The 71,150-nt window shown below is 46.2% G+C and overlaps 2 protein-coding genes and 1 pseudogene across 2 annotated transcripts in view; 2 read left to right on the top strand and 1 right to left on the bottom strand.

Annotated features, from left to right (window-relative positions):
• CASP7 (caspase 7) overlaps positions 1 to 18,778 on the top strand; it is a 24,877-nt gene extending 6,099 nt beyond the window's left edge. The window contains exons 3-7 of the mRNA XM_040992496.1: positions 11,538 to 11,673; positions 12,100 to 12,228; positions 13,443 to 13,618; positions 13,974 to 14,103; positions 17,747 to 18,778. Coding sequence (XP_040848430.1) covers positions 11,538 to 11,673; positions 12,100 to 12,228; positions 13,443 to 13,618; positions 13,974 to 14,103; positions 17,747 to 17,976 — 801 coding nt within the window. The 3' untranslated portion in view covers positions 17,977 to 18,778. The remainder of the gene's footprint in view (positions 1 to 11,537; positions 11,674 to 12,099; positions 12,229 to 13,442; positions 13,619 to 13,973; positions 14,104 to 17,746) is intronic.
• LOC121164327 lies at positions 10,595 to 11,469 on the bottom strand (annotated as a pseudogene).
• A 20,895-nt stretch (positions 18,779 to 39,673) lies between the features above and the next one.
• Positions 39,674 to 66,391, top strand: PLEKHS1 (pleckstrin homology domain containing S1). The gene is made up of 13 exons (XM_040992495.1): positions 39,674 to 39,708; positions 50,776 to 50,825; positions 52,022 to 52,110; positions 52,221 to 52,327; positions 52,955 to 53,089; positions 54,381 to 54,456; positions 55,340 to 55,456; positions 57,881 to 58,000; positions 59,906 to 60,006; positions 60,831 to 61,037; positions 62,068 to 62,169; positions 63,013 to 63,148; positions 66,199 to 66,391. Exons 1-13 carry the CDS (start codon positions 39,674 to 39,676, stop codon positions 66,376 to 66,378), a joined length of 1,455 nt encoding a protein of 484 aa, XP_040848429.1. The 3' UTR covers positions 66,379 to 66,391.
• Positions 66,392 to 71,150: the final 4,759 nt, after the last annotated feature.

Below are 71,150 nucleotides of genomic sequence, written 5' to 3'. Positions count from 1 at the left end.
CACGATGGCCAGAGCCAAGCTGATCCAAAGCCAGGAACTAGGAGCCAGGAGCCTTCTTGTAAGTCTCCCATGCAGTTACAGGGCCATCCTACACTGCTACTTAAACAAAAGATGGATTTATTTTTATTGGAAAAACTCAGATTTACGGAGGGAAGAAGAGACAGATCTTTAATCCACTGATTCAATCCCAGGATGGCTGCAACAGCCAGAGCTGAGCCAGTCTGAAGCCAAGAACCAGGAGCCTCTTCTGGGTCTCCCACATTGGTGCAGGGCCCCAAGGCTTTAAGCCATCCCAGTCCAACTCCAGCGTCTGTGGCAGCTGTCTACTGATGGTTTGCAAGCCAGAGGCCCCCAGGCTCCCTTCTCCCAGTGAAGGTCTCCTGGCACATCTCAGCTCAGGGAGTGGACGACCTGGAATCTGTTTCCAAATTCTAAGTCCTGTCCCCTGGAAGGATGGGGGAAGGGAGGGCCAGAAGCAGGGTCCGTGTTTATCTCCTGGTGCCCACTTGGTCCTCACAGTCCTTAGGCTTAGCAGTGATGAAATAAAATATGTGGGAATTGTCAGGGGGATGGAAGAGACAAGTCATTAAACGAGAGCCGTCGTCACTCTCACCCCGTTCTGCAAAGGGGCTGTGTGTTCAGTTGCACATCCCGTAAGCTGGATTCGGAACAGCCCCGTGTGGTGCACACGGCTCCCTGAGTCAGGCACCCACAGTGCCTGGAACGGGGAGACTCGGCTGGGATGTTTCACCTGTCCCTGTGCCCCGTGCCCTGCAGGTTTGGTATCCATGTGGGGACAATTGCAGGGCAGGTCGGAGGGCCTGCCTAGTGACTCCGACCAGTCTCGGGACAAAGTGAAAATGGAAATTGAGGGTCTGAATGTTCCCTTAACGTCATGTGAGTCTGTGCCCTGTGGAAAGTCTCTGAGTACCCACTATTTCATTGTATTATTTCGCCAGGTCTGTAGCATGGTTTTTTAATCCTTTCTTTTTATTGTTGTCTTAATTTGAAAAGCAAAGAGACAGCAACACACACACACACACACACACACACACACACACACCCACACCCACCCACCCCTACTACTGCTTTAATTCCCCGGATCCTGCAATAGCCGGGGCTGAGCCACGCCAAAGCCAGGAGTCCAGCAGTCCATTCAGGTCTCCCAAGGCAGTCACAGGGACCCAAGTACTTGAGCCATCAGTCACTGCTTCCCAATGTGCCAGTTACCAGGAATCAAGAATGGGGAGCCTGGACCCAAACCTGGGTACTCCGATACCAGATGTGGGGTTCCCCAGCTGCATCCAGACTGCTGTACCAACCCCCTACTCCCCCTCCCCACCTCCACTTTAAACTCTTTGGAGAGTTAAATTCCTAAATAACCACCAGGGGCTGACATTGTGCTGCAGCCTGTTAAGCATCTATTTGCAACACCCGCATCCCATGTGGGAGCTCCTGTTCAAATCCCTGCTGCTCCACTTCCAGTCCGGCTTCTTGCTAGTGCCACTGGGAAGGCAGCGAAAGCTGACCCAAGCATCTGGGCCGCTGCACCTGCGTGGGAGATGGGGATGCAGTTTCTGGCTCTTGGCTTAGGTCACTCCCAGCCCTAGATGTGAGGCTGTTTGGAGAGTAAGCTAGTGGATGGAAGATACTCTGCGTGCCTTTCAAATAAACAAGTAAATCCTTAAGTAATAGGTAAACCTGTAAAATATTTGTTAGATTCCATTTTCTGGAAAAAGAAAGACATATGATGTGCGAGACTGCTTGCTGAATTGCTGACCAGTAAGGAGCTGTAGTAAGTAGCAGTTTAACCTCTCACTCTCCCAGCTGGTGAGAAAGCGCTGGCTTTTTTCTCTACCTTCTCCAGGCACCCCACTGTCTCTGAATTCAGTACTAGCCTAGCCACCTGCCCGAGGAAATCAGTTTAAATTAAAATTCAGTGAGCACTTGGGGCAGACCCTTAGCACTTAGGGTAGTTTTTTTTCTCCTTCCATGTTTTCACTTGAGTAAGACAAAGGCTTCCTTCATCCAGGGACGTGGTCGCTGGCCTCAGAGACCCACTTTGGTCAACAGCTTGGTTCATGCGTGTGCTAAATTTCTGTGTCACAACTGAAAGCAAACCCCTTCCACCAAGCGGCTTAGTTGAGCAGAGCTAGGCCAGGTCTTGAACCCGCCTGCCCTTCCTCCTTGGCTCCTGGCCGCACTCCGAGCTTCCACCTCTGGGTCCCAGGTGTTAGGCAGATCAGCACAGCTCATGCTTCAGACACTTAGCCCTTAGAGGGGAGGCTGACAAGGACCCTCGGGGGTATATTAAGAATCCGGCCCGAGAGAGACAGGGCTGTAGTCGTTCTCCAGGTGAGTGGAAATTGAGGTGGGAGCAGGAGAGTGGGCAGACGAGGCACAGCAGGTGCAGGGGAGATGCAGGAGAGCGCGGCTGCACCGCAGACACCAGGGGGCGCCCCTCCACGACACATTTTTCCCGCACTAACCAGCTAAGCCAGTGGAGGAGGCAGTAGGGCCCCCCATCGTGTCTCTAAAGCTGGGAACCAGACAGTGCGTTTGCTCTCTGGGGATCTCGGAGAGTGTGGGACTGCGTACCAGCCAGGGTGGCACTCACCCACCTCCTGGTTCCAGCTGTCTTGTCCCGGCTGTGTTGTCTTCCAGCCAGTAGGTGGCAGGGAAGCACTGTCTTATTGCCATTCAACGGCTGGCATAAACTTAGTCCTCATGAAAAATAAGGGTTTTTTTTTTTTTGTGGCAACTACATGTTCTGAAATCCATGCATAATTTTTTTTTGCATTATACAAGATTTTTCATGAGCTTTTCGGAGACTCTGTGCTTGTGCATGAAGCTGTTTTTCTAATGTGATTCTTGCAGAACGTTTGGAAGACATAGGCAAGTGTGTGCAGTGGAAGATTTGAGGACATTTAAAATTAGCGTTTAGAAGTCTTCAGATGAGAAGAAAACAGCATTTGCACAGTCAGCCTTTTGCTTAAGGTGTGTTGTGTTAGCGGGGCGAGACACGTGCATCATCGGGCTACTAACACCTGTCCGGGGAGAATTAAAAAGGAATTCTCCAGAGTACCGCTCCTCAGGAAAATCACAGAATGCTAACGTGAATCTGGGCGACCCTTTAAAGGATGGAGCGTCTAATTAGCCCCTGCACGATCAGGACAGTTATGACCCGAGAGCCCAAGTGTTTCACCTGTGATCACCCAGCAGGTCCCAGACACAGGCCTCCGCTGCCCTTCAGTGCTCCCCTCTGTATCAGGTGTCGCCCACAGCTGTCGTGGCCCTGAGCTGTTCTCCCAGGGGAACCAGGGACATCTACCCCCAGTACGAGTCAGCAGGTTCACACCTCACAAAGAAGCCCCCCTTGGGGCTACACGGAAACAGCTGCCCCGGCAGGACTTGGCTATGGACATGCTGATGGAAGAGGGCTGCCCACCATCTCACCCCCTCTCCCCCGCCCCACCACAGTCAGGGAGTCGTCCAGGGCCTGGAGGGCTGTGAGGTGTCCCTGTGGAAAACACCTGTGGAAAAGATGGAGTCGGAAAGCCAAGCCGAGGAAGTGAAGTTGCTAGCTGGTGTTGGTGGGTTGGGCTGCTTTCTGCTGCTGTACCATGATGGTGCCCGAGATGGGTGACTTAACGAAAGTGGCCTTCTCTTTTGGGCTGTGGCTTTGGAGCTGGGAAAGCCAAGAACATAGCAGTGGCATCTGGTTGGCTCTGTCTTTTCAAATCAATGTGATGTCCCGTTTTTGTCCTCTGCTGCGTTTATTTGCTTCTTTATTTAATTTGAGAGGCGTAAGAAAAAGCTCCCATCCACTTCACCACCCAGATGCCCACCATGGCCACGAGTGGAGAAGCTCCACCCGCTTGAGCCATCACCCACTGCCTCCCAGGGTGTATGGGTGTACATGAGCAGAAGGTAGAGCTGGGACTTGAACCCAGGCCCTCTTGATCCAGGATGCAGGGGTCCCAAGTGGCGAATCAACCACTGCACCAAATGTCTGCCCCCAGCTTGCAACAGGAAGTGGAAGAGCATGTGGACACATGCAGAAGGAAGGAGGTGCAAGTCGGCCGTCCTCCACCCCAGTGGGCACTGACCTGTAGCCTTCGGGTACCACATCAGTCCACTCCCCAGCAGTTACCCGCTCTCGGCCCTACCACCTGTGTAGGGGAGGAAATTCTGTGGGAGTTAGGCTGGGGGCCAAGCAAGGAAGCTGTCACAGCGTGTGGTGTGGAAATACAACGTGCTTGTGGTCCCAAATACCACTGGCTGTTTACTCTCAGGGCTTGCTGGCGTTGGGCCTGGTAAGGACCTGTGGCAGAGAGCTTGTAAGATCTGCAAGTGGACAAAGTGGTCATGTAGGAGTGAAGCCAGCTAGGTGAGTGCGCCGTGTGTCCATCTTGTACTCCACCCGCTGAGGCTGTTGAAGGAGAATTGAGAATTCTACCCTTGCTTTAAAGAAAATCATTTCTCAATGCTTATTATCAGAGGTCTCACTGTACCTTTTTTTTTCAAGGGGGGGAAACTGGGACGTGAAGGTGGAGGGGTCGTGTTCCTCTGAGGTTCATTTGTGCCAACTCAACTTTGTATACAGAGTCCATGTTCTGCCTTGTTCGCAGGGCGGAGCAGCTCACTGGGTAGGTCTGCCCAAGGGAGCAGGTGTTCTGGCCCCAGCTGTGTACCTGTCATTGAAGACGCTGAGCCAGAAGATTTCGGATCAGCCAGTCCGCAGAATACAGTGTGGTTCATCCAGGTGCCCGTGCACTTCGTGGGCTGGGAAGACCAAGTTCACTAACAGAGGCAGTGCCCTGGAGCAGTGTTGCCACGCCTCCTTTGCAGCACAGGAGATTTGTACGGCTCCCTTGTCTGTCACTTTGTAGTGTTTGCATGAGCTGTTTGAGTACCTTTAGGACACAGAGAAAAAAAATAACCTGATAAGCATGAACCATGCCCGTTCACCATGAACTCACTTCCTGCTGCTGGTCTGCTTATGTGCGATGTTACCATCCGTGTGTGTGTGTGTGTGTGCTGCCTGGCTGCCTTTGTAGATCGGACACTGGTGGGTGGAGCCGCATGCCTGCTCATCACCTTTTCACAGCCGTGTGACCCTTTGTTCCGTGGTGCTCAGTGCTGGCTTGGCCGTTGCCCACTACCTTCCCAGTGTGTTGCTGTTGCTGCTGCTGGATCCACATTTGTGCAAGTTAGGTGTTCTTTTTTTTTTCTCCCCACCCCATCTTCATAGAAATTCACATTTGTTTTCCCCCAAGGGATCCATTCTGGGATTGGAGGATGATGCCCTGTGGAGTGTGGGCATTTCTGCCGGTCAGCAGAGAAGGGGGAGGCCAGTGTGACCTGTCGCAGCGGAGTTTGAATGGTCCTATGGAAAACTCCAGTGTGTGGCTCACTGCTGAATCAGTCCCGGGCCTCCAGGGCCTGTTGCCGGTGCCAGTCGCCTGCGCCCGCTGAGCGCCCAACATGTTGAGCTTTTATTATTACAGAGGACGGCACGCACTCCCCGTCGTCACGGGGCGAAGCCTGGTTCTGCTGCACAAGGGCCTGCTTTCAGATGGAGACCCTAGGTACCGCCTGCACCCTCTCCTGTCCTCCCGTCCTGCCCTGGGCCTTGATAAGTTAGGACTGTGGGAATGCCCTACTGCTGAGATGCAGCCACCATGAATGAATCACGCCGAAAATATTTAGACAAAACGGCAGCAGGAAGCAGAGCTGATGCGGGATGGGGGCCCGGGGAGCTGTGTGCGTGTGCATGTGTGCACCCGGTGCTGTGTTTACTTTCGTTCTGATGAATGTCTGCGGGTGGACAGGACTCTTGGGAATCCTGTTCATGGAGACTCGGAAAGAAATCGGAGTGGGTTTGCAGGCTTCTCTGTGCTCCCAAATATAGAACGGCTTAATTCCCACTTCCAGCAGCCCCCGGGGAGCTGTCAGAGAATAACAACCTGTATTTATCCACTCCAGTGATGGGGAAAATTCTCCTGGCCCCAGAGTGAAATGGCTGCATCCTTGGTGTACTCTGACACTTCCTTGTACAGCAGACAGGGCGTTTTTCTCCTATCTTGCTTTCTGAAACCTGTTGCTATAGGTGCTGAAGAAAACCTTTGTACTTCTGTGAGGAGCCTCAGCGCCTGGGTGTGATTTTTAATTTTTAAACATTTTTTTTTTAGCTGTCACATAAAAATCGTATCTATGGACCATCACGTGGCATTTTAGCACAGGTGCACAAGAGTTGTGATGGAATCAAGGTGCCTGGGCTGTCACCCACAGTGTTTGTTGTTCTCTGCTGGGAACACTCAAAGTCTTCTCTAGCTGTTATAGAATATTCTAGAATGTTCTAAAATATTCGATCTACTGTTGCAATGCATAGATACTACACTGTAGAAACATTGAAAGTTCTTCTTCCCAGCCTCTCTCTGCCTCCCCTTCTGCACGCCCTTGCTGAGCCCTGGGAACCACCATTCTATTCTTTGCTTGCTGTTTCTCTGTTTCTAAGAGCTCAGTAGTTTAGCTCCCACCTAAAAGTAAGACCATGGTGGGATGTTGGTTTCCTGTGCCGGATTTCATTTTCCATAACGCCCCTTGTCCCCAGTTCCGTCCTTGTTGCTACTACAAATGACAGATTTTTTTTTTTTCACCCAAGTAGTAATACTGCGTTATGGACACAGCGACCATGTTTTCTTTCTCTGTCCATCATGGATGGACATGGGAGCTCCTGTGAGCGTGCAAGAGCAGGTGTCTCTGCCTCACTGATGGAGACATCTGGTAGCGGGCATAGTGGGTCCCACCATGGTCGAGTGGTTCCTCAGGGGAGGCACACCGGCCAGTGCTGTTTCCCACAGGCACTGTGCTGACTGGCAGCCCCACCCACTGTGTATGAGACATCCCTGGGCGGTCCCTTTGGGGTCACAGCCACTCTGGCTGCGGGCTTTGATTGGCGTTTCCCTGATGGTTAGTGTTGGTGGAGTATTGTTTTTGTGCACTTGCTGCCCCTCCTTTGGACACTATCTATTCTAATCATTTGTCCATTTTTACGTTGGGTTACTGGGGGAGGAGGGGAGGCTGTTGGGCTGCTTGAGTTTCTTACGTAATCTGGATGTGACTTCCTTGTCCACTGAACGGTTAGCAGATGCTTTCTTTGTTTGTTTGTTTGTTTTGGTTTTTTGCCATCCTCTTGTTTCCTTTGCTATGCGGAAGCTTTTCACTCAGATGTATTCAGTCTCCTTGGTCAGTTGTGGCTTCTGTGGCCTGCGCTTTGAGGATCACAGCCTTGAAGCCTCTGCCCCGGCCAGTGTCCTCATTCATTTCCTGCTTGGTTTTTTTGTTTGTTTGTCCTACGTGTAAGGCCTTGATCCATCTTGAGTTGCTATTTGTATGCAGTGGGAGATAGGTTGTAGTTGGCTTTAAGTTCTGAACTCTGGACTTTGTTGGGGTGAACTCGATATTGGGGGGTTGCAGGAAATGACTAAGAGTGAATCTGACTGACTCTTTTCTGTGAGTTGAGCCCCCACTCACCCACCCCTGCCTGTGTGTTCCCAGCAGAAACAGCTTGAGTTTATCCACACACACCTGGAAAATGACGAAGGAAGTGACACGTGCCTGCCTTGGTGAGGAAGTAGATAGAGCAGCAAGGATGGGCAGCAAGGCACCTGCAGCTTGCTGGATCACTCACCTTCCCGTTGCATTTTAGGGACCGCTGGCATGTGCTGTATGACCCGTGCTGCCAGGAGATCTGAGCTGGCTCTAAGCACAGTGATTCAGTGGACGGATTTATTCATTCATTTATTTTTTTTTATATCTGCAGCCAATTGTGGAGCACATAAACTGTTAAAAGGATTTAGCACTCTGTGACTTTACCAGTCTGCTTTAGCATGGACTTTATGGCAAGTTCCAAGAAGGGAATTTTGTGTTTCCTCTCAGCTGAGTTGCTGGAAGGTTTTGAATGCACAAAGGGCCCCTGCCAAAGCCTGGTTCTCATCAGAGGCATCACCAGGGGGCTGTGGAGGGGAGGTGGGAGGATCTGGGGTCCACACAGTGCCCTTGCTGGTTGCCATCTGTTTTGTCCTTGCTTATCCCCCAAAAGCTTGTGGAAGGCGAGGAGTAAAGGGCTGCCAATCCACTGTGTGGGGCACACAGCTCTAGACACACCCATGCCCCTTGCTGGTGGTGAACAAGGAAAGCACTGGCTTGGGTGCTACGCCCTATGAGCCTTGACGCAGGCGCAGGACGAGAACACATGACCATGTGCCTGCACCTGACGCCCCTTCAGCCTACTTCCCTTCCCGCCTACCCCAGTGGGGTCTGAGTGGCAGCCGCTATCACAGGCCCTTGCCTCTTCTACCTGGGACCGCAGGAACAGCCACTTTTAGAAACTCTTGTCTCCAGAGGATTGATCCCCGACAACATTTTTAATCTGGATCTGGGAAAGTTGCCTAGGTCCCGCCTTGACACCTTGGCTCGCTCCCCGCGGTTGGGCGCTTCTGCAGCCCGCTGGTTAATCAGCGCATTCTCCCTGGAGTCCTGGAGGCCCCTTGTCTTATCCATTAGCAGCTGTTTGATGAGCTGCTGGCTCCAGGGGCCAGTTTCCATACAGTAACTCTGTGTTTCCTGCTGCGACGGTCCCAAGGCAGGCCACCTCAGCCTGTGCCCGCAGGAAGTTCCTGTGCAGCAACCCACAGCCTGTGGTGGCCACGTCGCTGCTTCAGGCTAAGACTCAGCCGTCACTGCTAGAGATGCTCGAGAGATTCCCAGAGTCCTAAGTCTCTTGGTGACATCAATGCCCTCCAGCTGCCATCAGGGTTGCCTGAACCCCCATGAAAGTCATGCTACCCGTGGTCACCTGACCCTCCTGGCCCAGGGTCACGGGTCCCAAAGGCCTGTATGTAATGCCAGGGAGGAAATTGGAGATGCTAGTTGCCTGGGGGGGGGGGGCCAGCATCTCTTCCGCTTCCATGGCCTCTGCAGGTGGCAGAGGGGCTTGAGGAAGGACCAAGATGGCAGCAGAAGGTCCTGGCCGAAAGAGCCCCAGGGTGTGGGCTCCCAAGCCAGGCCAAGGCCCTCAGGCCTCACAGTGTCTGAGCAGCCCCAGGAGAATGCTTGGGCCAAACCAAGTCCTGCGACTATGGAATTTTTTCTTTTTTTCTTTTTTTTTTTTCCTCCTCTTTTCTTGATTGATTGATTTAAGAGGCAGAGTTACAAAGAGAGATTTTTCTATCTACCGGTTCACTTCCCAAATGGCTGCAATTGGCTGGAACTGTGTCAATCCAAAGTCAGGAGCCAGAAGCTTCTTTGGGGTTTCCCCCGTGAGTACACTTAGGGTGACTTCCACTGCTTCCCCAAGCACATTAGCAGGTAGCTGGATTGGAAGTGGAGCAAGTGGAACTTGAACCATTGCCCATATGGAATGCCGGTGTCACAGGCAGAGACAGCAACACCAGAGTGCTGCCCCCGGAACCCAAATGCAAGGGCCTGGCGCGGTGGCCTAGTGGCTAAAGTCCTTGCCTTGAACGCATCAGGATCCCATATGGGCGCTGGTTCTAATCCCAGCAGCTCCCATCGGCCAGTGCTGTGCCAATCCCAGGCCAGGAGCTCAGATCCTCTTCTGGGTCTCCCACACAGGTGTAGGGTCCCAGGGCTTTGGGCCATCCTCAACCACAAGCAGGTGCAGGGACAATGCAGGGAGCGTACCTGTGAGCAGGACAGAGGCGAGGCTACAGCAGAGGCCCTGAGGCAGGCACAAAGCTGGGCAAGCTCAAGGTTTTCAGGAGTGCGAAGTGACGAGGGGCCGTTGGTCACCCGGGCCCTGGGAACTAAGCGTAGGACTCTGGGTTCCTTCTCAGCCATGCAAAGCCCCCTGAGCAGTGCCGAGCAGGGGACTAACGCTCTCCGGATTGTGCTTGTTTGGGAGTTCATGTGGGAGAAGAGCCATTGGGACAAAGCCGGAAGCCACTAGAGACATCGAGTCAGGGGGTGACGTGGCTCAGGCCACTAGGGGGATGCCCAGTGGACTGTGTACACAGCACCCGTGGACAGCTCTCAGCTCAGCAAGGCATGGGTGTGTCACGAGTGTCCCGGCTCCTGCCAGGCCTTTGAGCCTCCTCCAGCAATCACAGCAGGGTAGGAGCACTCTACCAGCATCTGGGCGGAGGAGGCCTGGGTTGATCGTGCAGGGCCCTCAGGGACCCTGGAGTAGAATTTTAAGGTGCCAGATTGGGCCTTGGTTGGTAGCTTTTTAAAAAATATTTTTAATTGGAAGATGGATTTACAGAGAGAGACAAAGATCTTCCATCCACTAGTTAGCTTCCACAATGGCCACAATAGCCAGAGCTGAGTCGATGTGAAACCAGGAGCCTCTTTCAGGTCTCCCAAGTGGGTGCAGAGTACCAGGGCTTCGGGCCATCCTATTCTGCTTTTCCAGACCACAAGCAGGGAGCTGGATGGGAAGTGGAACAGCCAGGACATGAACCAGTGCCCATAGAGGTGGCTGGCGCTTGAAGTAGAGGTTTAGCCTGTTGAGCCGCGGTGCCAGCCTCTGATTGGTAGCATTTTTTTTCCTCTCCATTTTTATTTATTACCAATAATTTAAATTCTTGGGGTGCAGCATCATTCAGATTATGTGTCCAAAGACCTTTGCAAGCAGGTTGCTTCGGAACTTGGCACGAACCATGCCACTGTTCACATGAGCATCAGTTGGCTTTTTCCAAGATGGCTGGTTTTGTTGGGTTTGCCACAAGGAGTCACTGTGGGGTCCTTCGCTCTGTAAATGTAGGTATATACCTGTTGCCCACGTAGAATTCAGTCTCAGCTTTGGCATAAACACCTTCGGCTTTGAGCAGCGCCGTGCACTTCCTTTGGTTCCAAAGACTTTTCTGGTAGCCCGCAAAAATGGCCTTGCACCAGTCTTCCTTCTAGAAGCGGCTGCCTTCTAGAAGTCCTGTTCTCAGGAGGACTCCACAGACTCCAAGTTGGCGGAAAAGTCAGACTACAGGAAGTTTGGGCCCCAGGACCCAGTGTGCGGTTCTTACAGCTTGGCTTCCTTCATGCCCCTCTTAGTCTCAGGCCAAGTGGTGCAGCTGAATGACCAACATCTCTTTTTAACTGCCTTGGGGGGCAGGGTGGGGGAGGAGGTCTGCAAAGATGCTGGGGAGGTCTGTCTTGCAGTTAGCGTGCTCACCTTACCCAGGGCAGCTGTGCTGTCCCAGCAGGGGTGTGAGCTCCATTTTAGCAGATCCTGCCAGTTTTCCCCTAAGGAGTATACCAGGTCGCTTCTGCCAGCAAGGTGCAATGGCGCCAGGTCCTGGACACACCGCTGCATTGGCATTTTAGCCATGCTGGTAGGTGCCCGTTGGCATCCCATGGTGTTTCCTGTGTGTGTTCTAGCATTTCACAAAATCCAATTCAACAAGACAATCAAACAGAGCTCTCCAGGCCACCTCTCACCCTCATGCTAGTAGTAACCCCATGATCCCACTGCTGGCAGTCCTCACCAACAGCCCCAACCGCCTTTATGTTTCCTCAATAGGAAGAAGAAAAATGACCCAAAACAACCACCCGAGACCCCGCAGAACCATGAATATCAGTACAACATGAAATTTGCTAAGATGGGCAAGTGCATCATCATAAACAACAAGAACTTTGATAAAGTCACAGGTGGGTGTGAAGGCAGGGCTCGTCTTCCCCATGCCCCTATTCACTCCTCCCATTTCTGTCACATGTGGATCAGAAAAGGGCAGTGCCCATCAGCTGCAGCCAGCAGCCCCTCTGGAGGCGGGAAAGGGGTGCGGGGGGACCAGGAGCCATCAGTCTTGGGTACCAGCACCATGACCATGAGCTGACAGGGGATTCTGGCCACGGTGCTGCAGATCCAGGTTGCTGTGTGGCTTGCATGGGAGCTGAAAGCTGCAGTGAGGTGACTGGATAACTTCCTGGAGGGCTGCTCGTGCCATTTGCACCTTTAAACGGTGGCGTTTTATATTCTCAGTGTGATTACACTACAGCTGTGACCAACTGCAGAGAGCGCCTGGCCTGATAGTGCCCACACATGGTTCTTAGCCTGGGCTTGCTTGGTTCCCACAGGTATGGGCGTCCGCAACGGCACCGACAAAGATGCCGAGGCCCTTTTCAGGTGCTTCCGAAACCTGGGTTTTGAGGTGTTCGTCTACAATGACTGTTCCTGTGCCAAGATGCAAGATCTGCTTAAGCGAGGTGATTCCCTCCCTCTCTTCTGTCCATCTTCCTGCACCTGCAGGGTGCAGAAGGCTGAGTCTAAGGGAGGGCACACATATCCTGCCTAGAACAGAGTTCAAGTATGAGCTTTGCCCTGGTGGCCAACAGAGAATGCTGGTCTCCATATTCTTCAGAACATTTGGATGTTTTCTATGTAGCATGCTCGCAAGATTGCTGTTACGTCTTTAACACAGTCCCAACAGTGGTGATCCGTAGAATATTCACATGCTCTTTTTATGAATGTGAGTTAGAGCTTTGGGAGTATAGGAGACTTGCCAAGGGATGTGTTAGTACAGGAAGAACCCAAACCCAAGTGTTTGTCTTAAATAAGTGGGGAGGAGAAGGAGTGTTGTGAAGCAGTGGGTTAAGTAGCAGCCTGTCCTGCCACTGTCCCATATGAGCCCTGACTGCTTCACTTCCGGTCCAGTTGCCTGCCAGTGTGCCTGGGAAAGCCACAGGAGATATCCCAACTATTGAGCCTCATGGGAGACACGAGTGACTGAAGAAGAAAGACAGAGGGAGAGGGCCTGCATCCACTGGTTTACTCCCTACATGGTCCAAATGGCCGGGACTAGACAAGGTCAAAGCCAGTATCCTCCATCCATGAGGATACAGGGGCCTCAGTACTTGGCCACCCTCTGCTGCTTTCCCCAGTCTCATTATCAGGGAGCGACATAAGTATAGCAACTGGAACTAAAATCGGTGCTTTGACATGGGATGCTAGCACTGCAAGTGGCAGCTTAACCCCCTGCCCCACAACTCCCAACCCCTTGCTTTCCAGATACTAAGTCATGTAAGAGATGCTTTCCTCGCTTCTTACTGAAAGCAAAGCCAAGGCACAGAATGGCTAAGTGACCTGCCTAAAAGCTTGGCATTAGCCACAGCGGGTCCAGCCCCTCACTCTCCCCAGTATACTGCCCCTCCACACCCCAGGGCTCCTTGAACCCCGAGTGCTCAGAGCTCACTTCCTTTTGAAATGGCCCTATTCTGCTTCAGACTGGTACTTCCAGAACTCTCCCTCTTTCTGATTTCTCTCCCTTGATCCTCATTCCCTTTGGAGGGGTGGTTCAGGAGCTCCGTCCTGTCCCGTTACCTCCCTTGTGCTCCCCCTCATACCTTCCAGTCTGGGATGCCACAACAGAGGATGTCGCAGGACTTAGATTATAACGTGTCTATGTCTGGATTGCTTGCAGCTTCTGAGGAGGACCATACCAATTCTGCCTGCTTCGCCTGCATTTTATTGAGCCACGGGGAAGAAAATTTGATTTATGGAAAAGATGGTGTAGTTCCGATAAAGGATTTGACAGCCCACTTTAGGGGAGATCGCTGCAAAACCCTTTTGGAGAAACCCAAACTCTTCTTTATCCAGGTGAGCCCTCTTCCAAGCTAATCAAGGTGACGTGGGAAAGGACTTCCCCATGCCTGGTGGAGTTGTTACAAAGCTACAGGCTGATTCTGTTTAGGCTGGAGTTTTATTTTTCAGCCTCTGGAAGGCTGGCACATTTATTTGCGTTAGATCCTGTGTTTCTAAGGTTTCTTTAAGACATTGCCATGTGTTTCTTTGCTTAGTCCTTCCATGTAGCATTCGCTCAGCCACCTTCTGTTGAATGATCATGGAGGGCTTAGCATGTGCCAGGCATGGTGCTGGGCCCTGGGATGTGATGGGGACAGCCCGTGCATTTCCGTTCCCAGCTCCTAGGAGTGACCTCTGCTTTGACACCCAGGCTTGCCGAGGCACGGAGCTGGATGACGGAATCCAGACCGACTCAGGGCCCGTCACTGACACGGATGCCAACCCCCGCCATAAGATCCCAGTTGAAGCTGACTTTCTCTTCGCTTATTCCACAGTTCCAGGTACCAAATTTACTGTCTACCAACCTTACCCATCCAGCCCACCGTCAGGAGGTGAGCTTGGGGATTGGTCCTTTCTCATTACCGCAGTTACAGATTATGTGGTGCACATCCCAGATCCCAGATGCTCCTGCTTCCCTAACTTCTTGAGTATCAACACAATGCTCAAAAATTTGGTTTTTGCAATGTTTCAAGATTCAGAAGTGTATTAGGGATACACAACCAGAAAACTGAATGCCAGTTATCCAAAAATGAGGAAAGCTCCCAAATGTGAAACACATCGGATCCCAAGCTTTGTGGATAAGGGGTACTCAGCTTGTAATACAGACACCGCAGCTCAAGTCACAGGAGCGTGGAGGTCTGAGTCCCAGGGTTTCATCCCTGTCGAGACTCCAGCGGCATCCACTGGCTCGCCTTTTCCCAGCACGTGAGAGCCTCCTACATTCCCTGGCCTGCAGCCCTTCTCTCCGTCGGCATTCCCAGCAGCCTCCCACCTCTTGGACCATCTTCTGTCTTACCTCTCTCTTGCCAAGCTCAGCCAGGAAAGACTGGGCCCACCTGGATAGTCGGGTTATCGCCCCATCTCAGTTCTGTAACCACAGTCTCACCTGCGAAGTCCTTTTAGCCATGTTGGGATAAACATTCACAGGGTCTGGGGTCAGGGCCTGGATGTCTTTGGAGACCATTGCTCTCTCCTCCCCCAGAAATGAGTCCTTTTTTCCTTCTGGGAAAGCTGAATTCCTCCTGTGTGATATTAGCGTGTTTTTCGGTCACTGTAAGAGCAAGCATCTCTGTAATATTAAACACTGTAAAGTGTTTCCTGTCTTACCGATCTTCTAATGCTTGGAGATAGTTAGGAAAGGCGTTACTGCTTTCCTGGCTAAGGCTGGTTGAACTTTAGGGGTGTGCCAAGATCAGACGGAGATTTCGGAATATGGTAGAGCTGTAGGTCAGATCTGGACTCCTTCACACCCATACACAGGTTCCAAAAGAAAAAGCCAGCATTGCGCACACCTCCTCGTTGTTCCCTACACCCTAGGTTTGTGCGGTGAAAGTGCTTCCTGTGCTGGAGTACAGCCCGTCGCGAAGTTCGAATGATTCTGCCAGCTGCCACAGGGGCTTTGTCAAGTGCTCAGTGCAGAGGTGTTGCTGATAGCAAATTGGCCCTTGTGTTCAGAAAACTGGCTCTGGCAAGAGCCACAGGCAGGGTTTTTAGAGAAAGTAACTTCGCATGCTTCAAGGATGGGATCAAACAGAAAACAGTTTGGCCTTCTTGCAGCTGAGGAGGGAGGCAGCGTAAGGGGCGGGGTGGGGCTGTGTGTCTGTGACCAGCAGTAGGTTGGTGAGTGCTCCCAGCGAGGGAGGAAGGATGAGCTCACCCAGGGAGGCAGGGGAGAGACAGGCTGGACAGCAGCTGCTGGGAGTGAGTCCTGTGGGGCCCAGCAGCAGGAGGCAGAGGATGGTGGCTTGTCAAATAGTACCAAGCTAGAGCCCAAAGCCCTCGGCAAAGACTCTGGCAGCTCAGGCTGCCATGTCCAAATTCCATAGACTGGGTGGTGCAAAGTACAGTGGCTTCTCGTTGCTGTGGAGGCTAGGAACGCCATGTTCAAGGTACTAGCTCACAATGTTTTCATTGAGGGCTCCCTTCCTGGTTTTGTTTTTGTTTTTTTAATGGACAATTTCCTGCGTTGTCTGCCCATGGTAGGAAGAGAAGCCTCTTCTAGGGACACCCATGGTGTTGGATCAGGATCCCACCTGTGAGACCCCCATTTATTCTTTGTTACTCCATGAAGGCTGTATCTCCAAGTACAGTCATGTTGAGTGTTGAAGCTTCAACATGTAAATAGGGAACCAAGGGGTGCCTGTGTCCATCACATGGCACAGAGTGACAGGGCATGGCCCAGACAGGCAGATAAAGGGGTCTTATTGTGGCATGCCTTGTGGGTATGCCATGCCACCTGAACTTCACCCTGATGAAGACAGTCATAGGATGGCATCTGCATTTTGAATTGATTACCTCTGAGACCCTCCTAGGACACAGGTTAGAGGTCATGTGCCCAGGGAGGTGATGGTCTGCACCCCAGTGTCACCAGGTTATTGAGTCGAAGGAGATGATGTATGGGATCTCCCAGCCCCTTGCCCCATGAGTGAAATGCATTGCCATGTTGCTAACACCATCAATGCCAAGCTTCGTGCTTCTGGTTACCAGGAACGGGCAGCCTCAGTCGGTGCTGCAGGAAAGAATCCCAGGGCAGCTGAGCCACTTTCCATGGCTAGGCCATTTTTGCTTATTGTACCTTTTATTCTCTAGCCGATTGTAAAATGGTAATGATGATGACCTTGTTCTCATCGAACTAGAGTGAACAATTGGCAGTAGGAGGAAGAAGCACAGTGCACTGTGTATGCCAAGTGCAATTGCATGTTGTCTCTCGTCGTTTTAAATGGGTGACTGGGGTGGGGGAGTGGAGCCTTCCCCTGCTCCTAGTGAAAACCTCAGCTGGTCCATGGCTTTGCTCTGTGTGCCCAAATCATGGTCATTGTTGCTTTTTTTGTTTGTTTGTCTGTTTAAATCACAAGCAGTGCCAACAATTCTGTAATTCAATGTCTCACACCCCAAACCTGCCTGGGTTTCGTGTTTCTCCTAATTGTAGATGAGCCCTTCTATAGGGGCCAGCGTTACTCACCTTTCTCTCCTCCTCTCCTCTCCCGCTTGCCAGATATCTTTGTAGATTATTGAAGGGTAAAAGAGGGAAGGAGGGTGTGGGGCAGGGATGTAGAGTAAGAGGGAAGAGCTGTGGCAGCTGGCCTCTGAGGGGCTGGACCAGTTGAATGGCCCAGGCTGGGTCTTCTTGTGACTTCTGGAGTTCCTGACTCCCTGTCCTTCCGAGGTCCCTGAGCTTGCATCTGTCTTCCTGTGTAGCCCTGGCGGTGCCTTCCTGAACTCGCAGGCATGTACCAAGGCACTTGGGCATCTTCTCTGCTGGACCCGAGACAGCGCCAGGACCAGCCTTCCCTCTCAAGGACCACCTGTGCTTTCTGAGCCTAGGATCCCCAGGCCTCCCTGGGCAGGGGGCAGCCCTCCCTCTCCCCTGAGGCAGCTGCTCCTGCAGCCTACTCTTGCCTGAGTAGTCTTCTGCCAACTGTGGTTCTTTTTTGTTCTCCAGCAGTAGCAGTGCATCTCGGCGTTGCCCTAGGTTCCCTGCAGACCCTCTGCTGAACACTCATCCCAGAAGGGCAGTGGGGAGTCCAGCGTTGCAGGGTGATCCTCCACTGCACACCCTCACTCGCAGATCCAATGTGTATCACATGGGACTCGTGTGTCCCCTGATACAGGAGGCTTCCCCAGCAGTATCTGCCAATGCTGTGACCCTTGGTGGTGTCACCTGTTCCTTTTCCTTGTTGGACACTCCCAAGCATTCTGGAGCCCTCCTGCATCCCTCTCCATGGGATGTGCTTGCTTACTGAGCGCTCAGGCATCATTCACACGAATCATGCGGCTGCAGGGACCAATTCACCAAAATTCTTGTTGCAAAGCAAGGAAAGACCACCCCTGTATACACACACTCCCCGACCCTCCCGCCATTGGCACTGGGTGCGGCAAGCAGTTGCCACCGTGGCTGACACACTCCTTTCTCTCCCCTTGAAGGTTACTACTCGTGGAGGAACCCTGGCAGGGGCTCGTGGTTCGTGCAGGCGCTCTGCTCCATCCTGGACGAGCATGGCAAGGAGCTGGAGATCATGCAGATCCTTACCCGGGTGAATGACAGGGTAGCCAGGCACTTCGAGTCTCAGTCGGACGACCCAAACTTCCATGAGAAGAAGCAGATCCCCTGCATGGTGTCCATGCTCACCAAGGAACTCTACTTCCGTCGTTGACTATTCTGGGCTGCGTCCTGGCCTGGCATGCCACCTCATTCACCAACAGATCCCGTTTCTTTGATTTTTTTTTTTTTGCACTCCTTAAGATATCCATAAATTCTTTGGGATTTTAATTTCGGGTAAATGTACTGATCCAACAGGGAAACACTTTCTGGTGCTGTCACGTTCTCTGAGATTTCAGAGACTTTTTATGATGATTTTTTCAGATTCACTTGCGGCTCGGCTCATATTTCCTTCACCTTGTTGCACTTACTATGAATAGAGGGGGAAAAAAAAAAAGAGCTCTTGGCTATGCAGACCTCGCCTGGGGGTGACACTCTGAGAATCTGACTTACCCGCACTTGACAAAGAGGATTCCAGTGCTGATGGGATAGTCGTTGGCCTGTTTTGCAGGAAGTGGGTATGGAGTGTGGTGTGAGTGAATTTTCATTGGATAGGGCAGAATGTCATATGCAAATCCCCAGATAAGTTAGGGGAGGTGGGGAGGGACTTCATGACTGATACCTGTCAGTCGGGATCCACTTCAGAAAACTGCCCCTTGAACCTCATGTCTCCGTAGAGGGGGCTTGACACTGGAAGTGGACTTGAGTGGGTGATTCAGTGGAGACCACATGGCAGGAAACTGGTGGCACACCCAGGGCTCTGGAGAGAATGGGAAGAGCGTGTCCGAAGTTGGGATCACCCACTGGACCTGAGATGGCAGTGTACCTGATGAAAGGTGGAACTCCTGAGGGATTGGGGAAAACGGAGCGCCAATGAGAACAGAGCCAGCCACTGCTTGAGAACAAGGGGGTGGGCAAGGGCACCTTGGCTCTGCAGCCTGCCACTTGCACCAGCACCTTCCCACTCCAGCCTCAGCTGGATGCCAGCTGGAGCCTAATTTTTGTCATTCGGGGCAGGGCCAGGGACAGGAGGGGAGACAGGCAGTGGGCAGTGGCTGGCAGCCTGGCCCATCATGTGAACACAGCTAACCCTTTACACTGAAGTTCAGCAAGGCCTCCATTTAGTCTGGGTTGTCAGGTGCCATCTGTGTATGTGCAAAATCATGTTTCTGCTTTATGTGCAAAATAATCTGTTTGACCTTTAAAATATATTTGGAACTTTTTAGACTAGTCCCAACCTGATCCTGAGTAAATGTGTTGCTTCTAATTCTTTAAATGGGATAGAGTTTATGGCAAAGATTTTTGACATTTTGTTTTCAAGGTGGTGTTATCATTTGGATTCTTGGTAAATGACATATTTTTTTTCATGCCTAATAACTGGTTAACAAATGTTAATATTTATTGATTAAAATCTGATTGTTTAATTCCTAACCGGCTCAGTTTTCTTCTTTTTGAAGTTACCTATTGACAGTAAAGGAGAAAATAAATTAAGAATTGTCCCTACTGATGTGACCTCAACACACACACACATACAGTTACCTTTTGAAGCTAAGACACTATAAATCAATCAAATAATTGAAGTCAGAATGTACCACATGAAGGGTTAATTGATTTATAAGAACTGTTATGATAAGTTGCCGTTTATTAATTTGGCAAAAAAAAATCATGAGTAGAAGAATCTTCTTTCAAATTAAGCAAACTCATTTAGAGCCAGTTTGTTAGACTTGTCCCTGGTTTCCTGCCATCTGAAATAAACCAAATGTTCAGAATTGAAGTGGAGATTGTGAATGGAGAATCAGCAGGCCTCTTCCCTAATTGCAGCAGAATTCTCACGGAATCGCAGAGTTAAAAGCTGTAACATTGTGGAAACTTACCTTGTAGGCTTCATTAAAGTGTAATCTCAAGTGTCAGGCTTTTACTTTTTTTTTTTTTTTTTTTTCGGAAAGGCACATTTACAGAAAGAAAGATCTATCCATTGGTTCACTCCCCAAACGAGCGCAATGGCTACAGTTGAACCTTGCTGAAACCAGGAGCTTCTGGGTCTCCCATGCGTGTGCAGGGTCTCAAGGTTTTGGGCCATCTTCTGCTTTCCCAGGCCACAAGCAAGGAGCTGGATGGGAAGTGGAAGAGTGGGCAGTGCCCATGAGGAGTCCTGACACTTGAAGGGGGTACTTTGATGTGGGACACAGGTGTCCTAACTGCCACATTCCAAGATTTTTTTCGAAGATTTATGTATTTATTAGAAAAAGTAATGGGTGGGGGAGTAGGGGATGGGAGAGAAACAGATTTCCATCCACTGGTTCACTCCCCAAATGGCCAAAACGGCTGGGGCTGAGCCCAGAGCTTCTTCCTGGTCTCTGACATGGGTGGGTAGCAGGAATCCATGCGCTTGGGCTATCTTCCACAGCTTTCCCAGGAGTTAGCAGGGAGCTGGATTGAAAGTGGAGCAACCAGCCAGGACACAAATCGTCGCCTGTATGGAATGCTGCCCACAGGGGATGCCAGCATCATAGGAGATGGTTTCATATGCCTCAAGAGTAACCCCTCTTCTTTTTCTTTTTTTAATTCTTTGAGAAGTTGTAGATTATAAGTTATTATTATTATATCCTTGAAATGTAGATTTAAAAATCACTGTTTTAAGAGTGTTCCTTCTTAAATACTTCCGTGGGTAGATATTCTTATTTAATGAAATCCCAGATCCTGTTTATTTCAAGTTAGATGTATGTTTAAGCACACTTCCATTCCTAAATGACTTGGTGTGTTTACCTTCTGCAGTCCTGATGACAAGTTACCTTAAAGGGGGCACTCAATCAGTCCTGGGTTGTCGCTTGGAACCCCGGGTCTTGCTGCCGGCGTGTCACATGCAGCTCTACCCTCCTTGGCAGAGGGAGATGGTGTGGTCTACGGTGGCCTTCTTGGCAAGAACAGCTCGACCCTGAGTGTGCTTTGGTTTTGCTCTTTAAGGTTCCAGTTGTCTTAAGTGTTCGCTGCTCAGACGCATACAACCATCCTGAGCCCATTCTGTGTAGAAACTACTGGAAATAACGAGCTGAGCGTCTTGTGTTCACAGGATGTGAAATCTGGAGGAAACCCAGGGCCCCCTGTGAGAAAGCACAGCCTCCACTGGGAGGTGTTAGATGCTGGCTGGCAGTCCAGTCCAAGGCACATCTCCTGAAATCTTTTCATTTCCAGCTCCTCTGACCGAGAACTGCCTTAGCTTCCCAGGAGCACACTGTTCCTTCTGGCTTGTCATCTTTTCGCCCTTTTCTGAAAAAAAATAATTTAGCCAGGTAGGAAGTTGGCATGGGCACAAGCCAGGGATGCTGCTATACTGCAGGTGGCCCTTTGTATCCAAACGGAATTGATTTGAGGATGCCCACAGGTAGCAACAGTCAGCAGTTGCTCAGATCCTTCGCATACGATGGCCTGGTATTTTCATATAACCTAAGCATGTCCTGTGTATAACATCGAATGTGATGCAAATACCATTTAAATAGTGTTTACTGTGTGTAGGGAATAACAAGAAAAAATTGTGTTCAGGGCAGACACAATTTTTCTTACCAGTCGTTCCCATCTACAATTGATTGAACCTGTGAACCCCCTTGGGTGCGGAGCACCAGCTCTAAAGGATCAGTACACCGCCAGCAGCTGCCTGACTACCACTGCTTTCTGGAGAAACGTGATCCTTGAGGCCTTCAAAGACAGGCAGATCCAAAGGTTCTGTCCCAGCATGCCTTGTAAACACAGCCTTGAGTGCTAGCAGGAGTGTGAACCGGCAGTGTCGGCACATTCCGGCAGCTGGTCAGAAGTGCAGGTTCTCGGCCCTCGCCCCAAGCCTGCTCACTGGGACTGCATCTCCCCAGGTGCCCAGTGCTCCATGCTCAGGGCAGTCTGAGAAGTTCTGGTTTGAGGACAGGGCCCACAGTTTGCTAAACTGTTCTATTTCCCCACTCCCACCCCACTTGCACTGAACATGGAGCCAACAGCGCAGGACACGTCTGAAAAGAATTAGCAAAGAAACCCCACAGAAGGAATGTTCTCAAGCATCTCTTCACCCTCACTAAACCATCTTTTAAAACTACAGGATACTCTGCTGTCGTCGTTTTTCTTCTTTTTCAGACAAAATCCCAGAGACTGGACCGATTACATCATTAAAAGTCCAAGATGGATTTGACTCAGAGTTGTGGGGACTAGGCAGTTTCAACTCACAGCACCAGCACCTGCTCCACTTCTGGTACGGGCCTTGTGCTGCATCCTAACTTGGCAGGGGGCATCCCATGATGCAACAGAGCAAGCAAGCTAGGTCCCGTCTCCCTCTTACAAAGCCATCCTGGGGGCCCCATCCTTATGCCTTCATCTCATCCTCATTACTTCCCAAATCCCAATATGCAAATTCAAGCAACATCTGGAGACTAAGTCTCCAACACATGAATTTTTGCAGGACCAGTGGCCATACCATACTCTCAAGGTACTCTAGATTCTATTTTAAATTTGAGTTTTTCTTAAAGGTTTAATAAAACTAGTGCTAGGTTCTCAAAATGTCTAAGAATGTGATGTGCAGCCTTTAAAATGTTCAAATAAACAGAGGCAGACATTTGGCATAGTAATTAAGCTTGGAGACACCTGCATCACTTATTGAGAATGCCTGGATCTGAGTTTTGGCCCCACTCCAACTTCCCGCTAATAATGTGCACAGTGGGAGGCAGCAAATGATGGCTCAAGTGCCTGAGTTCCTGCCACCCACGTAGTAGTTCTAGACTGAATTCCTCCGTGCCAGCTGTAGGATGACCCAGGCCTGGCTATCATGGACATTTGAGAAGTGAATCTGGACAAAGCTCTCTCCCTCTCCTATTTTGTCTTATTGCCTTTCAAACAAATGAGGTTTTGGGTTTTTTTGGGGAATATTTTATTTATTGTTATTGGAAAGTCAGATTTACAGAAAGACAGAAAGATCTTCTGACCACTGGTTCACTCCCCACGTGGCTGCAACAAGCTGAGCTGAGCTGATCTGAAGCCACAAGCCAGGAGCTTCTTACAGGTGCAAGGGGCCAAGGCTTTGAGCCATCCTCTACTGCTTTCCCAGGCCACAACCAAGGAGTTGGATGGGAAGTGGAGGTGTTGGGCAAGAACCAGTGCCCATTTGGGTCCTAGGACATGCAGAGCAAGAACTTTAGCCATTAGGTTACCATGCCAGGCCCCAAACAAGTGAGTTTTAAAAACTCTTTTCATAAACCATGCAATGACAGGAGCCACTCCTTGCATGTTTACACTGTGGGCAAGAACCATGTGTGCTGAAGCCTCAAGGCTTATCTCCTCCCACCCGTCCATCCTCAGAGCTTGCAAGGGACTGGGAGAACTGCTTTTTTATCCTTGCTAGTGTGCTTTTGGGCCGCTTCTTTTGGTAGTTCCAGGTTTTGCTTGGGATGGAAAATAACTGATTCCTAAAGCATTAATGCAAACACACCAAGGACATACTTGGAAAGACTCAGCCACCAAACCCCCATCAACCTGCAGCTTCATGTATGAACAGACACCCTCTCAAACCATGTGACCGGCAGCTAAGGATGACCACGTGGCTTTGCTGTGAGTCTCAGCTTCCAAGGCACTCTAAATATTTATGGCACTGAAGTTTTCTAATAAATCTGTTTTAAGCATTTAAAGCCAAACTATGTCAAAAGGTTTAAATTTGGAAGGCATGTGGATTTACGGCTACACAAATAGTTACTTCAAAACACTGGTGGAAAAAATGGTCTTGACCTTCCTGCCTCCAGATTAAATAGCAAAAGTTTGGGGGTGTAGATGCGCCCCAGAGTTGGAGCACTCTTGCCCAGGAGCTTCCAGACTTGTGCAGGAACTTTACTCCAAGGCAATTTTGGGGGGAAAGCTCAAAAGCCAAGGGAAGAGCTGAGCAGCAGAATGTGCAGGTGCATGGCATCAGCAGGTGCAGGCTCAGCAGCAGGTGCACTTCCTCCCCTTGTTGTAGAACAAATCACTTAGGAAAGCACTTCATGAGATGGGCACTCAGGTTTTCCTTTCCTTCCGGTATCTCCTCCATCCCCCAAGACACAATTTCTTCAACAACAGCACTGACATTTTAAAAGGAAGTTTTCTCTACAACACCTTTCATAATTCGTTTTAACTGGATGGATGTTAAGTAGGGAAAGGAACAAATAATTCTCAACTGAATGTTGCTTTAATGCTAGGGTATAGGACCAACTCTTAAAAGCTTAGGAAAATCAGCTTTTGCAAATGATCTTTTCTGAAGCTTCCAGCTGTATTAAGTGCTGACGGCTTTTAAGCATTGAGATGAAAGAGACAAATGCTTTTTTTCTTTTGTGCTGCTAATTACAATTTTGCTTGGTATTACCAAGCCTGCTTTTCTGTTGATTCAGTTGCCAGCATGCATTAATTGCACAAATATTTACAAAGTGCTCAAGTCCAAGAGCAGCTTATACCCAAAAAGATAAGGAACACTTGGAGAAAATAAGCCTCTTTGGTCCAAACGTGTGGCTGCTTACCCAGAGTCAGCAGCAGCCATTTTCCCATTAGCATCAGTTTACTGTCTTTGAGGAATATTGTGCCTGGCCGAGGCAATGTTTACTCTGCTGGCAGAGGCTGGTGCCTGTCTTTCTTCAAAAGCTTGTGGTGACACTTCTCTTTTGTTCAGCATCAAAAATAAGGTTTCCAAGAAAACGTATGCACCTTAAAAATCATTGTAGTATCAACGATTTTAATATGCTCAACCACCCACTTGGGATGGAAAAGGGTGAGCCAATGGTTTTCCCAAATCCCAAGGGCTGCAGCAAACCAAAGCAAACAAGCTGGAAAGCTTGAATGGCAAAACTGCCAGACTTTCACCCATCTCAGTTGAAAGGCTGGAGTCAGAAGGGCTCGGATGCTGGTGCTGGCACTTCCAAGTTGTATAACCTTGGGGATCTCTTAACCTCTTCAAAATCTGTTTTCAAACAACTTTTCTCCCAATGATTGGTTGATTGATTTGAAAGCACAATATTGGAGAGAGCAGGACAGAGAGAGAGAGAGAGATTGCCTCTGCTGGTTCACTCCCAAAATGACCACAGCAAGCTTGGGTTGGGCTGAAGCCACAAGCCTGGAACTCTACCTGGGTCTCCCATGTGGGTGATAGGGACCCAAATATTTGCATCATTATCTGCTGCCTCCCAGGCACAGTAGTAGAAAGGTGGATCAGAAGCATAGCAAAAGACTCAATCTGACGCTCTGGTAATGGGATGCTGGCATCACAAGCACCAGCTTAACCACTATTTTTCCATCTTACAATCGAAATGCCTAGGAAATAGTGCCTACTTCCAATGGTTTTGTGGAAAATAAATCAAACTATGAACACAAAGCTATTAGCAAATGCCCAACACTCACAAAATACTCAGCAAATATTGTGTTGTGTTTTTGAACCAATCAGTCATTACAAAGAGTTTAAGCCTCAGAAAGATTAGGGAGGCGTGGGGAGACAAGAACTAAATGAATGCTAGAATTTCAAAGAGGCTCCTTCTGGGGAGATGGGCTATCCAAAGTGAGGACAGAGGAATGTGACCCAGAACTACCTTGCCAAGTTCCTGGAAGACCAGAGGCTGGTGGGAGAATGACACAAGCCATGCATACTCTTGAGTGGCAGAAGAGAAACGGGTACTGAGTGTACACTTCTTGATAAAGTACCTGATGCTTGGTTTAATTGGGATTTCAGATAAAACTACTCTTTCTTCAGCCTGGGTATCTCCAGTAGCCATGAATTGGGCTCCTACCCTGAACTATGCTCCATTAGTACCTGGAATGTACTGGTCCGAAGAAATTATTTGTTGCTTTCTGAAATCCCAATTTAATTGAACATTCGGATTTGTGGGGTGCTTTTTGGTCATATCTGTGTAATCAATTCTAACAGCCATCACTCCCAACTCCACATATGACAGTTCTGACTCCGCTGCCTCACCTTATCCCTGATTGCCCACCTCAAGGGAAGTGGAAAGAAACCTGAGCAATAACAGGAAGGAAAGGCTTCACAGATACTGGAGAACCAGAAAGTCAAGTGAGCGCTCATACGAAGACTCTGGAGTCACCCACCAAGGCCAAGGCGTTGGGACTTAAATGGTTGTATGGGGAATGTCAAGTAGTCTGAGAGTTGTTTCATAAGAGGGCTTTGAAAGACCCTAATGAGAAGGACTTGTTGGGATGGTTCCCAGCCATGGCCATGCTGTAGAGTATCCTGAATAATTTTCTAGTTTCCAGAGCCCAGGCACCTGCAACCAGAGATTTCAGAAGATGGGATCCGCAAACTCGTGCTTACAGACCTCTTGGGGATTCTTCCTGCAAACGAGCTAATGAAGTGGTCAAATGCCCAGGTAAGGGCGAGTCAAACTGTTTAAACACATTGGAACCTGAGGAACATCTTCAGGAATGACTGTACCATGCACAGGTGTCAGAGGAGGAAGGGAAGAGGAAGCAGAAAAGAAAAACAAGATGGCAAGGCATTTGTAAAAATAGTTTTTTTTTTGGGAGGGGGCAGCTTCTTAAAAATACTTGTATTTTAGGAATCCTCCGCCCTGTGGCACTGGCATCCCATCTGGGCACCAGTTCGTTTTCCAGCTACTCCACTTCTGATCCAGCTCTCTTCTTACAGCCGAAGAGGGACAACCTGCACCCATGTGGGAGACCCCAAAGAGGCTCCTGGCTCTCACCTTTGGGTCAGCTCAGCCCTGGCCACTGCAGTCATTTGGGGAGTAACCCAGCAGATGGAAGACCTCTCACTCTGTCTCTATCTGCCTTTCAAATAAAAGTAATTTTAAAAATGCATATTTTAAAGCATTTGTAAACACTACAATAAGCAAGCAAGGGCAAAAGAGCAGAGCCATTTTAATGAACAGGGAATTTGTATAGGAGCTAGAAATAGTGGAGTAGGGAAGAATACTAGGTAAGAATTTGCTGTAATTAATCAACTAGCACCCAGTAATCACATATTTGACAGCAACAATAGTCCCTCTCATTTGACATTGAAAGGGGCATGTTGGAGGGTTTATGCTTTTAATGAAATCTCAGTTGGTTCACAATTTCTACTCTAGTTTGACAGGGCTGTAGGAGTTGAAGACCAAGTTCTCTTTCAGGCATAAGGATATAGAAGATGTGGGTGGTTATGTAAAACCACAGTAATCTGTGTTCTCAGTAAACCACAGCTATGTGGGATGTTGATACTTGTCCTTTCTTACCCATGACACCTAAGAGGAAAAACTCTGATATATAGATACAGACATTGAGGTATATGTATAGATATTTAGATATAGATAAGATATAATTTAAGAGATTTATTTTAGCTGATGTTTACATAGTTGATCAGAGTGGGAAGGGTCAAGGGTCAGGGAAAAGTGGATGTGATCATTGTTTCCAAATCTTCCATTTCTTTTTCCTGTATCTGGAGGGAGGGAGGAGACCAGGGACAAAGGCACACCCAGCCTCCCAAATGCCCCAGCACCCGGGAATGGGGGATGGCCACACTCCCCTCCCCCAAGATCCTGATGTGGTGTATGCTCCAGGGGTTCTGCCCAGGTGGTTTTGATAGCTATCCATCTCACTCATCCAAGGATGAAGGAACACGTTCAATGTCCATTGGCTGATATAATCCACCTTAGAGTCTCCATTCGCCCAGATACTTGCTGTCGTCTTTGGGCTGGGATGGTTGTCCAATCTGTTCTGTTCTCCTTCCTCTGTTTGGTAACAGATCTCTTCTGAAGGTACCAGCGGGCTGCCATATCCTCTATGTGGATCTGGACCAGCCATTCACTACTCCATCTTTTTCACTGAGGAGGACAAGCTTTCGCAGGAAGGCCCAATTACCGTCTAGACCCTGGTGACCTGGGCCCTGCAGGATCACTGCCCCCAGGGCTTATGGACTTGGCATCTACCATGCATGCCAAAGGACCCAAGTTAGGCAACCCAGACCCCACTGGACCCCACTGGACCCTCCACCCCTAAAGCTCATGGACTAGGCACCCACTACGCAGGCAGTTCCAAGGACCCAGGTCAGGCAACCTGGACCCTGCTGAAACTCCTGGCCCTGGGGCTTGCGGACCTGGCACCCACTGTGGGCCCAGGGACCCAGGCCAGGTGGACTGGCCCTGCCTGACCTTGTCCCACCCATTCCAGTGCAACGCAAGTCTCTCCCCAAGAAGTGCAGTCCAAACAACTGCAAAGCAGCAATGTCTATTGAGGAGGCAGGTGAACAGACCAACCGGCTGGGCCTAGCTATCCTTTCGTTCAGAGAGTGACCCTGAGATGAGGGTTAGATGGGTTTTTATAGAAAGAGTGAGTAATACAGCCATGGGAACCAGGTGAGTTAGGCAGCCATAAGAGGCTGCTATGGGAACAACGGGTGAATAAATCATTCAATATTGATTGCTGGAATGAGGAGTGCTGGCAGGCCATGTTACTCCTTGTAATCTGGCCAAAAAAGCAGGAAACTGGCAAAGCATTTTGTACAGAAGCATAAAGAGCAGATTAGCAAACTTATGCAGACCTGAACCAAAGTTACTCCATATTGTGTGCAGATTTCACACCTGGCCTCACAGTTCCTACATCCACTGACCCCAGACTGGCATGGCTTGCCTCACCTCAGCATCTGCCAGTGGGTGCCTCCGGCTGGTTCAGTTCAGCTTTTCCTAGTTCCAGCTCCTGCTGGTTGGCGCTGCAGCTTATTTCAGCCCAGCCAGCCCCCTGTCTTGGCCCAAATGTGAACTGGTTGGTTCCAGCCCAGCTTGGCTCCTCCCGCAACCTATCCTTATCCACGGATCTGCCTGTCGATGTTATGAACTGGCCCAGCCTGGCCCATCCCTCATGCCTGACCCATATGTAGACTGGCCAGTACTGTAGTCTGGCCTGGCTTGGGCTGCTCCTTGCCTTGGTTCTTGCACTTACTTGCAGGGGCTGTATTCTGGCAAAGGAATTCCTCAAATTCTTCTATCAGGTCTCCTCCCTGTGGCAGATCTTGTGCACACCAGTGGGTCCTTGACCCAGGCCAACTTTGTTCGCCTCTTGTACTGGCAGGAATAGTGTCCTTGCCTAGTCGGCCCATACCCTTTCTGGTTCTTACTGTTGGGTGTTGCAGCCCAGCCATGCCTGGTCCGTGCCCAGCCACAGTTATCACATGGTTCAACGGGAGCTGAGACCTAGCCCAGCCGGCTCTATACCCACCCTGACTCTCACGAGTACCAGTGAATGCTGGAGTCTAGCTCAGTCCAGTACTCTCCAGAGCTAGTCCCCACTAATGCCAAGGGAGACTGCAGTCATGTCTAGCCCGGCCTGCCCATTTTGGCTCTCACACTCACCAGAAGGAATCACTACTCAACTGGGGTAACCCCTTGATTCCCCAACTAGGCCTGTTCCCAGCCACAGATCTTGGGTGAAGATTGTTGTTCCACATGGGGGAGTCCACATACTCCCCAACAGATTCTGCCCCCAAACCTGATTCACTCACATAGGGGTTAGTGTCACGGACCAACCTCACAATACCCATTTCCTGTTCCGACTCTCACTGATGGGCTCCATGATCCAGCCTGGCAAGTACAGTGGCCTTGGCCATGATAGACCCTCAGAAGTCATTCCTCACCTGGACATGAACTCTCAGGTCCATGTTTGCCTTCACTTGTGCCATTCCCCAGACCAAATGTAAATTCACACTACCACGTTCCCAGAGAGTGCTGCCAGGTGGCCTGAGGGTTCACCAGGCACCATTGGTGCCTTGGTCATCAAGGGCCTCCCCTCCCCCAGGGAGTCACCCTGCTTGGCTGGGCACACCTGTGTGCCAGTCCAAAAGGCACCAGACTAGGGTGACCTGGAGCCTAGCCAGGCCACCTCCCTTCAGGTAGTCACAACGCCCAACTGTCCTTGATGTGCCAGTCTAAGAGATACCCAGGTCGAGGCAGCCTGGGGCCTAGCCGGGCCTTCCCCCACCCAGGAGTCATGGCGCCTGGCTCTGCGGACCTGTGCTGATCCAAAAGGCACCCAGGTCAGGGAGGTCTCCCTCAGGGAGTCATGCTGCCTGGCTGTCCCAGATAAGATATAATTTTTACAGTGAAACTGATAGCTACTGAACTGCGCTCCACGCACTGGTCACAGCATTGGCTAGAGCAGTAACAAATTGATCATAGCTCTCCAGGAACTAATAGCTTCATGGGGAAGACAGTGTAATTTCACCGAGCACAAAGTGATCAGAAGAAAGAGTAAAATATCTACAGGCAGAATGGATGACAAGACTACACCTGAGCAGGGCGTAGGCTGTGAGGATACATGCAAGGAGAGTGTTCTAGGCAGAACATGCAGCAGGTGCAAGACCGAGGCAGCTCCCATGACCATGGCCTCGTTGAGGACCAGCCAGAAACCCAGTGCTGCAGAGCAGCCTGCTGGGAACAAGGCTGAAAGGCACACAGAGCCAGATCCTGCTGGGCTCTCAGCCGTGCGCAGCACATTGGATCTCATTCCAGTGAGACAGAAAACTACTCAAGGGGCTTGGACAGCAGAGGGATGGGACCTCATGTGCCACTGTGAAGCATACTCCAGAGAGTGGACCGCTGGAGGAGTGGGAGTGGAGCCCAGAGAGGATAATGGCCTGGGTGGAATTACAGGAGGTTGGGGTGGGGAGGACCTCAGAAGGGGAAGGGAAGAACGAAAAGTCATCAGATTCAGGCTTTATTGTTTTTCTTTTCTTTCTTTTTTTTTTTTAAGAAAACATTTAAAAGATATGATTAAATCTAAAAAGCAATACCTACTTAATGTATACCATATGATGGGTGCATAGTTAAGTACAAAGAACTTCAAAATATTTAGGGAAAAGTAGAATTTAAAAATAAGCTTCTGGAGTCTGGCGACAAGGCCTAGTGGCTAAAGTCCTCGCCTTGAACACGCCGGGATCCCATATGGGGGCCAGTTCTAATCCTGGCAGCTCCACTTACCGTCCAGCTTCCTAAATGTGACCTGGGAAAGCAGTTGAGAATGGCCCAAAGCCTTGGGACCCTGCACCCATGTGGGAGACCTGGAAAGAAGTTCCTGGCTCCTGGCTTCACACCAGCATAGCATCAGTCATTGCGCTCACTTGGGGAGTGAATCATCGGACGGAAGATCTTCCTCTCTGTCTCTCCTCCTCTGTGTATATCTGCCTTTCCAATAAAAACGAATAAATCTTTAAAAAAAAAATAAACTTCTGTTGGTACAAAAAAAATAGAAATCAATGCATAATTTTCTCATAATATGCATTTTCTATGAACTTTTTAAAAAAGAATCCTGTGCAAGGATGCCGTTTTTTTTTTTTTACTTAAATTAGTGGTTTTTTAAAATTCCATTTTCTGCCAGCATTTGAATAGTTTTAAGCAATTTATTTTTAATGGTTTAAAAGCCAGAGGGATAGAGATCCTCCATTTACTGGCTCAGGTTCATTCCTGCAATAATCAGGAGCAGGCCAGGGTAAAGCCAGCAGCCCAAAACTTCTAGTTCTCCCAACACGAGTGACAGGGACCTAAGTACTTAAGCCTTTCATCACCCGCTGCCTCCTGGGGTGCACATCAGTAGGATGCTAGAAGTGCAGTTGGGACTGAAACCTAGACGCTCCTATATGGGATGCAGGTATCCCAAGTGAGGGCTTAACTGCCTTGCTGAACATTCATGCTGCCATGAACTGCTAGAAGGCACCTCTCGCACACCCCTGGGAAACCCTCCACTTCAGCATAATTTTATTGGCAGACAGGTTCAAAGTGAGAATGCAGGAAAAGGCAAGAAACCCAGGACCACTCCAAGGCTTCTGACTCACACAGGTGGAAGAAGTGGAACTGCTTCCTGAGCTGGGAATGGTTTCGGCAGGAGGGATAAGGAAGGTGGAAATCCAGACCCTGTTTCACACAGGTTGTTTACATGCATTAGCTAGGAATATCTGTTGTTGGCTTTTCCATTTATCCAGTCAGTGTCCACTCTCCCTATATTAGTTTCCAATGGCTGTAGCAGCAAATTATTGCTAATTCAGTGGCTTACAACAGCCAGCATCTATTCTGATTTTTGGAGGTCAAAAATTTTAAGCTGAGGTGTCAATAGGGCTGGGTCCTTCCATAGGTTCTGGAGAGTACATTTCATTGTCCATTACAGTTTCTAGGGGCTTCCAACATTGCCTGGTGCCTGGCCCCTTTCTCCATCTTCAGAGCGGTTTGAGTCACAACTTCTCTCCACTCTGATCTCCCAACTCTACCCCAACAACATTTAAAGGCCCAGCACGGTGGCGCAAGTGGTTAAAGGTCCTCGCCTTGCACGCCCGGGATCCCATATGGGCCGCCGGTTCTAATCCCGGCAGCCCTGCTTCCCTTCCAGCTCCCTGCCTGTGGCCTGGGAAAGCAGTCGAGGACGGCCCAAAGCTTTGGGAACCTGCACCTGCGTGGGAGACCCGGAAGAGGCTCCTGGCTTCGGATTGGCATAGTATCGGCCCGTTGCGCTCACTTGGGGAGTGAATCATCGGACGGAAGATCTTCCTCTCTGTCTCTCCTCTCTGTATATCTGCCTTTCCAATAAAAAAATAATAAAAATAAATCTTTAAAAAAAAAAAAGACCCTGTTAATTTTATCAGCCCAAATTCGGATAAGCTGGATCATCTTCTGATTGAAGATCCCTAATTTATGCACATCTGTGATGCCCCTTCTGCCATGCAAGGCAACAGATTCCCAAAATCCTAGAGATTAGAATGTAGACATCCTGGGAGAGGGGACATCGCATGATTGAGTTCAGAATAGACACCTGTCTAACCACATGGCAGAGACATTTCTGCAAGCAAAGTTGACAACACCTTGCCCTAGGAGACCTTAGCAGATGCTGGTGGTTACCACCAGTGTCCCTGCCTACTACTGGTCCCTTCATGTCCATTCTCAACTGCCAGCCCACACCTGTTTCTACCCAAGCGTTTACTCTAATCTCCGAATCTCACTTTGCCACAAGCATGACAGGTTAGAAGCTCCCCATTAATTGATGTCCCTCTGACGATCGGCAGGAGTTGGTGTCTAAATACCTTTGTGTTTAGAAGGAACAGCTCTGGGGCAGGTGTTCCATACTGGCTGTCAAATTCCACTGAGGGATTCAGCTCCTGTTACCCTCGATGATGACTCACTTGATATTGAATCTGTTTATCAGCTAGCTGCCTTTCTTGATGGTAAAACAGGGAACTCTCTGGCTGCCTCCCTGTCGATGTTTCTGGTGCGAGCATGAGCTGCCATGCAGATGTTTTGTAAATGTTAAAGTGCAGAACTAGTTAAAGTGGGGTTCTTCTGGGACTTGCACACTGTTGGGCCTGTTATACACCTGGAGGTCACTTCCACCCTACCTCACAAGGAGCAGACAAAAGGGCAGCCTGAGGTCCCCAGGGACCCGAGGCACAGCAGAAGCACAGACTCACAGTCCTGCTTCTTGGTCTGCTGGGCTGCAACTCCATCTGGATGTTTCTGACGAGATTTCTGACCTAGAAAATGTTGATCCTCTAGGGGTCTTTACTCACATGCAACATGAAAATAATGGCCTGAGCCCCACAGCGCCACCACACAAAATGCTCCACGGCTCTCCAAACCCTGCAGGGAGCTCAGCCCCCATCTTTTGGGAAGGGGCTTTTACACAAACTCAGTTGTGAGAAGCACGATGCTTTCCATTTATTGGCGCCATCCTAAGTTGTTTTTTTCCCTAAAGAATATCAGCTCATTTAATCTTCCTGACAAGCCTATCAGGTAGTTCAATCATTCCCATTTCAAAGATGAGGAAACTGAGGCATACAGTTGTTCACTGACTGCGAAATTTAACTCGGAATCTGACTCTGTGATAGCAAATGCTATGCTGCAGTGTTGTCTTCCTTTTTAATCCCTTTTCTCCTTCCAGGCTCCCTTCCCTCATCTCCATCACCGACTCAGTCTCCTAATATCCAAGTCATAGTTACCGTCAATCAAGAGGCTTCCTACCACACAAAGCAATTTCATGAAAATGGACTTGCATGGTCAAGGGAAGCACCATTTCTCACAATGGTAAAGTTCAGAAGAAAGAATCTAAGTTTCGTTTGGTCTCAAGTTCACCCAGACTACTGCTCTAGATCTCTGTGGTTTCTTCAGCTTCTATCCTTTCCCTGGGTCATTGTCATTATTTGTTTCCTTCAAGGAAGCAAAATGTTCTTCCATCCACACAGTGTGTAGTTCAAAGGAAGAGAGAGAGCCTGTGGCCCAGCATCCACAGTACAGGTCCTAAGAGTTCTTCTTTTTTATTATTATTTAATCCCCATTATGTCATGGGTACCAACAAATATGGCTGTAAAATTTTCTATGCAGGTGCCCCAATATGATGACCACTGTTCGGATTCAGAGTAACAAGTGGAAAAGAAGAAAGGAAGAGAAGTAACCCTCAACATCCCTTGGATGCCTGAGGTGGCCTTGTTGGTCTTCTCCCAGCCTCTGTGTCCTGCATGCCATCTGAAATCCCAGAAACTAGATCCAAGCGTTCCTCTGACACAAGCAGATTGTGACTTCCATCTGCTAGGGAAGTTGAGTCCTCTGTTGACATCTCTGTCTGCTTTTGCTTCTGCAAATGAACCCTATTACACAAAAGGACACTGTTGACTATAGACATTGGGGAAGGCAGGCAGAAATGGTTATCTTTCATCTAGCTCTCATGTTTCAAAAACTTTTCAAGTTCATCAGGAGGATTTTATTTCATAAACTGGTTATCCACGTCCACAAATACCTTAATCCCTCAGTTCCTTGAACTCCTCATCAGTGAACATCTTCTACAAGACCTAGCTCGGCCACTATATTCCCTTCAACACCGCATAACCGAACATGTTCTCACCACCCTTTACCCTTCCTGCTGGTTTGTGCCATCCATTTTTTTTTTCTGATTATGTTTACATAGTTGATCAGGGTGGGAATGGTCAAGGATCAAGGATCAGGGGAAATTGGGCAAGACCGTTGTTTACACAATTTCTTTTTCTTCTTCCTGTATCTGGGGGAGGCTGGAATGCAAGGGGAGAAACCATGCCCAGCCTCCCAACCTTCTCAGTACCCAAGGATGGGGAACAGCCACCTGATGTCATCCCAGGGTCCCCATTGTGGAGCATTTTCTGAGAGTTCTGCTTATGTGTTTGGATAGTTCTGAGATGCTGTTGATATTGCTGCTCCAAGGATGAGGAAATCTTCCAGGGTAAATTGGCTGACATAGTCCACCTCAGAGTCTCCATTTGCCCAGAAATTCGTTGTCAAACTTCACTGGGTAGTTGATCAATTTGTTCTGCCCTCCTTCCTCTGTAAACCAATGGGTGCTGTAGCCCAGTCCAGCCCTGCCCACCACACTCCGCCCTCTTGTACAGCAGGCAGAGCTACAGCCCAGCCAGAGTAACCCCAGATAACTCCCACTGGACCAGCACCTAGTTCTAGTTTCTGTGCCTGCCAGCATGTGCAGTGGACTGGATCTGCACCACATCCCATTCAGATGTCATATCCATCATTGGGCACTGAAGCCTAATTCAACCCAACTGACACTTATGCCAGTGGGTGCCATGGCCTATCCAGCCAGGCCCACCCCCTGCTCTGATTCTCATATTCAGCAGTAGGAATTGCATCCCATCAGAGAGGTACCCACAGCCTCCCCACTGGACCCATAACCTGCCCTGGATCTTGCCACTGGATCTTACCACTCTCCAGGTGGTACTACAGTCTAACTCCCCAGGAATTGCCCCCAGTCCCAGCACCTGCCTGCTGCTGCTTCAACAAAGCCCAACACACCTGCCCTTACTCTGGCTCATGAATGAACCAGTGAACATAATCAGTTAGCTCAACCTGGTTCTACTCTTAACCCAACTCACATGTAGGCCAACAGGTGTTGTAGCCCTGCTCAGCCTGGTCTGTCCCAGCTCTCACATTCACTAGCAGGAGCAGGAGCAGTGGCCCAGCAGGGGATAGGGGGTCCCCCACAACTCTGTGGCTGGGCTCTGTGCCATCTCTCTTTAATTTCTCCAGATTCTTACCCTTTCTTTCATCTTTGACCTAAAGCTTTTTTTTTTTTTCAATTTCTTATCTTTTTATTTAAAAGGTACAGAGATGCAGACAGAGATCTACCTGCTGGTTTATTCTCAAAATGCTCACAACAGCCAGGGCTGGGCTCAGGCCAAAGCCACAGCTGCCTAATAATGAAACAAACGACCAGAGCAGCACAGGAAGAAAGAGATAAAGAGGAGATTAAGATAAAGAAGGGCAGCATTTGGTGCAGTAGATAAGACCCCGTTTGAGATGCCTACACCCCACAGATTTAAGTCCTGGCTCTGGTTCTAATTTCAAATTAGAATCAGATGCTTATGCACACCTGGGAAGCAGCAGAGTTGGCTGAAACAGATAGATGGTTCCTTGACACCCACATGAAAGACCTGGATTGAATTCCAGCATCCTGGTTTCAGCTCAGTCTACCTCATCCCCAGCCATTGTCAGTGTCTGGAGAGTAAACACATAGATGGGAATGCTCTCTCTCTCTTTCTAATAAATAAAATGAAAACAAACACTTAAAAAAGAAATATTCATCTTTTCACGTATCTATTTATCCATAAAATAATATCTGATAATATAGTAGCATACAATAAACAGTGGGCTGGACATTTAAGCTGGGGATACAATGCCAGGCAGAAATGAACACAGTACTAATCCCAATGGATTATAGCATCTCATGGAAGAAAGGATGGGCATTAAAGCAATCATCGAATGACTGTAAACTTACAAACAGTAAAGTGTGTTCTGAAGTTAAGGAGTAACACCTAAATTTATCCTCCAGCATAATGTAACATGAAGGAATCTGGCTTTGCTGGATGAGAGAAGCATAGCTGTGAAGCGATCTTTGAGTGAGAAGCAGGAGCACAAAGGGCCAAGTGCATGGAGTAGAGTTCTCAGACACAGGCCTGGAGGGGGAGTCAGCAGCCAGGTGAGTGTGTCTCCTCGGCCAGCAAAGCCCTGCTAGTGTTTAGAGGATCAGGCAAAGGATTACGATTGGTCCAAGGCAATGAGAACTCATTTTCTCTTGGCCAGTGATTGGCCTTAAGATGACATAGGACCAGTCCACTCTGATGTCAAAGGGAACACTTCCTCAGCCCCTGGGGGAAAATTCCTCCTAATGTAGAAAGTAAATGGAGTGCCATTTTCCTCTAGTCTTGCCCAGATGTTTGTGATGCTGTCTTGTGAAAACATGTTTATGATCACCAACTGACGATCATATACAAAAGCTCAAGAAAATTACAGACATAGGCTCAGTCATCTAACATCACAAAGCAAAAAAAAAAAAAAATTCTGGAACTTCCTCATTGCAGACATCATCCATGATGAATGGTAAATGATGAGTCAATATTGTTGAGTAGCGTTATTTTCTTAACTTGCATCCAAAAACATTCCTAATTACACAGCAATTTCTAGATTTGCAGAAGAGGCTCATATGAAATACTTCACATTCTGTTGATTTCTCCTTGAAAATGGAGTATGATTTATGTTTTGGGCTAATATTCCCTCAGTAAAACCTATATATAATGCCTTTGTTGTTATTTTTCCTGTGTACAACCTTCTCGTCACTTCCATTGCATGCTTTGTTCCACAGAAAAGATATAGAGAGAATGCACTGAACAGAATGACAGACATCATTGTTTCTCAAGTGGCACCAACAGACAGTCATTATCCACTTGCACAGAGTATGCCACACACACATGGATAAATCCCTGGCTTTGAATCAAATGCATCAGCTCTTTGAGAAAAGGACAGAAACGAGATGGTGAGGCCCACCGACCTGGCAAGCTATGTCACACCATCAACAAGCAGCACAGCCCAGCTGGCCCCAGTCCAGCATCTATGAACTTGGTGTTGGGGCTGAAGCAACACCTGCAGTCTAGAAGGCTTCTGACTTCTCTCAGCCGCACACCAGCTTCAGCAAGTTGTTTCGGCTCTCTAACAACAAGGAATAATTATTATGCTAGACTGCAAAACTCAGCGGAATTGGATAAGATGTCTTCTGTAAAATAGGAATTCCCAGTGAAGATCAGACATTGCCATGCAGGAGAAGCTGTTCAGTTGTATTGTGGGGCAGGGGCAGGAGTACGAAAGAGCACTTCCATGACTAAGCAGCAAGTCATGGGATAACTCAGGTGACATTTCAAATAAATGGGTGGTTGCTTATTGTATCTCCTTTACAGGCCATTAGAGATCATTAATAAAGAAAACGAGGCTTAGGTTTTTAGGCACAACTGCATTTTACAAGTTTAGTGCTTGATGTCTGTGCCTCTTTTGGTAAGCTTTCCTAGTTTTTATTTTACAGGTTGCTTCTATGCAATAGCTTCCCCAAATAGCGTCTCTGAGTGTCAATCAAACCATCTCCTCCAATCTGAGAAGGAATCCTGCGCCTGAAAAGTCAACAAGGAAGCTTCACGTAAGAATAAAAGAATGTATCAGGGCACCTTACGTATGGGATTCCAGACCAGGGTGGTGCCACAGGTGCCTACTCCAGGAACATAAATCTGAATTTCCCCCCTCCTTTTTTGGTTGGTTGTCAGTATTAAAACAATGATAGCTTTATATGTGGGGATTCACACAAGTTTTCCATGGACGACTCAGAGCTGTAACTAGTGACATCTGGCTGAAGATCAAATGTAGTCATTGAAGACTGCATCCAAAATAGTCAACCAGGAAATACATCATAACAAATTATTTCTCCTAAGTCAAGCCAAAATGGTCGTGGGGAGGAAGTGAGCAAATCAATACATTTCTGCATGCCTTAAGTTGCTCAGTTGAGAAGTCAGCAATACCTTCAGCCTCCACAGGACACTAAACAACACCACAGCAATAATCTTGGGAACTGCTGGCCATTGCTTGAGCATGGTGCTACAGGCCTGTTCGTATCAGCTCTCACTTCATATTTTAAAAGATCTTAGACGCCCACTCCATTTTGAAGAGAAGAAAACTAACTCAGAGAAATTATCAAGATAATACAATAAATACACGAGAGAGCGCATTTCAAGCCCAGCTGTCATAATTAGAATAAAATGAAACCTCTGTACTTCCATAGGATACAAATTCTTTAGTACTTCCTCTTCTCCCCTGAAAGTCTGTGATATAAATTAAAACATACCAAAGGCTCTTTGAGGGGCAGAAGTTCCCAGCAGGTCTAAAAGTAACCTGCCTATTTTGAAGAACCATGTGTTGGTGTCCCTGCAGGTGCCTAGTACCAGCCTGCTGATGATGACACCTCCAGCAGGGATGAATGGGCAACTCCACCTGGAAACTACTGGAATGTAAAGGGGTGTTGGAGAAGCCAGCTTTTATTTCCTCATCTGGTGCCTAGGAGTCTTTTCTACCCTACCCGGGAGGGCATTCATAAGATACGGGTAGGTGGGCAGCAAAGGAATCGTTGCCAAGGCAGTCACTGCAAAAGGTCAAAGCTGGATTGGCACTGTCCTCAATAAGAGTTATTGTGGCTGTGATCCAAAGTCTAGTAGGAATTTTTTAATGACTGTTTGCTTTCAGTTTTTGGTGCTAGATACTTGGAATACAAAGGGCAGTTTTGTGCCAAGCCACAGGAGGAACGAGAGCCCAGGACTTCCCCGGGGCCATCAGCCTCCAGTCCAATTTGGGGCAAGAGTAAAATCTTTCCAAGGGTAATAGCGCAAGAACTTCCTGTTGGTTCAGATTTCAGACAGAGCTTGTACTTAATCCTCACCCTGGCACCAGAGCTTAAAGTGACCAGGTGAGCAAGGAGATCACAGCAGAGATCCTTCCGCTATGAAAGAGCCGGATAAGCTCCCTCCAGGCTTACAGTAAGTACTGCGTGGTGTGGCTGAGTTTGCAAAATTGTGGAGCTCTGGAAGCTTTTTTTCAGAATTGTAAATTTTGAAATGGAATGGTATTATTGCCTTGGACTGACTCTTTCTCCCTAAGCTTCAGCTTTGCAACCAGAGGGAAACTTCGCTACTTGGGATCATTAAGTACTAGATCTCCCAAGGGCATTACAATGAACAGGTTAGGCAATGCTTAACTGCTCGTGTCTATCTGTTTGGATGGGTTGATAATCTATGTAAGCAGAACTCTGAAAAGATTTTATTCTTTCTCAGACAGGTAAAAAAGGTTAGACTGACTCTCAAGTAGAATTAATTCTGCCTTTGTTTCTCTTGAATTGTGTTATCCAAGGCAAGTTTTTAAGTATCTACAACAACTGTTTCCTTGTCTGCAAAGGGGTCTTGTGTTGTAAAAATAGTGTAAGTTTTACAGTATCATTTTTAGAATCCAAAAAGATTTCATATAGATGAGTATAGATGGAATATATGTAAAACAAGGTCTTTCAAATAGTTCTTTTCAAAAATAAAATAAGAAATTTATTTTGGGGCACATCATTTCTGACATCCATGCATAATTTTTTCACAATACCCCATTTTCATGAGCTTTTGGAAAAACTGCTCATTTTCATGGATTTAAAACATTTTTGTACCAAAATAAACTTATCTTCTAATTTCACTTTCCACAGACCTTCTAATTGCATAAATATTATGTGGAGTTTCCTGGGATGCATTAAATACGAAATCCATGCTAACCAGTATTGAGCAACCATAGAATCACAGAACACTGAAGCTGAAAAGGGCCTGAGCAACGAGCAATTGCTGGGCTCCCGTGAAATCCTGGGTGGTGTCTGATTAACTCAGGAAGCTTCACAGCATCCCTTCCTTGTGCTCATATTGTCACCTCCATTTTCTACATGAAAAAGTGGGCAAAGGGAAGTGCTGGAACGCGCCCCCAACCCCATCCCTCATTGCCAACAGAGCTGAAGTGGAAACCCCAAACTCAGCATTTATGCCTTGAATCACCACACCCCACTGCCTTATCTGTCTTCTCATTTTATGCTAGATGGGAAGATAAGGGAGGAACAATTCCTGCATGTGACCTTGGGGTCTTTCACAGGAACATGGCCCCGAGTGCACTTTGCCATCCTCGAGGATGGAAGCAGCTGGAAGCATCACTGTGGGGGCCTGTGGGGCTGGCCTGGGAGCCCCAGTGCCAGCCACCTGGCTCTTCCTCTCCCATTGCTATTCTTTATGTGCAGAGTAAGCTGGTTCACTGTTGGGCAGCCCGGAGACACCAAAAAATTAACATATGCAAATGAAGTTTATACACTGCAAAAGCTTTGCAAATTCTTAAGCACCTTACTAAGAAAAAAAAATGACTTTGGCTTTTGGATTAAACACAACATTGAAATTCATGGGCCACAGTTCATCTCTCCTGCCCAGTCCTGTCATCTCACTTGGAGTTTCATGATCCTGGTTCTATTGCTGACTGGGGGAGGTAGCCAGGTCCCACCTGCATGGATGGGGTGGGGGTGGTGGGGTGTGATGTCCGCAGCAATTCTCTTCAGGGAGTGAAACAGGAAGGGTCCTGTGGGTTTGAGGCAAAACCTCTGGGATAATTTTGGTTTTGCATTGCCCATGTGTTTTGGGGGATGGGCAAAGCTTTCAGTAGTGTCTTCCTTGTGCACAATTTCTTCACTGAGCAAAGGCCTTAGGCCCCAACAGCCTGGCCCCTTTCCAAGGTAGGACAGTTCATCGCCCCCATGACACTGAGGGCAGTAAGTCTTCCTTAAAGGTTGCCATCTGCTGGCCTCCCTCCTGCAGGAGAACACGGAGGGATGACTGCAGCGTCCAGGTGGCTCTCCCACTGATCTTCAGCTATGCTTGCCAAAGCAGGCTTTGAGCATGGCTCTCCGTCTTAAGGCTTTCGCCTCTTTAAACCACATGTGTTTACAAGGATCCTCGGGCTTCAGAATACCCACAGAACGCCTCCCCTACGCACCTGCTGATACTGTCATGATTCTGTGGCTCACGAATGCAGTGTACTGTGTCTGAGGCTAACTGAAGCTCAACTCTGACTTTTGACAGGTGAAACCAGACAGCTGTAATGGACCCCGGACCTCAGAAAAGTCCAGGTACCCATAGGGCGTAATTCCAAAAGGAAAAAAAACAAACAATCTTGTATTGAAATGATAAACAATTCCTCATCAGGAATCAGAAATTGATTTTAATGCGGACAATGGGTGGCATTGAGTCTTGATTTCGAGAAGGTAGCAGAAACCGTTGGAGTCAGTTCAACATTTTGTAAGAGCTTGCCTGTCCAGGCTTAGCATTTTCTGAGTTTCACAAATCAAATAGTCCATATTATTTGAAAATGGCACCAATAACGCACCAAAACTCAGCAAAGATTGGGGACTGTTTCCGTAATTTTACATACAAGTCTTGTTTTGAGACATTGCCTAGATTGTCATCAGGAGGAAGCCCAAGAGTTGTTTTTCAAACATCCTTACTCATGTTGATTGACTTAGCTCATTGCCAGCAAATCTAGAATGAAGTAACTCAGATATCCAGTGCGCCCCCTAAATGCTTACACAGCATCTATTGCTCACAAGTCTCCCGTGCTTCATACTGCAAGGGATACTCAGGCTAACAGTGAGTCTTTGCCCTCAAGCAGTGTGTTATCTTGTTGGGAAGTTAACACAAACCCAGCCACACTGGGAAGATCGGCAATATAATGAGGGTGTGGGTGGAATCAGGAGGTAGATAAAAAATTCTATGGAATCGGAAGCAGCAGCTTGTAAGTGCTTGTGGGACTCCTGAGAGGTTTTAATGCAGCAGATCGGACCCTGTTGACTGGACATAGTTGTCTCTTTTTTCTTCTTTTAAAGGAGGTAAGAGTTGAAAGCATATTTCATAAGGGGTGGCAGAAAGAAAACCGATAATGGGGGCCCAGCACGATGGCTCGGTTGGCTAATCCTTCCCTTGCAAGTACCAGGTTCTTATAGGGGTGCCAGTTTGGGTTCTGGCTGCTCCACTCCCCATCCAGCTCCCTGCTCATAGCCTGGAAAGCAGTGGAGGATGGCCCAAAGCCTTGGAACACTGTATCCATATCGGAGACCCAGAAGTTCCTGGTTCGTGGCTTCAGATTGGCTCAGCTCTGGCCACTGCAGCCATTTGAGGAATGAACCAGTGGGAGGAGATCTTTTTCTCTGTACATTCTTCTTTCTATAAACCTGCCTTTCCAACATAAATAAGTAAATGTTTTGCAGGCAGATTGTGTCAGAGTAGAATAGGATGTTAAGGTAGGATAGGGTGTGGAGGTGGTATCCTGTCATGCCCGTTGCTGACCACCTGAAGACTCGCAAGCCATAGGACATCTTGAGTATTGAGAAGCTTAGGCATGCATTTTGCATGGGTCCTGTGTGGAATAACTTGATGGTAGTTTCTCACTAACTGACATGCAGTAAGTTGCACACAATTCAAGTGCACAACGGCATAAGTTTTCACATTTGCGTTCACCTGGGCAGTTGTCACCACAGTAAATATGCCCATCCCTTTGGCACCAGATCCCACCCCTCCTTGCTCTATTAGCACTCACTCCAAGCTTCTGTTGACTGGAAATCCTCATAAATAAAATGAGACGCATGCACCATTTGACTTCTTTCACTCAGCATAATTTTTTGGACAATTATTGCTGTTATTTTGTGTCTCGAGAGTATGTTTTTGTTGTTGCTGTTGCTAAGTGCTAATCCCCTACATCCGTACAGGGCTACAATGGATGGATTCATTCAGTCGCTGATGGAGACGTAGGTTATTTCCAGTATTACAAAGAAAGCTGATATGAGCATCTGTGCATAGTTTATTTTTCCTGGGAATAGAATGACTAGAGTTCAGGGTATAGAAGTAGGTTTCGTTTTTTTTTTCAAATATGTCTGACTTCTTTTTTTATGTGATTGTAGCTTCATTGACAAATAATAGGCCAGCATGTTTAAAGTTGACAATGTGATGTTTTGATAACGAGCATATTATATTCATGGGCTTCGTGAGTCTTCATTTCACTGGCTTCTCCTCTTTAACCTATTTACCTTTCCCCCAGAAAACTACTAATCTTTCCATCTCTAGAGATTAATTTATATTCTATATATTGGTTTTAAAAAATAGAAGTGCATTTTTTTGGGTTTTTTTTAGATTTGTTTATTTTTATTGGAAAGGCAGATCAAATTTACAGAGAAGGAGAAAACTGGTTCACTCCCCAAATGGCCACAACAGCTGGAGCTGAGCTGATCTGAAGCCAGGATTCAGGAGCTTCTTCTGGGTCTCCCAGCTGGGTGCAGGGTCCCAAGGCTTCGGACCATCCTCCACTGCTTTCCCAGGCCACAAGCAGGGAGCTGGATGGGAATTGGAGCTGCCAAGACATGAAGTGGCAACTATAAAAAGGAATGAAATAGTGGTTGTGCTATAACAAGAATGAACTTAAATAAATTGTACTGATTGAAAAAACCTAACACAAAAGCCACACAGTATTTGATTCCATTTAAATGCATTAGTCAGAAAACAAATCCTTGGAACACATACAGAACACAGATTGGCAATCGACAAAGACTGTGGGAACAGAGAACTGGGATAAAATGCTTAATGAGTAAGGACTTTTACTCTGGAATGAGGAGCCCCAAACTGGTGCCCATTTGGGATGTTGGTAATGCAGGTGGTAGCCTTATCTGCTGTGCTACAACACTGCTGCCTGCTTCTTTTCTTCAATTTTTGGAAAAACCTAAGATTTAACTAGTATTATTTCAAAATGTTTTCTAAGTTATCAATTCAGCCATAAGTTTTCCGTATGTGGAGAATTTTTAAAAATATAATTCAATTTATTTATCAGATAAATGGGATTATAATATTATATTTTTATTCTTCAATGATCTCAGTTGGTTTGTATATCTCAAGGAATTTTTCAGTTTGACTCTGCTGTCACATTTTTCAGGACAAAGCTGTTAATGATATCTGTTTATTATACTCTCGATAGCAATAGAATTTTTAGTTGTCTCTCTGTCCTGCTGGTATTGAAAAATTGTGTTTCCTGATCAGTTATTCTCTGAAAATATTCTCTATAAGAACTGAGCTCCTTTTAATTCGTTAAAACTTGTCTTATGGCCCAGAATATGGCCTGTCTTGAAAAGGTTGCATGTCTCTTGAGAAGACTGTGTTTTCCGTTGTCATTGAGTGGAATGTCCTAGGAATTTTTATCAAGTCAAGTTGGTTGATAGTGTTGCTCAAGTCCACATCTTCGTTGGTTTTCCACCTGTTAGTTCTGTCAAAAAAAAAAAAAAAAGAGATTTAACTCTATGTAATTGTGGACCTTCCATTTCTCTGTACAGCTATATTAGGTTATCTTTCATATATTTTAAAGCTCTATTATTAGGCACAAACATATCTTGGAAAGTTATGGTTTCCTGGATTTGATCTCTTTATGATCATGAGAAGAACTCCCCTTTCCCTGGTAATATTCTTTGCTTTGAAATCCACATTTATGTTAATGCAGCCAGCAATGATTAATATTATATTAATGTTATTACTATTAATAATATTAACCCCAGCTTTCTTTTTCCAACCTTTTACATTTCAACTATTCCTGTCTTTATATTTGAAATGTTTTTCCTATAGACAGCACAAAGTTGGCGTTTGCTATTCTATCGAATTGACAATCTCTGCCTTTTAGTTGGGAGTGTGTACATGATTTATATTTAATGTGATTAACGAGCATATCATACTGTTATTGTGTCATTTGTTATTAGTAATCTCTTGCCAAATTGATTCCATTAAAAAATAATGCCATTCTATCTACTTTTTTGGCATTGCGTTACAGCTCTGTAACTTTCGAATGGTAAAGATTAACATACCAAAGTCTAACTTCAAATGATGCTCTACTGTTTCATATATAATACAAGATGTGTACAGAAGCATAGCTCATTTCCCCCTCCTAATCACTATAATGCTACTGTAACGCATTTATTTATAAACCTATTATAATATACACAGCAAATCGTCATTATTTTTGCCTAAGTTGGGTTTTGAATGTTAAATAGTGAGGAGACTATCTCACATACTTACATTTGTAGTTGCAGTTCCAGGGTTTTTTCGTTCCTTTCGTAAATTCTGTTTTCTGTCTAGTATCATTTGCCTTCTGCCTGAAGGACTTCCTTTATTACAAACATCTAGATGATGACTTCTTTCAATTTTTGCATGTCTGAAAATGTCTAGAAATTGTTTCATTTAAAAAAAAATAATTTATTTGAAAGGTAGAGTTGGAAAGAGAGGAGAGAGAAAGAGAGAGAGAATCTTCCAACCATTGGTTACTCCCCATATGGCATCAATGGCCAGAGCTAAGCCAAGCAAAAGCCGGGAGCCAGGAGCCAGGAGTCAGGAGCCAGGAGTCAGGAGCCAGGAGCCAGGAGCCAGGAGCCAGGAGCCAGGAGCCAGGAGCCAGGAACTGCCTCTGGGTTTCTCACATAGGTGCATGGGCCCAAGCACCTGGGCCATCCTCTGCTGCTCTCCCAGCACAGCAGCAGGGAGCCATATTGGAAGTGGAAAAGCCCGGACTTGAACCGATACTCACTTGCCTTCATTTTTGAAGGATATTTTTGCTGCATGTGGAAGTGTAAATGACAGTTTCCTTCAGTACTTCAGTATATCCTTCCAATTCTCCTTGCTTGCATTGTGTCTGACAGGAAATCAATATCATGATTCTTCATCTGTTTTCAGTACACATAGATTTTCTTTTCCACTGGCTTCTTTTACAATTTTTTTCTGTATCAATGGTTTTTTTTGTCTAGGGCTCATCGTATGTTCCTTGATTGTAAATTTTTCCAGTCTGGTTGGAGAGAATAGGCACTTCTTCTGGTCAAGTGTGAACAATGCATCCTCTTCTCTCTAACCTTTTCTGATGGTTCTTCCTCTGGAGTCAGGAAATGCCAGCACACATGCGTGTTATGGATCAACACCCTTAACTATTTGAGTAGAGTTGCATATATTGCTCTTTTGCTGAGTAAGCCAAGCAAAAACACCTGCTATTGAAAACGAAGTGGCAAAAACTGTCCAAGAGTTTCCCAAAAAGACAACTGCTTCTCTGTTAAGTGTTTTAGAATCACAGAGTGTTCAAATCTTTTTTATATTTTTATTATTTAGAACTAAAATGTTAATGTGAGTGCAATAAAGCTTATTTCTTTTAATAAAGGATCTATTTGCTTTCATATGTAGGCCACAGATCAGCTTTGTCCTTGATTTTGGAAAAGACATTCCTTACTAAATTAGAGCTTCAGGACAACTGTGAGGCATGCCGGAAAAGTCACTGATTAGGTTACACACATCTATAGCAGACTCCTGTTCCGGTCCAGCCTCTACTAAGGCACACCCTGGGAGACAGCGCGTGATGTTTCACGTATGTGGCTCTCCGCCACGCACAGGAAAGATCCACACTGAATTCCTGGCTCCTGACTTCGACCCGGTCCAGCCCCAGTTATGTCAAGCGTTTGAGAAGTGAACCAGCGGATGGAAGCTCTCTCTCTCTCTCTTTCTCTCTCACTCTGACCTCCTAATAAAAAGGAGATGAGAGGAGATGAAAGAAGAGGAGAGGAGAAGTATACTTTCTTAAGTTAAAACAGAATCAAGATTTGGTAATACAACTGCTGAGATAATTATGTTAGGGTCTAGTAATTTTAGTAAAGTTGCTCTCCTAATATTCCCTGTTTTTCTAGCTTCTGCAACAACTCCACCTGCCCCCACTACCTCACAAACACTGTTACCTCATTTTATTCATGTTAAAATTTCTATTTATTGGGCCTAGCACAATGGCTCAATGGCTCAATCCTTACCTTGCAAGTCCCAGGATCCCATTGAGTGCAGGTTTATATCATGGTTACTCCACTTTAAGGATAGCTCTCTGCTTGCGGCAGAAATCTTTCTCTCTCCTGCTCTCCGTAAATCTGATCTGCCTTTCTAATAAAAATAACTAAAATCTTCTAAAATTTTATTTATTTTACTTTTATTTATTTGAAAGGGAAAGAATAAGAGATCTTCCAAGTGCTGATTCACTCTTCAGATGTCCCCACCAGCTGGGACTGGGCCAGGACAAAGCTAGCAGTCTGGAACTTAATCCAAGTCTCTCCTGTGGGTGGCAGTGACCCAACAACTTGGGTTATCAGTTGTCACCTTTGGGAATGTACATTCACAGGAAGCAAATTGGAAGCAAAGCCATGGCTTAACGTTACACACTCCAGTATGGGATGCAGATGCCCCAAGTGGGGGTCTTAAAATGCTCTTCACTTCATTTTTAAGAAAGATTTTATTTATTGGGCCCGGTGTGATAGCCTAGTGGCTAAATCTTTGCCTTGCATATGCTGGGATCCCATATGGGATCTGGTTTGTGTCCCAGCTCCTCTATTTCCTGGCCAACAAGCTGCTTATGGCCTGGGAGAGCAGCAGAAAATGGTCCAACACTCTGAGACCATGCACCCATGCGGGAGACCTGGAGGAGGTTCCTGGCTTCTGGCTTCAGATTGGCTTAGTTCCAGCCTTTGTGGCCGCTTGAGGAGTGAACCAGCACAGGGAAGATCTTTCTGTCTCTCTCTGTGAATCTGGCTTTCCAATGGAGATAAATAAGTCTTAAAAATATATACATATATACATACATATTTATTTATTTGAATGGCAGAATTACAGAAAGAGAGGAAAGATGAAGATCTTCTATCACTGGTACGTTACCCAGATTGCCACAACAACCAGCACTGAGTCATGCCAAAGCCAGGAGCCAGAAACATCCTCAGGGTCTCCTACATGAGTACAGAGGCCCAAGCACTTGGATCATCTTCCTTCTGCTTTCCCAGGCACAGTAGGAGGGAGCTGGATCAGAACTAGAGCAGCTGAAACTCAAACTGGATGCTGGCACTGCCCATTAGCAGCCCAAGCTGCAGCACCACGGTGCAGGCTTCAACTTTCCACCTGAGTTTTTTAAGGCCAATATTTCCTTTTTTTAATTTTTTACTGATTATTATTATTATTGTCATTTTATGATACGGTTCCATGGACCCTGGGATTTCCCTTACCTTCTCCCCAAGTCCTATCCCTTCTGTCCCACTGAGTTCCCATGTATTATTATCATAGTACAGTTCTTCAAACACAGTCATATGTCCGTCATTGTGGGCATGGACAATAGGAGAGAGTCCAGCATCCTATTGCCAAGATATAGTGACTAGTTTCAGTGGGAGTCCATCTTTGTCTGGAAGTAGAGATGCATACTGCATTGTATCCTCACATCTGGATATGATAGTCTCCATTACACGATTACTCTACATCCCCTTAAATGAAAGCCACAACACAAAATCAATAACAAAAAGAAAAATAAAAATTTACAATGCCCCTGAATGACTAATGCTACTGAATGACTAACATGCTACTGAATGACTAAGTGTGTCATTGAAGAAATGAAAAAGAAAATAAAGAACCTTCTTGAAGAAAATGATGCTACTGTATGATCTATGAATCAGTGAAGAACTTAATGAGAAGAAAGTGTTTTGAAGAGATCAACTATAAAAATATTCAAGATTCATGTGATATAGTTTCTGCTGATCTTTGTTGGTGAGATATGTCTCCTGTAGGCAACAAATAGTTGGGATTTTTAAAAAATCCTATCTAATAATCTATAATGTTTGATTGATGTGATGGGTTGCTAATTGATATCGTATTCTGTTGTTATTTTACTGGGATTTTCTTCCCATTTGCCTTTGGTATTGGTGTGTGCTATTCCTTTTCTCTGTCAAGAGAACATCGTTGAATATAATTTGTAGGGACCGTTTGGAATAGGCATATTCTTTAGTATATGTGCTGCCGAAGTGAGCATGGAATAGATATATGTTTTTTACTTTTCTTTACTGTGAAAGAATTTTATTTTATTTTCAAAGACAAAGGAAATCTTTGCTGGGTAGGTTATCCTGGGCCAGCAATATCCTGGGCCTGGAATATGTTGCTTCATTCTCTTCTGGCCTATAGGGTTTCCTGTGAAAGATCGCTTACAAATTCAATTGGTATTCTTTTATGTGTCAATAATTTTTTCCACATGCACATTTAAGGATATTTTCCTTATGTTCACTTGAAGAGAGCTTGATTATCATGTGTCATGGTGAAGATAGCTTTTGGTCAAGCCTGTTTTAGGGTTCTGTGCCCCTCCTGGATCTTGTTTCCCAATTCTTTCTCTAGGTTAGGGAAATTTCCCTTACTATTTCATTGAATACACCTTTAACTTCAGCTTCTCTTTCTGCACCTTCTGGGACTCACATAACTCTTATATTTTACCTTTTAATAGTGTCTGTGTCTTTCAGTTCTTAAGTACTTTTTCTAGCTTGACCTAGTCCTGCTTCCAGCTTTTTGTTTGTTTCCTCCTCGTGACAGGAAATATCTTCCAATGCTGAGATTCTTTCCTCTGCTCCATTGATTCTATTTTGGAGATGCGACACTGTACTTTTAATTGGCACCACTGTGTTCTTCAATTCTGATGTATCAGCTCTCATTTGATTCGTTTCCTGTGAGACATATTCCTTAAATTCCTTAAACTCCTGAATTACAAGCTTTTCATTGTTGATAAGAAGCTTTGTTGATACCAAGCATTTTGAATTCTGTGTCCCAAATTTTCTTGATGTATTCCTCAGTTAACTCTGAGGTTGGCAAAGGCTTTTGCTCCTTTGCAGAGGAGTCTTCAGTAATATTCACTGTACATTTGTCTCTTCTTTTGCTCTTGGTCGTGATACATCTGGTTAACAGAGTCTTCTCCTTGGAGCAGGTTTCTAATCTGTGTCACCTATAGATCTACAGTTTGATTTTACTAATTGCAGCTGGTATACAGCTCTTTGTTTGCAGTCACATGTGCCATTCCCTCCAGCAAGTTCTAGGTTTGGGTTCTTATGTTAGATTCCCACCATTGTCTCCTTAGCCCCAGCTCTTGGCTCACCAGTTTCCACCGCCTGTGTTACCATGCTGAGGCTAAATCGTTGTCTGTACAAGCTTTCTCCCACTTCCACTTGTTGTGGGTCCCAGGTTTAGGGAGACACCAGGTGTCATATATATATCTAGGTTGTTGGTGATGCTGATCTTGCCAGAACCTAATGACTGCTAGGTCTGAGAACCACACAGACCTATTTTAATTTGTGCATTGCCAATATTATTTTCCTGTGGGCTAGTGCAATGCATTGAGTTCATTGTGTTCTTGCTGAGCTCAGCTCATGCACAGCAGCTCACTGTTGTCCCTTTGAGCCCTGTGTTTTTCTACACTGTACAAAATAGCACCTGATGTGCCACTACTAGAGTTCTTGATCTACTGGCTGTCAGGTCTGAGAGCTACCAGGACCTATCTTGGATGGAACCTGCAGGATGTCACATTGTTACAGTTCACTGAGCCAGAAATGAGTTCACTCCCAGCTCAGTGCATGCACAGTCCTGTCCCATAGCCTTTGTCTCCTACACAAAATGGTACCCAATTCAGCAATAAAGGGTAGACTGGGCTGTGAAATCTACCCAGTTCCCATACCACCAATCTGGGACCTGCTGCTCTGTCTCTGCCCCTGAACAAATCAAACAGACCAGCAGGATGGGCAGTTCTTTGTCTGGGTCCACATCCTGAGCTCCTGGTAAATGCCTTTTCGTAATTTGTTGCTGGTGGAGTTCTGTTGCTGATGCAGTTCAGATCACTACTCGCTGGATGCTGCTGGGGTATCAGTCACCGCAATACCACACCATTGTGTCCACTGCTTTCCTGTGTCTGTCAGTATTCGGGTGCCCCTCTGCTCTTGTTCTATCCTTTCCTGTTTCCTGGAATGTGCTCTCTCTGCTTTACACTAGCTGATGTTTCTCCATCTGTTCTAATGTGTCCTTACCCTATTCTGCTATCTTGATTCTTCCTCCCTTTATTTATCGCCTTATTTTAATATCAGGCACTTTTGCTTTTGTTTGCTAAGCCAAAGGGCAAAGAAGAGAAACCATTGCCCACACCTCGAGAGTCAACAACACACTTGGAGACAGTGAGACAAAGTGTGGGCTGAATTCAGGTTCTTCTAAATGTCACGGAAGAAAGAGCTCAGCGAGGGATGAGTCAACGTCACGGTTGGGACTTTGTTTTCTTGGGCTAGTACAGCTGCTCTTTTCAAAAACTGAAGAAGAGCTTTGCAGAGATTAACAATGTTGTTCAATGGCAGCAGTTTCTTTCAGAAACTTATGGGGAACAAATTGAGTTCTGTTCACTTTCTTTTATTAGGCAAACGATTGACATTTTATTATGAAAATGAAGTCTGCAAACAAGATTTCTTCATTAAATCACCACCTCCTCAGCTTTTCTTCTCCATGGTAAAGTTTCACCATGATTTAGCAAGCCTCCCACCAGCCTCATGCGCACTTTGAAAATCCTGTGTCATACACTCACATTTAACTGAGATGCAAAACATTTCACTTTTCAGCCCTCTTGGAAAAGACGGCTATTCATCCTGTCAAAGAGTGGGGAAAGAGGCTTTCGTCTCACCTATTACAAAGACCATCATCCTCGTGGTTCCATTGAAATTGATGAGTGAGTATCCAAGAAAATTTGTGTAACAACAAAAGGCCAGTGCTGGGAAGTCACATGCAAATTGAAATTCAAATCACGGATGTAAAGACCCAATGGTTTCAAATTTATGATACCTGGAACTGAACAGGTGGTAAATGGTGAGTGAGCCCTTTGACTAAAAAATAGCTCCTTAGTACATAGTATATGGTGCGGTCCATAATCCTTTAATCAACCAACATTCAGTTAAGAACTCAGAGTCATTTAATCTTTGAGCATGAAAGATCAGATACAATCACCATGTTAATAAGTCAAGATAGGTTTTTTTAAAACATTTAGTTCATTTTTTTGTCTTTAAGAAATTATGTACCCTTCAACAATGGAAAGGATAATGATTTGGGGAAACAAGACTCTAACTGAAATGGGAACTTTGGAATTCAATATCAGGCTGAGTAAAGCATTTTTCAGTTGGTGATGAACCAGCCCCAAATCCAAACTTATCTTCCAGAATTATTGGAACATGTTCAAAGCACAAGTTGAGCATGCTTAAAGCCTGATTCCGTTTGAATCCCAATTGACAACACTGGTCGCCTCTCATCTTGAGTTTGGGCTTATGTTGTTATTTCAACGCTTCGTATCTGCATCTAACAGAAACTCCATTGTTGAAGTTGGCATGAGCAGCCAGGAAAAGCTGCAATCCGTGCAGAAAATGTTTAAGTGCCACCCCGAGGAAATAATGTCCATCAGGACCACAAATAGGGAGTATTTCCTCATCGGCAATGACAGGTGAGTAGCGAGAGAACACAGACCGTCTCCCACATGCAAGACAAAAACAAACCCCAGGGTGAAATATGATAAACCAGGGAGCAATAAACACACTCAGCAGAAATCCAGGGCTGCAATCTATTATGCCTTCATTATTTGGTACAATGCCCTGAAAAGTCTCCATACTGGCTTCTTCGGACTGGGTGGTTTAAAACAACACAGATTGTGTTGTTGTTCTCAAGCCTAGAAGTTGGTGAAGCCATGATCCCTCTGCAAGTACTAGAGAAAGATCTTCTCCAGGCTGCTCTCCTAGCTTCTGGTAGCTTCTTGGTTTGAAGCAGTCCAGGTCCAGTCTACACAAGATATTCTCCCTATGTCCTCTCTCCACGTCCAAACATCCCCCCTTTTACAAGGACATCGACCTTGCTGGGCCAGGAGCACTCTTGACTCCACAGTGACCCCACTTTAAGGAGTTCCATCTACAAGAACTCTATTTCCAAATACGGTCACATTCTGAGGTCCTGGGAGCTGGGACTAGAACAAATGAATTTGGGGAGGGACACAATCCAACCTACAATAGTCGCTATCACCCCAGATGGATTCCACACAAAAGAACTCAATCCACAATGTCTGTACATTATACAACGTCTGCGACACAGATTCAGAAGGGTTTCATTCACCCTGAAAGACTCTGGTTTTTAAGAGGGACTTCCGGAGCCAGCAATGATACCTTATGGATGGATTTGCTTTTGAGAGCCCGGATGGGGCAGAGAGAAGGCCATGTAGCCGAGGCTACAAATACCAAAGGCTAAGTATGGAGAACTTGGTTCTCCAGAAAAATTTCCTTTTAACTTGCCATGTGAGGCAGCAGAAAAGAAGCTATGATGTATGCAAATATATTCAAGCACATTTTTTGTCAACACATGCACGCACCAAGGGGAGTTAAGGCACACCTGGGATGCTTGCACAAAAATGGCATTAACAGGTTAGGGGGCTCACTTGAGAACCCCACAGCAATCAGTGTCAAAGTCAAGAGCCCCAACCCTGTGATTAAGACTCTGCCTTTCTGCTTTTCTTCCTGTTCCTCTGAGCTTTCCTCACAGAAGTGGCATGGGGGCTAATTCTAGTGTACAAACGTGGAGGTGGCAAGGAGTCAGGGGGCCACTGAAGTTCCTTAGGTAAAAATCCTAATTGCCCTAGTACCTGCTCCCACTGCTGTTCTAACCTTAATGAAAGAGTCCGTCTCAGGACCCCTAGGCGTGTAGATGCTATTGCTGCTGCATGCCAGCTCCAAGTTTCCTCCTACCAACAGGGAGAAGATTAAAGACTGGGTCTCCTTCATGTCATCGCTTTGCCAGGGGGTAACAGTCACATATCAGTGCACAGAGGCGATGAACAGCAATGAAACTACAGGGAGGCTGAACACAACCCTCTCTCAACAAGAAATAATGGTAACTCTTGCCCACCCTCAGCCCCTACCCCTTAGCAACTAGCTTTAATACAAGGAATAAGTAAGTGAGAAAAGTATGTCCTTGCTATTTTTTTTTAAGGAATAACAATAGAAAAACACTTTATGCCTCATGAAATAGCTAAAATACAGTCACTACAGCTTTTCATTATTGTGGTAGGGGGAATGAAGTTAACAGTAGCATTTTTTAACCGTAGCTACAATTATGGTACTTTTCATCATTGTTATTCAAGGTGCATAATAAGCTTCCGTTTGAATGACTAAGTCTAGGGAAGTTTATATACAGTTTTTTTTTTCTCATGTATCTTGCATTTTAAATATGTCTCTTTCACAACAACGCTACTAGCTTTCTAATTGATTATCATCTAATTGATATTTCAACAAAGACCCTTTGTTAATTCACCCAAGGCCTCTCCTATGGGGGACCTTTATAAATAGAACTTGGGTTGGAGGAATCTTTCTGACATGTTTTCCAGGTTGTTCTATGCTTACAACAAAAGCAAAATCCAAGGAGATGAGGCATGTCCACAAGTAGATGCAAATAAGAGCAGAGGGATGGGATGCGAGGATTGAGAAAGGTTGAAGGTCAGGCCAAGTTTCCTCAGGGGTTTAGGAAGAGGAGAGAGAGCCTTGAGCAGCCCTTGCCTTGGTGGGACGACACTGGCCTGCCGGTAGCATGAATGTCAGCATTGTGGGGAGGGGGTGGGGGAAGAAATGAGGGGCAGCTCAGAGGAAAGGTAGTTGCTTCATTCCAGACATGAGAGCAGTCATGCCTGGTGACACCACTCCTTTTTCCTAACCAGGAGAAACACTCCATGAGAGAGAAAAGGCCCATCTCTGATCCCAGCCTTTTGCTTGCTGCTTCTAACACGTTTGATGCCGTCAGCACCACCTCATCAAGAAGCAGCCTTCCGTGCATGGTAATCAGTGTCCCTTCTCCTGTTCTCAGAACACCAGCCCAGGGAGTAGCTGAGCTTGGCCTTGCCTGTCCTCCCCAAAGTCTGCTGTACCAAAAGAGTAACACCAGCCCTAATAGGCACCCTCCATTTAGTTTGTCTCCCAAACCACAAATGTGCCTTTCTGCTTGCCCTGACTACCTTTAAATGTTTTAAATGGATGTTCTGGGTGTATGCCTGTGTATGCAAGGCTAAGATCCACAGGCCACAGAATCTTTGCAAAAGGATTCCCCAAATGCTATTTGAGTTCATACCACACTGTCTGCCACTCTCAGGCAAAGGCAAAATTTCTTTGTCGTTTCCTTCATTTACCCTGATTAGTCTTGCTTCTTATTACCTCTTCAATATAGGAATCTTCCATGAGGTCATGGAAAATGTGTATTATGAAAAAGAAAACCTCTGCATAGACTTCAAAAATATCTTTTTCACCAAAATAGGCATCTTAATTGTTTTTTCCAAGAGCTTTCACCTTGTGTATTCTCATCTTCCTTTGTCATAAAATTTATCTGAGGGTGTAGAAGACAGTTACTTCTTGTAAGTGAGTTACATTTGTACACTTGATTTTCTTTCTTGCATCTATATATTACCATATTTGGATATTAGTAACCAACAGGCGGAGTGGTTTTGTCCTCCTGCACGGCTTGGTCAATGACTGCCCCTCTCTGTGGGTACCAAGCCCAGATAATGAAGCTTGGCCTCCTATTTTATCCAGTTGGTAGTTCTCCAATGATTTTTAAAATTTTTTGTAACATATTAGATTCACAGGGCCAAACACCTCATTCCCATTATTCATTTAGTGAATGGAAACAGAGGTAGGAAGCAGGAGTAGGAAGCCTATTCCTGATCAGTAGATGCCTGTCGTAAATGCACTGGCCATTTTTTTCTCTTTTCACACAGTGTATCCAGATCTAGTACTGTTTCAACCAGTCTGAGTTAGGAACCCCATTTGCCTTGATGAGTGTTGCTGTCCTGGCTGTCTAAATGAAGTGGGTATACATCTTAACCCCAAGGCAGGGTGATCTGGTTCTCCATTTTTTGTAGCATTGTCATAGAATATCCTACAGTGAGTCATTTATGAGGATGAGAAATGTGTCTCTCAAAGTCTGTAGGCAGGGATTCCAGGGTAGAGAGGGTACATTGGGTGCCGCCTAACAGAAGGGCAGGCAGGACAGAGGAAGCCAAGTGAACGCACCTCTTTTTTCAGGAACCCTTCACTGAATGACTAACCCACGTTGGTATTAATAACATATATCGGTCTCAAAATCAGAGCCCTCGGGACCTCCTCGCCTCCCAATTCTGCTACAATGGCAGTGAAATTTCAGTGTGGGTTTTGGAAGGGACATTGAAAACAGCAATGAAGTTACAACTAGAAATGTAGTCACCATGTAAGCACAAACACTCCTCAACCTACAAAGCGGTTGTATCTCCATAATTCTATCTGTAAGTCAAACATATTTTGTTGAAAATGCATTGAATCCATGTTCTAGTTTAGTACCACAGTGCACTGTAGAGTCCCAGCTGTTTACTCCTGTGAAGGTGAGAACTGCCTCTTGCAGCCAGAGCTTAGCCTAAGAGGCTAGATAGTAGTTAAGAAGCTAGGTAGTACTTAAGAGGCTAGGTACTCCCTAAGGCTAAACTGGGGGAAAAAAATCGAAGTTCAGAACTTGAAGGATTTTTCGGGCAGTCACTTTCACACCATCATAAAAAAATAATAAAAATCAGCTGAAGTCTCCTAAATCACAGATGACCTATACACCTGTATTTTTAATCACCTCTTTTAAAGTCTCACTAGGGAACATTCAGACCCTTTTGAAAAACTCCACTCTCTGAGGCATTGTTTCTGAAAGAATTGTTACAGCGATTTTCCTGCCATTCAAGGCATGCACTTTAGTGGTCCTGTGTGCCTGTCAGGGGAAGGAAGGTAATAATTGCTTGAGCCTAAATAACTTTGAAGCCTTTAATTCATACTATCACACAATCTACCTAATTGCATTGCAATGGAAAAAATAGAAGCAAGTGAGTGAAAGACAGAAGAACATTGAGCAGGAACAGGAACGATGCCAGGCCTTGATTCTGAGCTAATTACCTTCTCAGGTGGCACTGGGTGGTAACTCCAGAAAGATTGGGGTCAGGGATGCCACAGCAGAACTTAGTGATGGTGGACTCTTACCCACAGAAGAAAGCCATGTGTTGTAAGTTCGAGCTCCTCTAAATGTTAAAGAAAATTGTCTGACTCAAGTTGAATGGGTTTCTGGATACAACTTGGGGAAAATCTTGTAAACTTTTCAACCCATCTAGTCTGTCATAGCTTTTCTAGGAAGTTTGTGGTTTAATTCTTTTGCAAAGAAAAAGACAACTATCAACTCCTTCTTCATCTCTTTGATTTAGCATCTAATGAAAAAAAGCTCTCCACAATCTGAGGAAGATCATCTACCACATTTCTACCCAGAAACCACAGAAGATACAGAAGAGAATTACTATCTTAGTCCTCGAAGTGTTCTTTCAGAGGTAAGCCATTCCACCCATTGGTCATTTTTCCCTTCCACAGATATTTACTGAGCCCTGCCATTCACAACTCCTGAGACACCACGCCAGGATCAGTGAGGTCACAGGAGTGATGTCACACATAGGTGATGTGCTTATGATGCCGGTTCTCGTGTAAGAACAACCAGAGTGCAGGAAAGAAAGCGCTCCTTGCTAAAAAGAAGATGCTTTTAAAATGACCAGAAATACACAAGAGGTAGAACAGTGGCTGGCTTCCATAAAGAAGGTGCAGGGAGAAATATGACATTTGCTCATCCTTGATAAGTAACATTTGGGTCTTAGGGACTGACTTTGGGAGTCAATAATATGCATTCTGGTAGAAAAAATATATAAGCAAAGGTGATAAATGATAAGCCTGGGTGATAAATGATGTCATGTTCATTGACTAGTCTAGTGCAGATCAATTGAAGTTTCTTATTGAGGCTCTTCTTAGCGTTAGGCATTGTGCTACGGCAGGCATGGTGTCTGCAGTAAGCCTGACAATCCCCTACTCTCTGAGCTCAGCCTTATGTGTTACCACACAATGATGTTACACAAGAGGCGTGGTCAAAAGTGTTCTGGAAGCAATAGAAAAGGAACAGGTTTTTTCCTCTCTCCACCGAAGCCATGGAAGACCTCCAAGATGAATTGGCCTTTTATATGTTCAGCTAGGCTGCAGCTTGTGTGGACGGCACAGTGCGGACTAAAACAAGGGTGCCAGACCACAGTAAGTCTTGCACACCAAGAAAACTTCCTTTTGTGTGCAGCACTGAGATAATAATCGCTCTGCTATGGGAAAACCTTGATTATCTTTTGGTCCTTATTAGCACAGCATCTATATCTGCAGTGGACTAGGAAGAAGAAACTGGAGTTGGGAGATAAGAAGACAAAACAGAAAGGGTCTTTCTATTGCATTCTGGATCAAATAGGATCTTGACACCAAGGCAAAATGAATGTGACATGCTTCTTAACAGCAGAATTCTCACAGTCGTTGGTATACAGTGGTATGTTATAAATAGCCAAGAGGGGTGCAACATTCAGCATTCCCTGGTCATTTGAGTACAGAATTCTTCTTTTGCCAAAGATTTTTTTTCAACCTAACATTCCCTGAAACAGTCTTTCATAATACAGGAGAACACTGAGCATCAGTTATCAGCCTGGTGTTTGCTGGGTACTTCATGGAGTGCAAAGTCCAGGAAGGTAGACACAACCAAGTTAAGGGACAAAAAAAAAGTACAAAACTGTGCAATGGAAATTTGAAGAAATGGCAGATAGGTCATGGTTAAGGAAACCAGAGGAAGCCGAGACACTTCAGCCAAACCTGAACACAATGTCAGTTGGCAAAAGAGTAAAAAGACGTTCCAGTGAAGTGACAGCATGGACGCAGAGCAAGAAGGGCACCATTGTGTAAGGTGGGCAGTGGGAAGGTGGATGTGACTGCAAATATGTTCCAGTTCTGTGTCAATGATGAACTTGGCAGGTAGGCTGTAAGGAGTGTAAGAAATCATTTTTGCAAATGACTCTCTTCTAAAGAGTTAGCTGAGTGCCTCCCAAGGGTAATCTTGTTTGGGGCTCTCACAGTCTCTGTGAGCATAGTACTCAGAGACCAGCTCCACATGTGACTAGGTCTCTGACATAGCCAGTTTCTGTCACTAAGTGCCTAGTTGCAACAGGGAAAATAACAATTCAGTCTATGAAAAACTTTTATTAGGGATGTGGGAGGCCCAGGAGCGGGAAGTGGATTCTGGGTCTGCCAGCTGCAGTGTGGGTATGATTGGTTGGTACCTCCCATATGAGAACCATTGTTCATCCAGTGGTGGATGTCTTCACACTTCGAGAATCATGAGCCACAGTGTGGGGCTGACTGGCATGTCTGTTTCTCTTGTTCAGCTGGAAAATATTGATTCTGGTGATTCAAAAGACTTGATCAAACATGACAATACAAAACAGAACATGAGCTCTGAGGATTGCTATATGTCTATGAAGCCATGGTAAGTCAAGTTGTAATTTTACAAGTTGATTTAATTTATCTAGTATATGGAATAATTACCACCAACTCATTTTAGTAGCTTATATGTTGATACAAAGCATTACCATAGATCCAGCCCAATCTATTACTCAATACAAGTGGAATATCATTTATCTGACATATCCGGGACCAGAAATATTTCAGGTTTTAAACTTTTTTCATTTAGGAATATTTTCACACACATACTAAGATATCTTGGGGAGAGGACGCAAGTCTAAAGACAAAATTCATTTATGGTTTAAATTCACCTTTTCCACATAGGCCAAAGGTAACTTTATACAACTTTGTAGTGCTTCTTGCATTTGAACGCAACTCTGTTCACATGAAGACAGATGTAGAATTTCCCACTTGTAGTGAAGTACTGATGCTTAAAAACTTTGGGGTTTTGGAAGATTTTTACCTTTTTGGATCAACTGTACACTCAAAACAAGAAAACGTGGGAATAGTTTCTCTACCCGTAGGAAACCACTTGCGATAGCCACAGGACACTCTCCACCCGGCAAAGTTGTTTGCTCTTTTGCAGTAATGTCACTCACACTTTCACTCTGCCTTCCAAACCCCATAAAGGGTTATTTTGATTCGGTATCCATATTTAGAAGAAGAGTTTATTGGATTTGATTCTGACTGTGGCTGTGGTTTTGGTTGTTGGATGCACTGTAAGCCCTTGTTAATTTTCACATGGCCGGAAGCTGTTTAAATCTGACACACACACACACACACATACAACAGAACTTTGTAAATAGATATGCTAAAAACAGGGTTTGTTTTTAACTTCTTATACTCCAGTTTTTTCAAGGAAATACCACATGAGCCTGCTGAGAACCAACAGGAGCTCCAGCTCCTTCCAGAGACACAGGATAGAGGACTACACCTGCAGGAACAAGGCTTGGGAAGTGATTCGTGTCTCACACCTTCCAATACAGAAGCACAGACCACAAATGATAGAAAGGGGATGACCTCACTAACCGTTGTGCAATTGTCTATCTTAATCAAGTAAAGCTCTTCTTATTTATAAAACTTTATGGGCCCTAAGAGTAAAGCTGCCTTCCTTCTCTTTGTTTTTAACTTAGAATTAAAAGTTTAAAACAGTTCCTAAAAACCTCCAAGTTAGCCAAAAATCTGACCAGCTTCTCCCTCTCATAGATTTTTGTGGACAAGGACAATGAATAACAAAATTAGAAGCTAATTATTCCCCTGTGATAAGGTGGCATATAAAGATTTATTTTATTTATTTTTATTGGAAAGTAAGATTTACAGAGAGGAGAGACAGAGAGAAAGATCCTCCATCCACTGACTCACTCCCCAAGTTGCCGTAACGGACAGAACTGAGCCCATCCAAAGCCAGGAGCCAGGAGCCTGCTCTGGGGCTCCCATGAGGATACAGGGTCCCAAGACTTTGGGTCATCCTCCAATGCCCTGCCAGGCCACAAACAAGGAATATAAGGGAAGTGGAACAGCCGGGACACAAACTGGTGCCCACATGGGATCCTGGTGCATACGAGGCGAGGACTTTAGCTGCTAGGCTGCCACACTGGGCCTTGGGGTGGCATTTAAAAAAAAAATCTACATTGGTTAGTAATTCAGGTCTTCCTATTTGGGTCTCACAGTTATCTGAGTGACCTGCCACTTAACATTAGCATAATTATGGGTATGTAAGTCACAGGGTGTCTGGGATGTAGACTAGTAAGGGAACACTTAGGTTTTAAGTCATATCAAGGGTTTCTGATAAGACTGTTGCAATTTTAACTTTTTTCCATTCCTTCTTACTTAAAGTCGCTGCTGTCAGAAAATACGCAAACTGACCAGATTGATGCATTTTTGTCTCCTTTCCCAGTGCCCACCATTAATGATCACTTGTCAGTGACTTTCTTAAGTTCATGTTTTTCTACAAAAGTATTTCAGACAACATTGAACCGGAAGCTATCATTTCAGAAATCAGGAGGCCAAAAGTATATTCAGGAAGCAGAGGTTGGAGCTGGGAGTCACTGCCCAATGTGACTTTTACTAATGTTTTCTCTCACAGCAACATCTCTGATGAACGCCAAGTGGAGACACTGAACTTGTTCCTTCCTCCTCCTGATCTCATAAACTACCTTGCTCTCGTCCAAGCCGCAGGACGGATATGGTAGGTCAGGTTGTTGACTGTGGCTATTGCTTTTAAGTGATCTGACAGATCAGTTACATCTTGAAACTCTGTATTTGACAAGACTTAACCATGGAACTTGGGCTATGTATTTTGCTGTCACAAAAAGATCTTTGAAGTGGGGGAGGAGTGGTAAGAAATACATACGGTTCAAGGATGTCACTCCTGGCTACGGCGCAAGGATGGAAATGGCAAGAACCAAAGAGCAAACACCAAAAGGCTCACCGGTGACACAGCAGCAGAGGTCAACGGCACATCCGCCCACCAGGACACAGATGCAAGCGGTTGTGTGACACAGAATTTAGTTATCACTTAAAGAAATCAAAGCTTTAAAAACTCCCCATGATCTCAGTCTCAATAAATGCTTGACCAAGGCTGTGGATTTCTTCATGACAGAGCTTGCTCTTTCACTAGCTAATTCTGTATCCACTGTGTAATCATTATATGTAAATATTCACGGAACTCCATATGTAAATATATTCACATATAATCGACATAATTTGCATATGATATATGAATATATGTGAGTGTGTAATATATTTGCATATATACATATATATAATGGGGTATGCCCACAATACTATAGCAACCCAGGGTCGGGGGAATTAATTCTAACAAAAGCATTGTAATGTGACTTTGTGGAGACAGTGTGGTTGGAGTTGGAGTTTGGAAGGAGGGGTACGCTTCAACAGTGGTGTGAGAAGCATAGTGACCCCAGGTTGACAATGGACATAGTTTACTAGCCAGGCAGTAGGCCCCGCCCACGTCCTGCTGTCCCAGAGAACTTGTGTCACACAGGTGTCGGATGCTCTATTCCCACTGCAGTGTGGCTCGCTGGGAAGGCCCCCCACACCTGGGATGTTTATTCTGCCACGGAGATCACGTTTTGGCTGTGAATGATCTGAAGCCCCAGAACCTGGAGGAGGTCTCCTTGTTTCTCACTCGGTCCATCCAGAAAGAGGTGAGTCTCACTGATGGGCTCTGGGCAAGTCGGTCAGAAGGTCTTAGGGTCTGAAAGGGACGCAGAATACAAGTGAGGCATGCCCTTTTCCTGTTACCAAATGTAAATGCAGCATGTTCTTTTATGACTCTTTCAAAACTCTTTCATATAAAGTAGATTTAGAGCAAGCACTGGGCGAGGAGTGGGAGCACCAAACGTGGCAAAAAGAGCTTTCACAGACTCAGACAGAGGCAAGGTTTGCAGATCAGCCCCGTTAGCCAACTTGTGCTTCAGTGTTCTCGTATGTGACATTAGAGATAACAGCAACAATGGTTGGAGAATTAGATGAGATAATATGTGTAATGTGCTTACAATAAAGACTGGCATATATTAGGTGTTGGTACCGTTACTCTTCTTGTTACTTCTACTTTCTGTGAAGTTGATTTATTTGAAAGATGGGGTGGGGGTGGAGAGAGAGAAAGGCAAAGGCTAGGACTCAGCCAGCACCAAACCAGCAGGCAGGAACTCCATCCTGGGTGACAAAGAATCAAATACTCGAACCATCATCTGCTGCCTCCCAGGATGCATGTTAGCGGGAAGTTGGATCAGAAGGGGAAGCAGGACTCAATTCTGGGCATCGGTATGGGATATGGGTGTCCTAAGCAGTGGTCTAACCTACTGCACCACTGCATCCACTTTCATTTTTTATTTCAGCTTCTATTGGCCAGGGAGTGTTAGACAGGTTCAACTTTTTAAGTCTTAGTTTCCTTACCTAAGAAATTCACACAGCCAGACCTCCCTCCTAGAGTTACTAGCCATAGTGTGTGGGTATGCCCTGAGTGCATATGTTTTTAAAAGACCTGTTGTGATCCTAACTAGTAAGATAGTTCCCATCTTCTTCCTTTCTTCATCTATTTTTATTTCTCATGAGTCCTACCTTCATGGGAAAATCACTGGCTTTTCCTAAGTACCAGTTTCTTTTCTCTAAAGTAAGAGGGCTGTTTTTCAAACTGCATTTCTTGGAACCCTGGCATGGGAGTTAGAGAGAGGACAAGAAGAGGACAGTATTCCAGGACTTGAACTTGAGAAGTCCACATTTATTATTTATAGTTTATTGGAAGACTGAGCCCTGAGGGTGATGCAGTGGCTCAACAAGCTAATCTTTTGCCTGCAGCATCGGCATTCCATATGGGCACCAGTCCTAGTCTTGACTGCTCCACTTCAGATCCAGCTCCCTGCTTGTGGACTGGGAAAGTAGCAGAAGATAGAACAAGTCTTCGAGCCTCTGCACCCCCATGGGAGACTGGGAAGAAGCTCCTGGTTCCTTGCTTCTGATTGGCTCGACTCTGACCATTGAGCTATTTTGAGAGTGAACCAGCGGATGGAAAATTTATCTGTCTCTCCTCTTTATAAATCTGTCTTTCAAATAAAAATAATAAATCTTCTTAAAATAGAGAGCATTTAAGCCCCAAATACTGTTCTATCCTGCTAGCTTTTCTTGAAGAAACAGCTTCTTACTTAAGCTTTCTATAAACCATTAAACTAAACAAATTCCTAGATTTCTTCTAGTTCCGAGAGTTTATGCATAATGTCAAGTGTATGTTGAGGCTATATCTTATCTCCTCTCCATCACATAATATCCCTGAGGGTTGGACAAACTACTCGTTTATCTAAATGGGTAAGCCAGTAAGGATGAAGGGGTTATCAGAGATGCATAACTAACAAGTGGCAGACCAAGCTCACAGTTATTCATTTAATCATTCACTCACCAACTAGGGAACATCTACTCTGTTGTACTCTGCTGGATGCTGGGCTAGGTTTTAGAGCTGCAAAAGTGGCCCCAATGTCTGCTCAAGGGGCCTCTAGGTTGATGGAGAAAACAAGCATGTGGTATACTACTTACAATACCCTGGGTTCCCCAAGATGTGACTGGAGAGCCACTCGCACACAGAAGAATGGAGCAGCTTTATTCGCAGGAGGTGCAGAAGATGCCTCAGACAGGTGGAAACTTGGCTTGAGTTTTGAAGGCTGGAGAGTTCATGTGGGAAAAGAAGTAACTTTTAAGGGACTCAGTCCAACCACCTGGAAGCTATAATACATTTCCTCAGCCAGATAGCCACATGAGGCGACATTGTCACTGTCATCATCTGTGCCCTTCTGGAAGTTGGCAAGTAATACTGACAGCCAGAGATGCAGCCACTAGTTCAGAAGCCAGGAAGATCCAGGAATCCTACCTTGAGCATCCTGACTTTGTCATAGCTACCACTCCAGACTGTGCATTCACAGGCAGGGGAAGCAGGTGCTAGCCCTTCTTAGGTGTTCACTCCATGTGCTCCCTTTTTCTATGCTAAAATAGTCCTGGACATTAGGGAGACTCGTGGTGCAGGATTCACCTACTTGATCATAAAGAAGTGGCCTTCTGTCTCCTCCACCATCCTGACTGCTTCTTGGTGATAAAATGGATACCTAATCCTCTTCTACTATCCAGGCACCTGGTCTCAGGTAGGAAAGAAAAGGTGGTGAGAGAAGACAGGAGGAATGTCCAATGGCCCCTAGAGCTTCAGGGCACCTAAGCCAGTCAGATTTACTTTCTCTCCTTTAGGCTGTGAGAAATGGGGACCTGGCATGTGGTGGAGAGACAGTGCAGGGAGTGGGTAAGAGACATTAAACATGGGGGATGAGTGTAGGTGGGAAGGGAGAGGATGTATCAGATGGCAGGAAAAACTTCTCAAACTTCTGTTTCCTCCTTGTATCTGGGGCAGGTGCTGATGCTCATTTTGCTGGTTTTAAGTGGTCCTTTTAATTATGGTGCATGTGGGCCCCTCGGAGTACCACCCGTGCTCCCTGGAACCTCTTCAAACACTCATGCAAATGGATGCTAGAAAAGAAATATCCGTCTTCCACCTGAATATGCAAATCACCCCAGGGCCTCTTTGGACCCAGATATTGGAGTCCAATAAGGCAGTTTCTCCCAAAACAGCTTCCAAAGCTGTCTGTGAGGACAGATCAAGACTCAGCTGTCCTGAGGACAAGCACGTACCATTTTAATTTTCTTGTTTGTTGTGTTTTAGAAGGTAAAACTCACCATCGGTCGGATCCCAAATTCAGAAAAATTCCATGGTCCAGCCTGCACGTGTTCTCTTAAGCACCAAGAAGTTGCAGCTCTTCGACAGAACAAGTCGGCCCTGGAAAAGACCCTACAGAGGTGTGCAGCCATTAAAAAGGGCCACCAGAAAGGAGCGAAAGATTAGCCTGTCAAGGAACCACCGGAGCAGAATGAGGATGGAGCCCAGCCCCTGTGCCCGACTATGCCACTTGCTGCCCTGGGCCATGACACAAGCCAGGACATCCCCCTGCATTCCCATGTCTGCCTCTCCAGCATGGCTATGGCCATCACCTCTCTGGCCACTGTCTCCAGAATGTAGGGTCTGTCAAGTGGGATCGTGACTTGGGAACACAGTGGAAACAGAGAGCTTTGTAATCTGAGACACCGTTCTAATCACCGCACACAGAGATTGCATAAGCCTTCCATCTACTTAATCCATGCTGTGTGCTCCGTGCAATCATGGCCCATGCAGTCCTTTCTTTGTCGGGGCCTGTACACTTGGAAATCCTCATTCCAGGGAAGCCAGATTCCCAAGAGGGATGTGATATCATGTCGGCCTGCTCAAGCACCTCCTGTGACTTGTCATCCTGAGGTCCGGGATGCTGACATCAAGTGGCCTCTTGGAGTCAGGAAGGATCTGGTTTACTTAAAGACCTAATCGCTGTTTGAGAAGTTGAAGCAGTTTTAGGTCATAACCTGCAAAGATCTATTTGAGCTCCAAATTATAGAACCACTTAGCACTTCTAAGTTTTTTAAGTTCTTGACTCATTGATGCGTTAGAATGGATTCCTGAAAGCCGAAAGAATCAAATGATTCCAATGGAGGAGAGCAAAATCAGAAAGCTAAAGCACTCATCCAAATGGGGAATGGTAGAGTCCAAGACAGCCTGGACAGCATGAATTACCATCCATGTCGTCACATCATGCAGAAGAATTCAAGTTCCTGAATGATGAGCTATGTGCCTTCTTGGTGGCTCCAAGCTCTTGAGGTTTGGAGTGGCACAACCAATCACCCAAAAGCCAGCTCTGAGAGACAAATGTCCTGAATGCCACCTGGTATTTAGATTCGGAGTTAAAAAGCCCTTCAGCTCTTAAAAGGGTCACTCAAATGCAGACCACGGTCTGTTATCCAGAATATTCAGAAACTGTACAGTAAATGCCCTACTGGGATCCACTACTCCTGCTTCTAGAAATGTGTCTTATATAGAAACGCTCATCCCAAGAGGCACTTATCTGCAGCACTGTGGCATTGTTTGTGATACTGTCACTTGATTGCTCAATTATGATTTCATGTAATCAAAACTGCAGATGTTAAAACATTTGACATGTACAATTGTGAAAATGTGTTAAGAATGAAAAAGGGAAACTGTAATGTAGTAGTTTATAATTACCCCATTTTTGGGAAAAAAAAAAGCAAGTCTTTGGTGTTTGCTTCAGAAAATTGCTGGAAATGGAATTGAAAGATAAATTTACTTGGGAGCCAAAAAAAAAAAAATTGAAATCTATGAACATATAAAATTTTCAAAAAGTTCATGAAAAATGTATGTTATGGAAAACTTCAGTTCATATTCATTTTTGTGCCCAAATAAACTTATTTTTAATTCCATTCTTTTTTTCTACAAAAACTTCTCCGATGCAGGCAACAACAGGGCTTGCCTGGGCTAGAGTCAGGAACCAGGAACATAATCTAGTCTTGTGGCAGGTGGGAGTAGCCACCATCAGTGCTTCCCAAGGTTGACACTAGCAGGAACCACACCCAGGAATCGCACCTAGGCACTACAGTTGGGGGATGCAGGTGTCTTCACCACCAGACTTAATATCTACCTCCCTTGCCATGAACTTTTTGAAGTGCCCTCGAATATAAATGTGTACACAGAATTTTCCCACCCCTAAGGAGGGGAACAGGGAGTTCTCTTACGGGGTGGTTGTGAAGTTTGAATACTTTGCCCTCCAGGTAGCAACAGCCAGGATTGGTCGCGTTGCTGCTGCTTTCACATCTTTCTCTTTACAGATGTAGCATGAGGCACTGTCGATGTGGCATTGAGAGCTGTACTGAGGGCTGGCCATAGATGAAGTATTTCTGTAATGTGAAAATTGCACTTTCTCGAAATGAGCATGTCACTTTAATAATGAAAAAATATATATATGCAACATAGAAAATGTGAGTTTGTGTGTGTATTTTTAAAACTTTCCTAAGCAAGAGTCCAAGCCACTTCAATGAAAAAAATAAGAAATTGTCCAGTAGGGGCAGCCATTTGGCCTCGTAGTTAAGAAGCCCACATCCCACACTGGAATGCCTGGGTTTGAGTCCTGGCTGGGGCTCCAGACTCCAGTTTCCTGCTTGCTAGTGCACACCCTGGGAGGCAACAGGTGATGGCTCAGGTAACTGGGTTCCTGCTATCCACACGGACATTGAATTCCTAGCTCCTGGCTTCCTCCTTGGCTGTTACAGGTACTTAGGGAATGAGGCAGTAGATGGTGGACACTCTCTCTCCCTCTGATTTTCTGTCAAGCAAATAAATAATCGAACAGATAATTACAATTCTTAAAGTGCCAAGGTAGAACCACCTGGGAGCCATGCTTTGCTTTGAAGCTGAAAAGTCTCTCCCCTGGCTTGTTCAGAAGAAAACACTACGAGACAAATAAAAGTTAACTAGAAGCAGACGACCCTCCACCACCAGGTCCTTCCAGAGCTTCTTGGAGCCAAGGAGCCTGAGGCTCAAGGGTCTGTTCATTGGCAGGGCCTACCGCTTCCCCACCCCTGCTCCTCCCTGCAGACCCAGAGAGGACGCCCAGCCTGCTTCTCTGCATCCTCTCCAAATCCTGAAGCTTTCTGCTTAGAGCAGTATCAGCCAGGGTACTTTTGAGAAGGACGTGGCTCTGGGAGTTTCACTTGTGGGAGGGGTTTGTTCTTAAGAGGAAATACTAAAACTAATTAAGAGGAGATACTAATGTCCTCCAGGCCCAAAGATTCTGATTGGTAGCTCCAGGTGCAGGGGCTCTAAAATCTTCACCCTCACTCAGCCACTCAAGATAACGACCCAGGAGCACACACTTTGGGTAAAACTGCCTGGGGATCTTCAAAAGAACCCTGGAGTCTTCTGCACAGTGGCCCATAGGACTCGGTAGTTCTGAAACAATATGAACATTACTCCTTCCCCACTCCCCAAAGAACTCTATTCTCTGGGAAGAAGCTTAGGTTTCACTCCCAGCCCACTGCTTCTGCTTAGAGAACAATTCAACCAAGCCCTGAAAGAAGCAACGCTGCCTGCACTGGGTGTGGGCTCAACAGCTGGGCAGCAGAGGTGGAGAGAGCACACTGCAGCTTAGTTCTTAGGCAGAGTCACCTCCTTGCCCAGGTCCTCGTCCTCCCTTTGGCTCCCATTTTCCAGGCCTGGAGTATTGCCCAACTTCAGTACACAATTTCTTTGTTTAATAATAAGACTAGTCCCAAAGAAAGATCTTAGCAGAAATGGCCACCAGTAACCAAATGAGCAAGGTCCTTCTCCCAGGCCCTAGAGGTTAGGCTTTTCCTGTTACCTGGCAGAGGCTATGAGATGCCATTGGGAGATGGAGGAAGTTCTGCAAGCTGGGATTGAAAAACTACTTAAGCTGGTGTACTGAGAGGGTGGGACAGCTCCTGAGGCTCCGCCCCACCATGACTCTGCCACACCCAGCCTTGGAGCAGGGTTCTGTGACCTTTCCCAGGCCAGTGCTGCCCTTAGTGTTCCTCTGATCACATGGAGGGCAGAGTCTACTGAGCGACCGGGCCCAGTTGCCCTGAGACACAAGGCTCTCCTCTGATCCCAACCCTGAAAGAAAGGAGATGATGAAAGTGGACAGTAGCTATTCTTGGCCATCATGGCCTTGGCCCAAATCCAGCTCAGCTCTTCAGTCTGGCTGGGGTGGAAATCAGAGTCCAGAAATAAGAAAACACTCTGTTGGGTGTCACCTCCACTTCGTACCAGTCCGCTAGCTCCCAGCCCAGCACCATTTCTGTACTTGCTGATATTTGTATTTCCACAAGATGTAAGGTATTTGCTGATATTTGTATTTCCACTTCCCCAGCCTGCTCACTCTCCCTAACACTTCCAGGGCTCAGAGAGCACCTATCTGCTTCCACATTGATCTTTCAACTGAGCATACGAGCTCTTCCGAGTGAAATCTAAAAGGGCTTAGGAAAGGAATGAACAGGGCTACATACATCCATTCTCACTCAAAGCCATTGACAACGCATGGAGATACCAAGAAGGTATTTGCCTGTCCATGGACAATGAATTACTGCTCATTTAAATATACGCTCCTGCATGTGTGAACACACACACTCTACAGTTAGGAATGCCTATATCTGTACTGGAGAGTGGAGAAGACACATGATGGTGGGATAGTGGGGTCACAAGAATTCTTTTGCAAGCTAAGACCAGAAATCTCCCACAAGTCCCCTACAAGTTCTTTAGAAGATGTGCCAAGTGACTTCCTCTTGGGATGGTAAGAATTTCAAGCATCATAAATAACCCCAAAGAAGGAGACTTTGGCAGTGGAGGATGGTCCAAGGCCTTGGGACCTTGCACCCACTATATAGCATTCAAGTTTACAAGCAACTAAAACAGACCTCTTGTGGCAAAGGTATTTGGGCTGCTCATCTGCATGGGAAATGAGATCTTAAGAATCCTTGATTTGAGACCCTCCCTAGCTCCCGGCTTCAGATCAGCTGAGCTCTAGTTGTGGGCACCTGGGAAGTGACCCAGTGGGTAGAAGATCTTTCTCTCTGTCTCTTCTTCTCTTTGTAAATTCGCCTTTCCAATCAAGATAAAAAAAATCTTAAAAAAAAAAAAAGGACAACGCTTTGGGATTCAGTTGATTCACTCAGAGTTTCTTCAATTGGACTTGCAGATACGCAAGAAATTTGCTATATTGA

This window comes from Ochotona curzoniae, unplaced genomic scaffold (assembly GCF_017591425.1).
Source record: "Ochotona curzoniae isolate NIBS_2020 unplaced genomic scaffold, NIBS_Ocur_1.0 contig_66, whole genome shotgun sequence".
Classification (NCBI taxonomy): Eukaryota; Metazoa; Chordata; class Mammalia; order Lagomorpha; family Ochotonidae; genus Ochotona; species Ochotona curzoniae.
This window is presented reverse-complemented; position numbering and strand designations above follow the sequence as displayed.

Bases quoted from the DNA above. Each gene is read 5' to 3' on its own strand.
- PLEKHS1 (XM_040992495.1), top strand. From the start codon at position 39,674: ATGAAAGAGCCGGATAAGCTCCCTCCAGGCTTACA. The intron at 55,457-57,880 runs GTAATCAGTGTC...TCTTTGATTTAG, and splicing joins GAAGCAGCCTTCCGTGCATG to CATCTAATGAAAAAAAGCTC. The intron at 58,001-59,905 runs GTAAGCCATTCC...TCTCTTGTTCAG, and splicing joins CTCGAAGTGTTCTTTCAGAG to CTGGAAAATATTGATTCTGG.